Source organism: Vitis riparia, chromosome 13 (genome assembly GCF_004353265.1).
Source record: "Vitis riparia cultivar Riparia Gloire de Montpellier isolate 1030 chromosome 13, EGFV_Vit.rip_1.0, whole genome shotgun sequence".
NCBI classification, from domain to species: Eukaryota; Viridiplantae; Streptophyta; class Magnoliopsida; order Vitales; family Vitaceae; genus Vitis; species Vitis riparia.
In genome coordinates this window covers 11,944,927-12,017,015 of record NC_048443.1, presented here as the reverse complement: position 1 = coordinate 12,017,015, position 72,089 = coordinate 11,944,927, and the positions used below count along the sequence as shown (strand labels likewise).

General features: G+C 33.8%; 1 protein-coding gene across 1 annotated transcript; it reads left to right on the top strand.

Annotated features, from left to right (window-relative positions):
- Window positions 1-19,015: 19,015 nt before the first annotated feature.
- LOC117927679 (probable pectinesterase/pectinesterase inhibitor 25) lies at window positions 19,016-22,627 on the top strand. Its single transcript, XM_034847332.1, has 3 exons — window positions 19,016-19,817; window positions 21,318-21,669; window positions 21,773-22,627. The coding sequence occupies exons 1-3, from the start codon at window positions 19,158-19,160 to the stop codon at window positions 22,462-22,464; spliced, it is 1,704 nt and encodes a 567-aa protein (XP_034703223.1). The 5' UTR covers window positions 19,016-19,157; the 3' UTR covers window positions 22,465-22,627.
- Window positions 22,628-72,089: the final 49,462 nt, after the last annotated feature.

Here is a 72,089-nt window from a genome sequence, read left to right as displayed (position 1 = left end):
GCTTGTTGGCTACAAGAAAGAAATAGTGGATATAGACTTGAAGATTTTCCATTTTGTCATGCCAGACGTAGCATGTCAGCCAAATGAGTGAGTGTTTACTTTGCAGTCCGTAACTAGATTTAAATTTGATTGCAAAGCAATTTATGTATATTATACTTGCCATGTCATGCCTAATAAATAATTACCCGTTACTTTGTGTGTTAGCAATGACTGTGGAGTATTTGTTATGAAATTCATGGACAACTGGTCAAATGGAGGACTCTCGAAATCCATCGATGTGGTATGTCCATACATGATTTTAATATACCATCATTATATCAAAGTTGCATACCATGGCCAAAATATTTAACATTTCCTAATATGTCTTTTAAACATGAATGAATGCAGGGCAAGACTAAGAAATATAGATTGAAGATATTGGGGAGATTGTTGCTTTCATCACATAATGCACATCGAAATCGCTTTCTGGCGGATTGAGGGAGATTGTTAAATTGGATGTGCCAAGGATATTTTCATTTGATTGTACATTATTTGGTCAAACATAACTCTTTTCAATGTATTGCACATATTATGACTTATATATAGAAGTTAGTGATGAATTCACAGCTGTGATGAATTCATAGCTAAGGTTAACAACAGTATGATTCATCTTTAAACCAAACAAGTTAAGCGTGGAAAAGCCATTGGCTTCAAAATTATTCACAAATGAAATGGGGTTGATACTTCAAATGTATACATTATACAAAGTTGAGTAGGAAGAGGAGTCGTACTTTGATTGGTCATTGCATGGATCAAATATTGCTACTTCATTTTACATTTTTACTTAAATCACAGCTTATTTCGAACACATCCTCTATATTCTTACACCGGTCTTGATGGTTCATCAACCAAGCATAGAGGACAAAGTGTGCTAGTTTAATTTTCTACGACCGGATGTCGACCGGTCTTCGATCGGGAAAGTCGAACTGGTCGATCGGTTCCTAAAACATCGATCAGTCGTTTTTACCTACTAGATGAGAGAGAGTGTTTAAAACACTCTCTCGACTGGTCTTCGACCGGTCCGCGATCGGAACACGACCGGTAAGAGGCTCCCTCAATCGAGAACACACAGCTATTGGATGAGAGAGTATGTTTATCACCCCTCGACTGGGCTTCAACCAGTCAAAGGTATCCGGTCGACCGGTGTCTCAACCGGTCGAGATGACCTTCGACCGATCAACCTAATTTGTCCAAAACACATAGTATTTTTATAGTTTCACTATTAAATCAAATAATGTACTTGTATTTTATTATTTAAAGAACTAATTATATAAGTATACAATTTAAAAAAATTGTTTAGGTAAAATCATTTTCACATGTTTAGTTTTATAATATAAAATTGAGCTAAAATAACATATAATTAAAATTAATTTAAATTTTATATATATTTAAATTATTTAAAGTATCATCAAAATAATTTATTGAATTTAATTTATTTTTTTTACTTTTTTTTTCTATTTTTCCTCTCTAAATATATATATATAATAAATTCCTTTTTTAATTTATTTTAATTTTCAATGTAAAGATTAAATAATCTCAAAATATAAAAATTTTCAAAGTGAATAGTTTAGTTGAATATTTATTTTTATTTTATTTTTTATTTTTTATTTTAAAAAATAGAAAATAATAGTAATTCTTATATTCTTATATTTTATATTTTTAATATAAAAAATAATAATAATTTTCACATAAAATGCAAAATTTCTTTAAAAGGATCATGAGACTTAAAAATTGTTAAATAAATTGACTATTAAATTTATTTTATTAAGCCAAGCTTTTTAGGTTTTGAAATTAATTTTAAAATTGAGTATATAGTAAAAAAAGAAATATATTGTGAAAGTGCTTTTATTAAAATTCCATATAAGTTTGTGGAAAATTATTTTGTAAAGTAATTATTTATGAATCATGGTAAGTGATTTTCCAAATTTTCAAATTTTTACAAGGGCAAAATGAGTTTTAATTCATTAATATGGAAGTACATATAAAAATGAATCTCCAAAATTTTAAATTAATATTATTTTACAAACTAGACTACTAATGCTTAAAATGTTTGTTTACAAAAATTAGATGATCATTTTTAAAGTCTAAAATAATTTAAAATAATTCTTGAAATATTAAAACTATGTTTGATTCCAGTTAAAGAAAAAAATAATAATAAAATTATAAACTATTACCTTTAATTGTCTATGAAAAAAAATACAAAATAAAATCCCTTAATCTTTATATATAAAAAAAGAAAAACAAATACAATGAATTTGAAAAGCATGTAAACATAAACTATTACCTTTGAATTTCTTCTTGTACAGATTTTACAAGAACCAAATATAAGGTATGACAATTTCATGGGCATTCTCATACCTTAAATTGCAACAAAATGGTGTATAGATCTCAATTTGCAACTAAGCATGGGGTTTAAAGTTCTTTAGCCTCGTCTTCATGCTTGGCTTATGTTTATGTTTATGTTTGAATATATCTTTGACCAAAAAATACAACTAAGAATAGTAGTGATTTTAAAAAACATTTTTAACTTTTTAAATATAAAAATTTTTAAATATAAAAAATATGTTTTAAAATCAGTATCAAATGGATTATAAATTAAATTTATTTAAAGTCAAATGGTCTACAGATACAAGTTACCTTAGAACTTTAAACCTAATTTATTCTTAAAAATAATTAAAAATAAATTAATTTAAAACTTTAAAATACAATTTAATTTTTTAATCCAAATTTTATTCAAATATTAAATATTAATACTTCATAAAAGAAATATGAACCTTAATTTAATTGTATCCTCTATGAGATAGAGACATTAAAAACCAAAACTATAAAGTGAATGTAATTTTTAAAAATATTACCAAATACACTATGTCACATTAGAGAACTATAATTCATTAGAAATGAAAGTTAAACTCATTTTCATTTCATTTTTATAGATTATATGATAAGAATTCCAATACACAAATCAACTCTCACAATTTTCAAACCAAATCGACTGTTCGGGTTGTGACTTACAGAGGCGGTCAACCAGTGGTAGACCAGTCAAGCTATTGGTGGGGTTGTCTTTTGAAATACCCCTCCTGCGCATCATTTTGATAGTGGACTCCTTTCAGGCTTCAAGGGTTTTGGGTATTCATCTTGGGAAACTTACTTTTAATGCCATTGCAGCTATTTCATGGCTTCGGAGTGAGTTTTGAAGGGTACAAACTGATATTTGGGACGTCGATTGTGTGTATTGGAAGGGCTCCTCTTTCAGCGCGTGTCATAGGCGGTTTCTCACCTGTTCTTGCATGTCAAGCCTCTTAGATTGGGTTTGTTATCACTTTGATCTACTCATTTATTTCTCCACCACCCTCGTCCCCTTCAGTTTGACTCTCTAATGGCACCTAGGAGAGATACGGCTGCCTCTAGGGCACAGGGCAAGCGCCCTATTGAACCATCTTAGCCCGGTGAGGCGGAGGCTCGCTGAAAGGCAAGGTTTGACACCGACCTTTTCACTTCCATGAAGGAATATCAAAGGTACAAGCAGAAGTTTACCCAGAAGAAGGTTGTTCCAAGAAGAAATATTAATTTCTCCCAACTACACCATTTCGGCTTTGAGGAACTATTCACACGGATGGGGTGGCTGCCCTTAGTGACTATTTTAGAGCCGATATTTCCGACATTAGTGAGGGCATTCTATTCACGAGTGACATATGGACATGGAAGTCCGATCTTTTCCACCGTTAGAGGTGTGCAGATCAAGCTTAACCTAGAGAGCATATGTCATATTTTAGACATCGCTCCAGTAGGACTCAGGGTTTATGAGTCTAAGGCTTGGCCCACTCTGGCGGGTTTTGAGCCTACAAAGGCGATACAGATGATGTGCGGCCTTGCAGATGTAGAGGGGATGGGTAAACCATCGGCACATAGCCTGACAGTGAGATTTCAAGTCCTTCACCACATGATCTTGTACATCCTCCTACCACGAGGTGGCCACCAAGATGAGGTCTCCTATCTAGAGGTATTCCTCATTGATTCGATTATGATAGGGAGGCGGATTGACGTTGGATATGTCATGATGATGCACATGATGGCATGCTGCGAGAGCTCCACACGAGTATTCAAGGATATGGGGGTTGATTTAAGCAGGGAGTAGGACTTCGAGGCCCCGAGTAGTTATGATACATATGATGAGTAGTCGTTGGGTTGTATGAAGTTTGAGAAGGGCCACGATGGCTCATGGATTAGGAAAGCGGAGCGACCAGTAGCACAACCTGGGGGATAGGGAGAGGTGCATCCTGTAGTTGAAGAGGAGACCGAGATTTAGGAGATGGAGATTGGGGTCGCCCCTCAGAGAGATTATGAGCATAGAGAGACTGAGTTTGATATCCATCCACAGCAGTCCGAGGGTTGCCAGTTAGGGGCGACTTTATTAGAGGGGATGATGTCTAAGCCAGTTTACACAGCGGGACCATATTTGCAGCCATCATTCACTGAGCCACCTCACGCGCAGACATCACCTCATCAGGCTCCATACGGTCTTAGTCAGGCGCCTTGGATGGATTTAGGTGCTTAGATCAGCTCACTTGGCACTTGAATGGAGAAGCTTGCAGTTGTCAGCGATACGCAATTCTACTCTATGGAGGATCGCATGGATCATTATCAAACTGGCTTCACCGAGCAATTCCAGTGTATGCAACAAAGATTTCAGACTATTCAGGATCGCATGGATTAGCAGTAGGCTATGTTTGAGCATATCCTCCGGAGGCTTGATCGCTAGGAGAGTCAGCATGAGGACATGATGGCTTACCTTCGATCCGTGTTTCCATCACCACCTCCTCAGCCTTGATACCAACGAGACCCCCTCGTTTATTTTTTTTGTTGGCAAAACGAGAGATATTTAGGATTAGCATACGTATATGCAGATCATTGCCATCTTTGTTTCATATGTCTATGTTTCCTCTACATTTCACTTGACTATATATATATGATTTCTTTTGTCTTATGTGAATTATATGATTGGACACAAATGTATTCAAATGGGGGAAGTTTAAAGGAAAAGGCTATATTTGACTTTGATACTTGAAACTTTTTTGTGAAAAAGTTTCATTATTTTCTATGTGCCCTTGGCAACTTTTAACATATATGCTTAACAAAAAAGATACTAAGTCATGATTATGTTGGGAAATGATCGAGTAATATTTTATCATCGACATTATTAAAGTTTAGTGATTGTCATCAATTACACCCAATTAACCAATGTTTGAGCTTAATCTTTTATTGGTACTAAACTCAACAAACTTCCTAATTTATTCCTAATGTTGGAGGGTACTTTTTCTTTTGGACCAACAATATAATTTGGATGCTTTAACCTAATTAATTTAATTGTCCCATCACAATTTAAGGGACATGTGTCCAAAATAAGTCCAAGATATTGTCTTGCCATCAAATTTCAAAGGTTCATGAATGTCTCCACGGCTGCAAACTTTTGACCTAACTAGAGGTCCCAAAAACTATATAGTCATATAGAGAGAGACTGATGATGTTCAACATTTTCCTTTTACTTTTTTATGATAGCTAGTTGATTAATTAGGATTGATGTACACTTAAAAAATAACCCATGCCCATCTCATGGAAATTTCAACATTTTCCTTTTACTTTATGATGATAATTTGGGACTCATGTGTACTTAAAAAATAACACATGCCCAACTCATGGAATTTTTAAGCTATAAAAAGTGGTATTTGTTTGAAAATGAGTTGGGCTTTTCATGTTTGTCAAAAATGGGAGAGAGGATGTATAGATTTGCACTAAAGGTGGGGAAAATAATTTATAGGGGTGGGAACACGTGGTACGCGTACTTTGGTTTAAATTTTAGAGTAGTGAAAGCTAGGGGACAAAAATAAGTCACACCCAATTGGGTTTATGGTTGGTTCTTAGAAGTTGCAACAAATGTGAGTAACACCCAATTTTGGATTATGGCTGGTTCCTAGAAGTTACTATGAAGGAAAAAAAATAAAATATATTTTAATTTAATAAGATTTCTCAACTTTTTTAGTAAAAAATGGAAAGGAAATTTGAATTATTCACAATAATTAAATATCTATAAAGATCTAATAACCGATAAGGATCGATGATCAAAGGTTGATAGGATATGATCACAATAATCAAAATCATGATAATGAGATGTTGATAGTTTTTTTTTTTTTTTTTATCTTTTGATAATGGATGTTTTTTTTTTCTTTTTCATTGTTTACAAAATTCAAACATGATACTAATCAAAATTATTCAATAGTATACAATGTGACATAACTTCAAAAGGAAAATTATTTTTATGGGGCGTTATTGACTTACAACAAAGAAGTCCTAAATTTGTTTTATTTTACAAATTATAAAAGGGTATTTAATGGGAAATGAAATGAATTTTCATTATTTTATTTTTTATTTTTATTCCAACCATGGAAAAGGGTTGAGAAAATTATAAAAAAAAAACCCTAAAAAAAAAATAGAGAATTTCAAATGTAATATTTTTAAAACTTCTGTTACAAGTTATTTTTCACTATTTTTTTTCAAAATCAAAATAATAAATTTGTGAAAATAAATTACGTGGGTGCTCAATAATTTTAACACAATAAATGGAATCTTAACTTATAAAAATAAATTAATAAAAATAAATTATTGAAAAGCAGGAACCTTTCATGACATATAAACTACATGGTACATAGACCTGCGCCACTTTTTCTACTTTGGTTAAGCACTTCTTTTCAAAAACACTTTTTTTAATTTAGCACTTAATTTGGACCAACAATATAATATGCTTTTCAAAAAATTTGTTTAACCAATTTAATGCTATCCTTGGAATACCATCTTCACTCCAAGGTAACAAGTGAAGTGAAGATCCAAATGAGAGGATTGAGGTATTTATTGAACAATCCTGGTAATTTGGTAAGGTAAGTTATGCCTTCTATACACGTTTTCTAATCATTGTGTCCCAAAAGTTAAACTTCCAGAAACATGGACCAACAGTATGTATGAAGTTAAAGTAAAACCTCCAACTTTCAACCGATCCATCTCATCGACTGTTACAGGTAAGGGTATGAGCAACCGGTCATCCATAGGGGGAATCGGTCGACCGGTTACACTAGATCGGTCGAGTACCGGTTGAGTACTGGTCGCATAGACCCATTTCCTCTCTCTCACATAGTTGGTTGCAATGTCATCTTGGAGAGTCAATATTTTATGACTGTGGTTTTGCATTATATTAGGTTAAATTATGAACTAGCAATTGGTTGTTGAAATGACATGGCTTTTTAAGTTTTCAATGTGATTGGCCTTGGATCCATGTCCGAATGGCCTGACATAGGGCCAATGAAGGGGATAATACAAGGCACCATTCGAAAGTTATCACTACCCTCACACAAAGGCTACGGGTTACTTCAATTATGCAATCGTATATGGAAAGGGTCATTCCAATTATATCCAGTTATAGTATGGTTATATAATGCATTCAGATAAATTTTCAAGATTCTAAATACAGCAAGTAATTGATCAACATGTCCATTATGTGGGACTGAAGCTTTATTTATAAAGCAAATGTGAAGACTTAAGTAATGGTAATAATTCAAAAAACATTATGAATTTTGTATGTCAATTGATTTTTTTTTTTTGTTTATATTTAATTAAAAACTCCTAACACAAGTATGATCAAAACATATTAATTCAATTTTGTTCCTTGTAGTCTCCAATTTCCCTTTCCTCAACTGTAGCAACCATCAACTCATCAAAATTCTCGGTCTTTCGAACCAAAATTTCAATCTGAAAGCGAACAAAACAAAGAGGGTAATGTCATTCTCGCATCCTCCAAGGTGCCTTGAAACAATAGCAATTACTGAGTCATAATAAATTAATATGGCCTACTGTCACAACTTGGATGTTTTCTTGCCCTTTTTTAAGCACACATACAACACTTAGATAAATCAAGGCATTTTGAAGTTACTATGTCACTCAAAATTAGTTTGTCATGGTAGGCAACATTATGTGACATCGAAAGTAAGGAGGATGAACATAGGAAGAAAGGAGGTTTGAAAGAATATAGCTTTAATTAAAAAAAAGGTACATCACAATGTTGTAGAAGTTTTCAGGACTTGATAGCACCCTTAAATAAGCTCACTTAACATGGTAGACATCAAATAAAATGCGTGCAATGAGTCACCATTCAACCAATATGTGAGAGGAATGTCTTCCACGATTGGGAAAAAGTAAATGAGTAAGTTCTTCAAAATCACTTGAAATCCCTTAAGATACACACCCTTGTACAGTTAGCACATTGGCCTTGTCAACTTAGTGTAAATGCCTTGTACAGTTGGAGAAATCCGACATAGCTACAACTGAATGAGTGTAAATGGGCGGATTAACCACTTGCCAATGTCATGACTCAGTGAAAATGGGGAAAATGAAACCTAATTTAGGTTCTCATTCATCATAAGTGTGCTAGCACATTCCAATGAATGTGTACGAAAGGAAATGAGGAAGGCGTACAAGGAATGTCCCCCTATGAAAAAAGAAATGAGAAAGGAATTTTTTGAAAAAAAATTTGAAATCCTTCAAGATAGGTAGCCTTGTACACACTTGTACAGTTAGCACATTTGAATTGTACACTTAATGTAAATGCCTTGTACAATAACGAAATTCATAATAGGGACGACTGAACAAGTGCATATGGGTGGGAAAACAATGGTTCTACTCTCATGGATAAGGGAAAATGAGGAAAAAGTTAACCCTCATTTTGGTTCATATGCATCATTAGTAAGGGAGCTAATAAAATGAATTAACATGGTAGACATCAGATAAAATGCGTGCAATGAGTCACCATTCAAGCAATATGTGTGAGGAATGTCCCCGATGATTAGAAAAAGTAAATGAGTAAGTTCTTCAACATCACTTGAAAACCCTTAAGATACACACCCTTGTACACCCTTGCACATTTAATTTAGTACATTGGCCTTGTACACTTAGTGTAAATGCCTTGTACAGTTGTAGGAAATCTACCTAGGTACAAATTAACGAGTGCATATGGGTCGGTTAACCACTTCCCAATGTCATGGCTCAGTGAAAAGGGGGAAAATGAAACCCGATTTAGTTTTCTATTCATCATAAGTGCACTAACTAGTCCTCACAGCTCACCGTCTGCACTATACCCATTTATTCTTTAGAATATAAACCCAACAACCAGATTATAAAGTGAAGAATTTTCAAATAGGTGAAATGCCATTTTTTAGGAGATCTTTTCCAACGGATTAACTGGAAGTTTCTTTCATTTACTTAGCTTGTGCTTCATTCGTATGAGCCAAGATGGATATGATCAAAGCCTCATTTATACCCCACCCTGCACCTTAAAACACGATGTTATTAAGTTCAAAATTTTTTAAGAACACCCCAACACGAGATCAAAATGGATGTCTTTCCTCAAACCTTGTACTGATCCAGTAAACAAACATCCACCACATCATCAAAGGAACCAACATGATCAAATCAAAATGTCAGAAAAATTAATTCACACCCACCCTCATTTCGATTTGGGAATGATGATGATCACATACATGCGAAGGCTTTTCTGAGTTGCTCACAATCCTCGGCTTTTGAAAAAACCGATTGGGGGACATTCACAGTTGGCTTCTTCTTTGACCATGGTGTTTACGGAAGGAGAGATAAGGGTAGGAGGGTGGTGACCCTTTTTGCCATTTATTTGAGATTTTTCAGTCAGATGACATGACATTTCAAGTTTAACACCTATGAAACCACTTTAATTTACAACCATTAGATTTGGAAATAATGAAAGGCATATCGGTCTGTTAATATCTCATAGCCTTTCTATTAATTTTGTTAGATATATGGACCATTTATTAATTTTTGGGCCCAAAACACAATTCTCCCTATTTTCTTTAAATATTTGCATGTAATGTTTGTACAATCAATTTAGAGTGCTAACAAAAGTTTTAAATTTGAATTATAACCTTTTTGTCTTTTTCTTTTCTTTTTATTAAAAAATCTAACTATTTATTGAAGGGAATCACCTTATTGTTTATCCTCATTTAGTATGATATTTAACCGTTTATTATTAAAATATTTCATCTTCTTATTTATCATAATTAAAATAAAATAAGAAACATATCAAAATTTAAAATAAAATAAAAACTAAAAATGTAAATTGATTTCCCATTCAAATTCATCACCCTCTTATTATTATATTTTGTTGAATTTTTCTTTATTTATATTTTTTCATAAATAGAGAAGAGTTATGAAAAAAAAACATTAAATTAAAAAAAAACAACTTCTAAACATGTTTTTTGTTTTAATTTTTCTAAAAAACTTTTTTTATTAACTCAATCAAACATGGTTTTTTTTTTTTTTAATAAATTTTTTTTTTTAAAATTAAGTTGTCAAACACAATCTTGTTTCTAAATACACAAAAAATTGTTCTTAAAAACTGTTATCATAACAATTTTCAAAAATAACAACCAAAAAAGTCCTTAGTTTTTAACATAGAGAGTGGAAGACCAAAAGATTACAATAAACCTATAAAGTTTTGTTACGAATGTGGCTATCTCATTAGAAAATTCACCCCACTACAATTCAAGAAGTGGTTTGTTATTTTAGTGATTAATACACAACCATTAATTGAACTTCTTTTAGTAAGAGTTATTGTTAATTAAGAAATACTTTAATTAATTATAATTTATAATTATACTAACACACTATGATGCTTTTTCATTTTTTAAATTTTAAATTCTAATCAAAATTTGATTTTTGGAAGTAAAAAGTAGGAATTTGTTATTTGAAACAAGTTGAAAATTGAAATGTTGTGTTAGAATGTTGGTTCATTATGAAAAATTGAAATGTTGTGTTAAAATGTTTGTTTATTAAGAATAATTTAAATTTTGTATTGAAATATTAGTTTATTATGAAAAATTAAATTATTGTACATGAGTATATATATAGTCTGAACAATAGAGACTCTACTAAAAGTTTGGTAGAAAGATTTCACTTTATTACATGTTAGTTGTTTGTTAAGTTTTTGCCAAACATTTTTCTCTAATTCTTAGGTTGCTATAATTTTTTTCATTTTCATTTTACTTACTTTTTAAGTAATATTATTGTGTATAAAAAGGTTTCTATAAATAGTGAAATTTGTGAAAGCTTTCATTCAATCATCATGGTGGATTTAAACCATTTGCATTTCATCGTCAACATAATTATCTTTAAAAATAACTTTTTTTTTTTGTGCACTTAAGAGTCTTGTCATTGAAGAGTTGCAAAGGAAAGTGGAGTTATTTTGTGTCACCCACTACAATGCAATGTAAAGGATGGATAAATGATGTAACTAAATCTCGATAAGTGTCATGTTATAATAATAACATGTAAAACTATATTTTCATTATATACCATGGCGTAGACCCCTAAATTTATTTTTACATTAATTTTGAGTTCAATTTTATTATAAGATTTCAAAACCGATTACATTTGAATTTTTTAGCTTACTTACATCCTTTAATTCTTAGTTTTTATTATTTTGTGTTATTTTTATTTTGTATATTATTTTATTTATTTATTATTATTATTATTATTATATTTTTATCCACACTCTTTCTCCCCAACTCTTTTATCTCATTTTCCTTCTTCCATTTTTTTCCTCAACTCCCACTCTTCACCATAGAGAACCTTCCCCTTATTATTATTGTTGTTATTATTTTATTTTTCTTCTTTTCTTTTCTTCTTTCTTTTTTTCTTTTTCTTCTCTCATCTCTCTTCCCGCTTACCCCACCTATCCACACTCTTTCTCCCCAACTCTTTTTTCTCATTTTTCTCCTATTTTTTTCCCCAACTCCCACTCCTCACTATAAAGTACCTTTCCCTTTCCCTCATCCGCCCCCACTCTCTCTTCTTCCATCTTCTTTCCCTTTCTCTTTCCATTTTCCTTTTTTTTTTTTCTCTCTCATTTTCTTCCTTTCATTTTTTTCCTCACTCTACCTCCAGTCACATACCACCTATCTCAAGCACCCTCCTTCCTCCCCACCCCCACTCTCTCTTCTCCCCTCTTCTTTTCCTTTTTCTCCTCATTTTCTTCCTTCCATTTTTTCCCCCACTTTCCCTTCGGTCACATACCACCCATCTAAAGCACAACACCCTTTCCCCCCCTCTCATTTTATGGTTCCCATTTTCTTTTTCTTTCTTCTTCGTTTTATTCTTTTTTCTATTTTTTCCACCCAAAACCCATTTTTGCTACCTCATCATCTTCCTCCCCTCCCCCGCCCCTCCAATTTTTTTCTCCATTTTTCTTTCTATTTATTTCTTCTTTCTCTCTGTCCTAAAACCGACATCACCCAAACCCATTGCACATCGAGCTTCAAAAGGTACAATTCTTATTTTTATTTTATTTTGTTGTGTTTTATTATTATTATTATTATTATTATTATTATTATTATTATTATTATTGTCATTATTAGTATTATTATTATTATTATTATTATTATTATTATTATTATTATTATTATTATTACTTGATTTATGCGTTAGTGGTTTGGGTATTTTGAGTTTTCTTAATTTGTTTAGTTGTTTATTTATTAAATTAGGGTTGAATTATGAAATATTACATTTAGGCTTAATTGGATTTATTTTGATTTGTTATATTTAGGTTTGGTTGATTATGCTTATATTTTGGTTAATAATTTGAAGATTTTAAAGTAGGGCTTATAACATGTGGAATATTTTTGTTAGATTATATTTGCTAATTTGGATTCATTTTTGTTTTGCATGGGACCATTCCACCATTGGTATTATGTTCACTAAGCATGAATTTATCACATGTGGAGAACTAAATTTCATTGAAGAAAAATAGGCTCAAGAAAGCTATAAATGGGGCATTGAGCTTGTCATATGTTTGTTTAGGTACATATTTTATTTCCCCATTTCTATTTAGTTTCATTTTTATTAGTTCATGTAAATCTTCTTATGTATATATTTGATGGGTGTCTACGGAATTGAACAGTTGATAGCTTAGACATTTTGTTTTAATAAAAGGAACAGTTCAGTAATTACGTTTTAATGAAAACAATAGTTTAGAAAATACTCTATTTAACAAAATAATTTTTTTAATAAAAATTCGAAAAAATTGTTTTAGGAAAATCCATAAAATTGTTTTTAATCAAATTCAAAAAAAAAATCTTAATAACTACTGTTAAGAAATTTATTTGTTTAATAAAAATTGTCCATAAAATTGATTTTTAAATAGACTTGCCCAAAAAGTTAATTTTTAATAAAATTGTCCCAAAAAGTGATTTTTAAATAAATTCTCTTTTCTTAGTTGGAATGAGATTAAAGGTAATTTCAATAAATATAGGTTTTAAATATGTTTTTAATGATAATAAGATAAGAGTCTTTTGCAAATTGAAGTTGTAAAATTTCATTCTTTTTCTAGTAAAAGTAAAAAAATCTTTTTATTGCCAAATTGAAATTTTTGTAATAAGTTCTTTTGATACTTTCTTGAAAATTGAACACAAATAAAATTGAATCAAATAACTTATTGAAAATAATTGTTTGTAAATAAATAAATTGAAATCATTAATTCAATTTTTTTTTTTTAATAAACTCCTTAGAAATTTCTTGAAAAAGTATTTTTTTGAAATATTCTTTTTTTAATCAGTTTAATAAATCAATATGCTTAATTCTTTTGTCTTTTACCTTTTGCATTCTTATAATATACTTTTATGATTATTTTCTTATATATTAATTTGTATCCTTAATCTTAATATCCATGATTAATTAATTGTCATAATTCACTCAATTCGTTTAGTAGAAACTATAGGTATACGGGCTTAGAGGGGTACTACGACTTTTCACTATACTTTCCTTATAGGTAACCTAATCCTCAAATCTAAACTTGGTTTTTGCACACATGTTTTTTTTTTTTTTTTTAAAAAAAAAAGTCACAGGGTTTTCTTATTTAGTTTTCCCTTTTAAAAATAAACTAAAATAAGTGGTGTCTCAAACTTTTTCAAAAATCAAATTTTCACAAATAAAAAATGAGTCTCGTCGTTTCGAGTGGGGATGCAAGTAAAAAATGTGGGTTCACACATGGTAATATGTTTACAAATTGAAATTATGAGAGTGCTCAGGAAGTGATCAGGCTATGTTCAAGGTTCAAGATATGGGTCATGACTAAACCATTTGAGTGCAGCTAAATGAAGAGATAGAAAAGTTGCAATAAAAGATCACAAAGTTATAGGAGTTTAAAACTACAATTACCACTTCGTTGGTGGTGTTGAAGACAATGATATAGAGTTTTAAGCCACAACATTATTAGCTTTCCATGATGAAATAATTTTATCTCCAATTGTAATTAAAGCATTTGAAGACAAAATTTGTTTGTTACCCAAACTGTCTATCAATATTTTGGGATGAAAACATTTCCTTCCCAAATGTAAGTGAAAATATTTAAAGGCAAAATTATTTCGTTTCAAAAATTGTTCGTCAACATGATGGAAATGAAAATATTTTGTCCCCTGATGTATGAAGTAATATTCAAAGTCAAAATAATTTCATTGTCCAATGAAATCTCGTGTCACCAAATGGTTTACTAAATATTTGAAAATCTAATTCCCAATGAAAGTTTTTATTTTACACTACAAAAACAATTCGTTGACAAATAGTTTTGGTCACAATATTTCTTTTTGTCATAGATACGTTCTCTAATCAATTTTAATTATTCGTCTCAAAAAATATAGGGTGACACATTTGTAGAGACAATCATGGAGATGAAATTTTTGTAAAAAAAACCTTTTGACCATAAAAGAAATATTGTAGAAGATCAAACATTTCATCATCAATCATGTATTTTGTTGTAATGAAAGTGAAGGAAAATAAAATATAGATTTAAAATCAATAAATTATTTTTATATGCTACATTAAACTTATTTCACTTATTTTAATTCTTCAATATAAAAATGAATTAATTTAAAAATACATAAGTTTTTAACTAACTTTTATTATCTTTGATTATATATATATACTTCATCATACAGTCAAACATGATAAAATCATTTTTCTTATGTAATGTTTGATTCCCAAAAAAATTAAAGGAAAAAAAAAGTGGAAAAAAAAAGTAAAATATAGATTTAAAATTGATAAATTATTTTTACACGTTACTTTAAACTCATTTAACTTTTTTTAATTTTTTAATATAAATTATTTACTAATACATCTAAAAGCAAAAACGAAGAAAAAATTACAACCTTAGAGCTCTCAAATCCCAAAGCCAAACTCTCACTATTTTAGTCAAAATCTCTTCATATATTTTTCTCCTAATTACAAAGGAAAATTCTATATTGGAAACTAAGTATATAATTATCAAAAATGTTTTTTCCTAAAAGAAAATCCTGTGATAAGATATTTCCTTTATAATAATAGAAACCGAATATCTTTTATTAGGAAATTATCTATAATTTTTCAATTTACTCAAAATATAATTTTAACACTTTCCAACAAAAAATTTATATATAGTATACGGTAGATTAATCATAGAGGTGCACAAGGATTCGCGAAAGTAGCAGCACAAGGTGGCAGAGAAGGTGACGGGGCAAACAAAGAAGCAACCGAGTTGATGGGGCAAATAAAGAAGCAACCGAGTTGATTGACCAAATCAAAGACGTATGAATGGAGGAACCTGTAAAAGACACATGGCAAATCGTAAAGGATCGTTTGGAACATATATGGTTATAGAGTTATAGTTAGGTTCAAGAAACTCACGGACAACCTAGGACCCTTAAATCATGGGATTGTGAGAAAGGAATATTTAAAGGAAACCCAACAAGTGTACTTAATTAACAATCGAGGCGAAGACTGAAATTAGTTGAAAGCAAAGTGAGCACACTTTTTTTTTTTTTTTAATCGAAAACTTGATTTTAAATTTAAGGATTAAATTATTAATTAATAATTTTTTAAAAGTTTAATGAAAATAATTTAAATCATCAAACTCAAAGATAAAAAAAAAAAAAAATCGAAGATAAAAAGAAGCCTTTTTTTAAAAAAGTTTTCTTTTTAAAAAAAGTATTCCAAAAATGGTTTTTAATTTCTTCAATATCCTATAGAATAAAATTCTATTTGAGAAGCTGAAACATATGTTTTTAATTTTAAAGATATTTTAAAAATAACTTTTAGATGTAATATTTTGATTTTAATCATTTTATATATTTTTTATTAAGTAATTAATGAATTATCTTTTTATTTTTAAGAAAAAATATATTTTTTATTTTCTAATTATTACGTGAGTTTTCATTTCTTTTTTTTAGAAAACAAAAAATTATTTAAAAGAAATAGTTACCAAATAGAGCTTAAGATTCACTTTTAGCCACCCTTTGGAGCACAAAACAGGCTACCCGGGTTTATATCACATAATTAAGATGAATTCTCGTGAAACGACTTTAAAAATAGAAAAACAAAACATGTAAGGTCATAACTAAAATGTTGCTTTTCTTCGACTCTGAAAGAAGTTTTTGTTAACTCCTTCCAAATAAGACCTAACTTAGGTGTCAACTTTGCATGCCCACTATGGTTTTTTTAAGTCATTTACATTATGCAATATTTTATTAATTTGATTTTTAATATACACAATGATATCCCTTAATTCTAATCAATTTATTACTACTTATTTATATTTTTTTTTATTTAAATTTGATGATTTTTATATTAGGTTATGCAATAATTCGCATCCGTGTAAATATTATCCGTTTTAAATTAAAAAAGACTTTTATAACTCTAAAACGTTTTTACATGGTTAATAAGAACATATATATATATATATATATAACGTTAGCAACTTTCTCTTTTATTCGATGTAAAATATCATAAAAACTTTTTCATATAGACACAATATTTTCATTGTATCTTACGAAATTATAGGATTAAATAGATAAACATCTCTTGCGGGGTGAAACAAACCCCTATAGTGTATGAATCCTTTTTAATCTGTATGAATTTCTTTTAACCCTCCAAACGTGTTTTAAAGTTGTAAGAATCTTTTTGAATAAAAAATAGACAATATGTATACGGTTGGGTACATATTGTTATAGGTTATATTATTCAATTTCACGGTATTTTTACATTTTCTTCTTATTATGCCAATATTTGAATTAGTATCATTATTGTCTATTTTAATTAGAACCTTATCTTTATTCAATTATTATTTTGTTTTATTTAACAAAGTTTATCATATTTTAAAATTAAAAAAATGCAGGCCTGGGAATATACAAGTATACAAGCCCAACGAAGGAATATTGAACTAACAAATGGTTTAAGTCCAATAGAGGACTAGCTTACGCCATGACTTTGCCTGAGAAATTATAATAATATTAGAATTTAGTCTCTGATTTCACAAAAACCACTTGAAGGATGGGGAGAAATTACTTGAGAGAAGTCGGTGGGTCATAGTCAGCCAGTCGCCATTATTTAAGATAGCTGAACAATTCCCACGTTAAGAACTGAATAAGTTGTGGCACAACCACGTGTTCCTGCCAGCTACCGAATTGAGTTGACATTGCCCAACCATATATGTTAGTTTCATTTTTACAAGTTAAGTCTTAAAGCAGAAGCATGCATATCCTAATCATGTTCACGGCTTTTAATACGGGTTGCTTTAGTTGCTTTAAAATTTTCTGTTCTTCTTGGATTCTTCCCTTACAATATTCTTCCATCCACATAGGTAAAAATCCTGTGGATTATTTAGGAAATTTTTGCCAAATCTCGAAGTGATAATCAAATCATACACATGAGGAAAATAAAGAAAAAGACAAAAAATTTAATATGATTTAACAATTAATGTGATCCATTTTATAAAGTGTGAAACACTCAATAATTCATTAATAAAAACGAATTAGAAAAGTTCTAATAGTGAAACTTTAAAAAAAAAAAAAAAAAAAATTTCAATTGCAATTGCAATCTTTAAAAAAACAAAATCATCATAAATATAAAAGAGTTAAATATATAATAAAAACAAACTCGTCAATCATTACATATTTCTCGATAAACGCTACCCCTTTAAATCTTACAAGTTAACTAGAGAGTTCGACCTCTAACATTGTACACCAAACTCATTTGAGAAGTGCTATATATGAGAATTGGAAGTTTTTTTTAATATTTGAAAACCGTTTTCTTTACTAGGTTTAAAAATTTTGGATAACTATTTGAAATGATTCTTAAATTAGTATTTGTTAAATGTTTTATTATAGAATAAATTATTAGAAATATTTTTTGATTTATGGGTAAGAAATAACTAATTCTTTATAAAATTATTTTTAACAAAAATTTTAAACATAAAATTATAATAAAATTAAAAATATATATTTTATTAAAATCACTCGCAATCAATAGTAATAACATCCCACAAACCCATGCCTAAAATTTTGAACTAACGACTTATTAACAAAAAAAAAAAAAAAAAACATTACCATGGAAATTCGACATATGCATATATGATCTACCCTTTTACATTTAACTAAAGGCAAAAAAATGATTTTGTATTTCAAATCGATACTTCTTTCAATTATACACTTAAAAAGAAATTAAATTACAAATCACTCCGTATAATTAAGGGTTGAAAGCACTTTTTCAAATATAATCAATGCATAAACTAATATCCTCCATCTGACATAATACATAACTAAATTTATCAACGAACCACCAATCATTTTCTCTACCATTTATGTTTTTACTTTTGAATGATAAATAGAGTGGGTGGATTTCAGCTACACTCGGCCAAATTTGAGTTGAAGGTGAAGGCCAAAGGCTTTGGTAGAGTACCAGACTGTAATTATTACCATTTATTATAGTATAACTACTCCTCTTCTCACTGTCTCGTTTTCTCTTTTACCGTACTTCCATTTCCCTGGCGTCTCGTCTCATCTGTTCTCTTTGGACCTTCCTATCGTATTTCCTCTGCCCATTCTTTGACAAAATCCACAAGCAGACACCATACCCTAACCCACAATTATTTTCACGCGCTTTCATTCTCTTGTGTTCCCTATATATTTTTTCATGCACCCCCTCTTCAATCTCACATCTCCTCCACCAAGAAACAACATTCACCCACAATGCAACTCTCTCTCTTTCTCTTCATCTTGTTCTTCACTTTCCTTTCTTTCTCACCGGCTCTCCTCATTTCGGGCCAAGCTCCGCCGCTCACCCCTTCCGCTGCATGCAAAGCCACACTCTATCCCAAGCTCTGTCGCTCCATTCTCTCTACTTTCCGGTCATCGCCGGTCCGTCCTGACGCCTACGGTAAGTTCTCTGTGAAGCAGTGCCTGAAGCAAGCTCGGAGAATGTCGGGGCTCATCGGCCACTACCTGACCCATAATCAGCGGTGGCCAATGAGCCACGCGGAGGCCGGAGCTCTGGACGACTGCCGGCAGCTGTCGGAACTGAATGTGGACTATTTGCAGACGATTTCTGGGGAGTTGAAGTCGGCCGAGCTGATGACAGATGAGCTGGTGGAGCGAGTCAGGACTCTGCTTAGCGGGATCGTCACGAATCAGCAGACCTGTTACGACGGGCTCGTGGATTCTAGGAACTCGATGGTGGCTGCATTGTTAGCGCCGCTGTCCAATGTAAATCAGTTGTACAGTGTCTCACTGGGGTTGGTGAGTCGAGCACTAAGCCAGACTCGGAAGCGGCGCAAGAGACGTGGACTGACTGAGAGCCGGTTCCTCACGGAGTTGGACCGGGTTCGCGAACCGACTTCCAAGATCATCGAGGTAATACACAACGTCACTCTTGTCTCGGAGGTTTTTCATTTTCCTTTTTATTTTTATATATCATTTCTTCCTTGCTTTTATTTTGGAAGTAGTGCTGTTAAAATAAGTAGGAAAAAAGCTATGATTGAGTCACGGTGGACTGTAGGAGTTCCAACTTCCAACTCAATTGGTCAAGATTTTATAGATTTTCTTGGACGATACCAAAATATTATATGCAGTCATTATCTAGTGAAGTTGAAAGATGGAAACCAAACCAAACCAAACCAATTAAAACCCTCGTTGAATGGGTCAGACTTAAGTAAAAAATGACATCAGCCTTCCCCGGGAACATAGTAAAAACATGTATTAAAGCCAATAAAAATTGGCAATAGGAATCATTTGTGTGATATAAGCCTGCAAAAATTGGTAAAAACATGCTTACCTTATTATAAAAGAGATACATAATAAGACACGAACGAATATTTTATATACATTCCGCGTAGGGTTTGAAGTTTGAACTGAAGTGGCGTGAGGCTCGAAAGCATGGGAGTAATAAATAGAGTCAGTATGAGAGTTTGGAAGGACTGGGTTATTTCAAAATTTGTTGAGTCAGCCACGCCTACACCCACATGCATTCAAGTCAAACATGCTATTCATTTCCCAACTTGCTAAGATAGTTTCTTGAGCTGTCAATTACCAAGCCTCTGCTTTGTGGGGTTGCCCATGATCACATGACTTGCATATTTAAACCCTATTTGGAAGGAATCTAAGAAATGTTGGATTCTAACCATTAAATTATTAGAAAATGTTAAGAAATTTAAGTGGTTAGTCATTTTTTAATCATCAATATTATCACAATCTGATCTATTTTTAGTAGAGTAAGGCCACTATGATGAGTAATCTCTTTTTATATGTGTACAAAATTTTTTAGTGACCCGGACAAGGAATGACTAAGAAAAGGAAAAGATGACAATAATTTATTTTTGTTTTTGTCAATGATTAGGATAAGGAGCCCATAACCTTTTCAGGGCCTAGGGTCCGGTGGGATGCCCAGATGAGGTATGATATGGATGGGACAAAATTTGAGTCGCGCCTACCGGCCAATTTTAAGATGAGCCAACCCATGATCCAAGTGCATGAACCATTTGCTTGCCAGATGTCTGAAAAGACGCGCGTTGGCACATTTTTCTAAGGCAGATATTTTGTAAAGCAATTATAGAATCCGAGGGAGTTGGTACTCATACTTGAAGACGGGTTATATCAAAAATCTGTTCTTCACAGAAAAATTATTGAATTTAAATAATAAGCTAATAAACGTTTAGTTATTTTTTATTAGGTTAGAATAACTTATTAAATTAAGTTATTAAGTGAAATTAAGTTATAAATTGATTTATTAATCACCTTTTTAGGTATCATCTTGAATCCCTCCGATCGATCATAGTTAAGCATATGCATGCATAGATTAATAATACAGCAATCATAAAATGAAGAATAAGAAGAAACTGATCAATTTGTCTGCAGGTTCTGAAGAAAGGGTCTTTGAATACATCAAGGGGGTCGTCAAGAGGAGGAAGGATTCTTGCTGAATTGGTGGATGGAGGGGTTCTGGTTAGCAATACTGTGACTGTGTCCCCAAACGGTACCGATAACTTCACTACCATTGCAGATGCCATCTCATTTGCTCCCAACAGTTCCAACATTGAGGACGGCTACTTTGTAATATATGTGAAAGAAGGATACTATGAGGAGTATCCCATGGTTCCCAAATATAAGAAGGGTATAATGCTGCTAGGAGACGGGATTAATCGCACTGTGATCACAGGAAACAGAAGTGTGGTTGATGGCTGGACCACCTTCAATTCTGCCACATTCGGTGAGTGAATTAATTTTCATGGTTTAATTTCATTTGGTGGGTCTTTCTCCAAATGGATTTATTAGCTTGTATATTTAATTCTGATCACTTATATATGATGCAGCTGTATCTGGAGAGAGATTTGTAGCCATAGACATAACATTCAGGAACACAGCCGGTCCAGAGAAGCACCAAGCGGTAGCCGTGAGGAACAATGCTGATCTCTCCACCTTCTACCGCTGCAGCTTTGAAGGATATCAAGACACACTCTATGCACATTCTCTAAGGCAATTCTACAGGGACTGCATCGTATATGGAACTGTAGATTTCATCTTTGGGAACTCTGCTTGCATCTTTCAGAACTGCAACTTGTATGCTCGAAAGCCCATGCCCAATCAGAAAAACGCCTTCACAGCCCAGGGGCGGATGGATCCAAATCAGAACACTGGCATCTCCATTCACAACTGCACCATTGAAGCTGCCCCTGACTTAGCCATGGACTTGAACTCCACCTTGAATTATCTGGGTCGTCCATGGAAGCAGTATTCCAGGACTGTGTACATGCAGTCCTATATTGGCAGCCTCATCGATCCAGTGGGATGGCTGGAATGGAATGGAACAGTGGGATTGGACACCCTTTACTATGGAGAGTTCGAGAATTATGGGCCAGGTGCAAATACTAGTATGAGAGTGCAATGGCCTGGTTATACTCTGATGAATGTTTCACAAGCTGTGAATTTTACTGTGTATAATTTCACAATGGGAGATACTTGGTTGACTAACCTTGATATACCCTTCTATGGGGGATTACTATAGTGAGAGCAACAAAAAATTTAACTCATTAATTATGGTACTCTTGGAAACTTGCTACTGATCATTTGTTAGAGCTCTATGGCTTGGAAAGTAAACCATAGGCAATATATGTATCTGTTTTCAGAATTTGAAATCAAGTTGACATTGAAATGAACTCTTGAATGCATGATTTCATCATGGTTAACGACAAGTGAAAATTCAGATGTGAGTGTAAGACGACATACCTTGATTTATAATGTTAATTAGCTTATTTTGAAAATAAGTGAGTATTCAGTAAAACTTTAAAACTTATTACTTAATCACTTAAATTAACTTTAAATTGAATTGTTTTTAAGTTATTGATTTAAAATTTATCATTTATTGTTTACTTTAAATATCAAGATTATTTGATAAGGTTAATTTAAAATTTATTCTAAATTATCAAATTGACATATTTACTCTCATTAGTTGTAATTGATATTTATTATCATTATTTTTAATTAATATTTATTTTTATTAATCTTAAGTAACAAATTTTTATATTAAACATTCATGTTTAAAGTATTATAAATATATAAAGTAACCTTAAAATATATACTATAAAAAATGAGTTTTGAATATGAAGTCATGATCGTTAAGTATATTGTTATCAAACGTGAACAAATAAAATAAAAAATATTTGAAATTAATAATAAATTAACTATTTTGACTTAATGTTTATGATTATTTTTAACTTTAAATTATAATATTAAGTTATTTTATCAAACATGCTTAATATACTTAATAATTTAAATTAAGTTATTAAGTTACTTTAAATCACTAAATTGATCTACCAAAGACTCTTAACTCATAAAGGAATATAATAATGTCTTCTGATAACAAGCATGCAAAAATAAAATGTGGTGCCCCTAGAAAATCAATGAATGTACGGAAGATATTAATCTATATTCATGATAAAAACTAAATATTTCATCATCTTAATGTGGTAATTAAGATAAATTTGTACTTCAATGTTGAACAAAAATGTTTCCTTGAATAAGGATAAAAATGTGATTTATGTAAAAAAGTTTGAAAAGATAAGAGACTGTTGAAGCAAAAGAAACTTGTCCTAGAAATGGTCAATGTGCTTATGGTAGTGGGGAAGTTTTCAGATGGGGAAACATCTTGCAACAAAGGCCAGTGCTTCCAAATTTGTGTAAACTGTACTCAAGGAACAAGGGGTCCATTGCATGTGTGATTAGGTGAACCACATGGCTAAGCTAATGGCCTCTACTTCCAAAATATTAAAGCCCCACATTAACTGAATAGGCATATATATATGAGTCTAAATTCCATGGATTTGAGTAGAATGATTGGAAAGAGGAAGGCATTTGCATGCAGCTTTTTGAAAACCAGTTCCACTAATTCTTAACCAACAAAATCTACAAAAAGCATGCATGTGAGCCTGTTTTAGTATGCAGCAACAACAATCTAACAATAGTTGGTGTGACAAGTCTGAGAATGCATAGACGCTAATGCTTTCAAATATGATCATTTTCAACTAATTAAAACACTAGTGGAGAAAGGAACTGAAATTTGTGGGCTTCATGGTCCCAAGAGAGGGAAAAAAAAAAAGCCTATGTGGTTTCCATAGCCTTAAAAGACGTAACACGCAGGCCGTGCAAGGCAATATAGAATATATGTGAATTTTACAATACAAAAGGCAACCTAGGATTTAAGACATTAGTTGCATGTATCTTAAATCTCTTTACAAGCAAAGATGAAAATATCTATGATATTTTCCATATTTGCATCGAAATATCCTTAATTTACGTGTACTATGCTGATATGGAAAGGAGGATGCAGATACTTTTATTGGTATTTGACTATTATCTTCCATGAATGTCATAAATCCTATCATGATAAGCTATGACTCTATTTCATGATATCGATATCAACATACATTCTTTTATTACGTAAGATTACTATATTATTTGTAAATTATTTCTTTTAAAATAGTGAGTTTAATATTTATATTATTAATTATTTGATCATTTATCAAAGTTTTGTCCAAATTTTTCATATTTTCTATCAGATTTTTTAGTTTTTAATTTTTTTATTAATATTGATATCACTTCGATATTTCCATAAATTTCAACTATTAATAGTTTCAACACGACATTTTCATCCTTGATTACAAGTTGACTTACCATGTTGATATATTTTTTTAAAACAAACTTTCTAAAATAGGAAACTTTCCAAAATGGAAACTTAAATAGATGTACATCGTATTGGATTACATAACTCATGATTGTATATTGCTTTATCTTGTTGACTTTAAGACTTTTTTTTTTTGAGATATTACATGATATTTATAATTTGATCATGTTTGGAAAGGAGCATAATTTGCATAATTTCTTATTAGTGCACATGAATTCACTATTAAAAATGTATGTAGATAGATAGACTTAAACAATCATCTTTAGTGCTATGTACAATTAAAAGGATGAGATAGATTGAGCTTTGTATTACTACATGTTTAGGGACTAACAATGAATAGATCAATGATTTGTATTTAGCTTGTGGAAAAGCCATATTTAAGATCTCAATATAATATTGTATGAATGCAAGTTAAAACAAGAATTTATATTATATTCCTTATATAAATTTTGTAAAACAAATTATCATATCATTAAATTTCACATTTAGGATAACATTTTTCTAATTTTACACTTCATTTATAGTTCTAAAATTTAATTTAATTTTTTTTATTCTCTCAAATTTCATTTTAAGAGTCATTTTGACTAATATATATATATATATATAATGAGTTAAAAGATTAATTTACATTTAAATCAAAGATAATGTAAATGAAGGACTAAACAATAATTTATATTGTATTCATATTACACTTTAAATATAAGAAATTACTATTCCTATGACGTGGAGAAATACTCTAGCTAAGTCAAGTATTAACCAAAAAAAAAAACTTTCTTTTATTATAATATCTTACTAATTTTGTTTTTTGTTTTTTGTCTTTTTGAGAAATTTAACATATTGAAATCAAATCACCTTTCATTTCCTAAAATTTTTATGAATCTCTCCTTTTGTGAGAGTTTTCGATTTGTCTCTCCCCTTGTGAGAGTTTCTGTTTTTTTTCTCCTACCATTTGTTTCTTTTTGTGAAGGTCGTGCTTGCTTCTGTTATGGATTCTCGACCGGAAATCTCTTACTCTCAATTGATGAGGAGGAGGAACTTGTTCTTGATACGGGTGAGGATGGGAGCACTACTTAGTCTTTTGATCTATGTCTCATTGGAAGGTTTCTCACTGATCGGATGATCAATTTTAATGCTATGAAACATCGCCTTGCCAGTGTTTGGATACCCGAAAAAGGTATCTGTATCAAAGAAATCAACAAACAACTTTTCCTTTTCCAATTTTTCCATATTGTTGATTTGAAGAGAGTTCTTGAGGGAGGTCCATGGACTTTTGACAACCACCTACTCATTCTCCACCATCTAAAACAAGGTGCAATTCCAACTGCTATACCTTTATTTCATGTTTTGTTTTGCATTCAAGTATATGATATTCCAGTGGGGTCTATGTCTCTTAATTTTGGTAAGCAACTTGGCAACTTTATTGGAAAATTTGTTGACTACGATATAAATAACAATGCTGGCCTGTGGAGAAATTTCATGCATATCAGAGTTCTTCTGGATGTGAGGCAGCCATTAAAAAGATGGAAGAGAATTCGAAAACCTCAGGGAGAGTGGTTCTTGGTTCACTTCAAATATGAACAACTGAGCACTTTCTGTTATCTATGTGGCATGCTAAGACATTCAGAAAAATTTTGTGATAAGCTTTTCTCTATAACTAATGGTGAGATCAAAAGAGAATGGAGTCTGGATCTTCATGTTCCAGTGAGAAGAGGTTCTGAATATGGTGGAGAACGATGGTTATGAGAAACAATGGAGAATTCTATGCATGCAGACAATTTCGGGTATGGTAATATTGCTATGGGATCAGGATATGGATCTGATTTTTCCATTCAAGGAGTAATCAGCTCCGACTCTGGTGGGATCAAGGATTTTCAAATTGCTAACAGGTTGCCACAAATATTGCATGGATTACAAACTTTTCCCACATGCACTACCAAGCTAACCGGTTTCTCTCATGCAGATGGTCACGTGATTACTTCAGGAGGTGATAACATAGGCTTTAAGGAAAATGGGCTGGAGATTGTGGATGATAAAAAACGCAGAAGGGCTGAGCTATTTTTTTTAGGCCATTCAGATAGCATGGCTATTGATTCTAGAGAACGGGCCACTGTGAGTCAAGTTGCAGGGGCTGCTAACAGGGTGCTGGAAACATGCTCCACTACCGACATTTCATTGGCGGGACCTGGTAACCAGGCCTGCCAACAACCATGATAGGCATTAGTTGGAACTGTCGAGGACTGGGCAATCCTCGAACAATTCTAGCTCTATGTGAGATCAACAAATCTTGCAAGCCCGATTTTATTTTTCTTATTGAAACTCTTATACATTCAGCACAAGTTGAGAAGTTGAAATCTAAGCTGGGTTTTGAAGGTGCTTTCTGTGTTGATCGTGTGGGACGTAGAGGGGGTTTGGCTTTTCTTTGGAGGAAAGCAGGGATGTTTTATTTGTTGAGTTACTCTCAATCACATATATATATATATATGGAAGTCTCAGAGGAGGATGGTCTTCGGTGGAGAGTTACTAGTTTCTATGGTTTCCCGGATAAAAGCCAACGACATTTGTCTTGGAATCTTCTTCGGTCTCTCTATTCTGCTTCCTCTCTTCCATGGTGTTGTTTGGGTGACTTTAATGATATTGTCTATAATAAAGAAAAAAGAGGCAGTGTCCCACATCCTCCATGGTTAATTAGAGGTTTTTGTGAAGCTCTTTCAGACTGTCAACTTCAAGATCTTCCTCTCAAGGGGTATCCTTTCACTTGGGAAAGAGGTCGTGGGTCAAGTCACTGGGTTGAGGAGCGTCTTGATCAAGCTTTAGTAAATGTATCTTGGCTTAATCTTTTTTCTAATGCAAAGCTAAATAATTTAGTAGCTCCTATCTCTAATCACTCCCCAATTGAGTTGGTTACGGTGGACAAGTTTTCTTGTGTTTATAAACACAGGTTTCGGTTTGAGAATGGATGGCTCAAGGAGGATGGACTGGATTTTGTAGTGTCAAATGCATGGAGATCTCCTCATGCTGTGAGTCTGATAGAAAAAATTCATACTTGTTTTTTTGCTTTAAAAGAGTGGGGTCGGGAACATGCTTTCAAGTTCAAGAATAAAATATCCCATTACAAAAGGTGTATTGAGCAATATAAGGACAAGGATAGGCCTACGGACAGTCAAGTTTTAAAAGCTTATAAAACTGCTTTATCTAATGTTCTTATGTAAGAAGTGTTTTTTCTGGAAACAGAGGGCAAAAAGTCATTGGTTGCAAGGGGGAGACATGAATACACGCTATTTTCATGCAGTAGCTAGTGCAAGGAAGAGAGCCAATAAAATTAATAAACTGCAGGATGACATGGGGACCTGGTGGGAGGATCAACCTAATCTGTGTCGGGTGGCCTTATCATATTTTAAAACTCTTTTTGCTATGGAAAGAAATATTTCTTTGCCGGATTTGAGCTATGTGGATAGTAGGGTAACTGTGGCTCATAATGGAAACTTGCTATCTCCTTTTTCTTTTGAAGAATTCTCCATTGTAGTTCAACAAATGCATCCTGACAAGTCATCAAGACCGGATGGTTTCAATCCTGCTTTCTTTCAGCATTTTTGGCCTCTTATTGGCAATGATATTTTTCATGCTTGCTCTTCTTGGTTAAACAACAATGAGTTTCCAGCTTCTTTAAATGAGACTATCATTGTTTTGATTCCAAAAAATGATAATCCTGTCTCAATGAAGGATCTTCGGCCTATTGCTCTCTGTAATGTCCTTTACAAAATTATAGCAAAGGTTCTGGCCAATCGGTTGAAAGTTTTCCTTCCTGTTTTAATTGATGAATCTCAATCAGCTTTTGTTCCTGGTAGGGCTATCACAGACAATGTGGCAGTTGCCTTTGAGCTTATTCATTACATGAAAAGAAAAACTCATGGCAAGGTTGGGGATGTGGCTCTCAAAATTGACATCAACAAGGCTTATGATAGAATACGTTGGGACTATCTCAAAGCTATCATGTTGAGAATGGGCTTTGATTCTAAGTGGGTGGAGTGGATAATGTTCTGTGTCTCTACTGTTTCCTATTCTATCTCTGTGAATGGTGAGCTGGTTGGGCCATTTTCTCCTGGGCGCGGGCTAAGACAAGGAGATCCTCTATCGCCATATTTATTTATTATTTGTGCAGAAGGTTTGTCTTCTCTCATTAAGCAGGCAGAGATGCGGGGTGCTATTCATGATTGTAGGATTTGTAGAGGTGTTCTTATGATCTCACATCTTTTATTTGCCGATGATAGTTTCTTTTTCTTTAGAGCTGATGCAGTAGAGAGTTCAACCATGCACACTATTTTTGCTAAGTATGAATCTGATTCGGGGCAAGCTATTAATTTTCAAAAACCAGGTATCTTTTTTAGCAGAAATGTCTCATCTTTGGATAGAGATTTTATCTCTAATATTCTTGGTGTTTCTACTCTTCTTAACACTGGAAGATATCTTGGGCTTCCCTCTTTGATTGGCAAGAGTAAAAGAGCTGTGTCTGGTTTTCTCCGTGATAGATTGTGGCGGCGTTTACAAGGATGGCAGAGTAAGTTGCTCTCTCAGGCAGGTAAGGAAATCTTGATCAAGATAGTTGGTCAGGCTATTCCTTCATACTGTATGAGCACTTTTTTATTGCCTATTTCTCTAAGTGAAGAGCTACAAAAAATGATGAACTCTTTATGGTGGGGCCCGAAGTCTGATGGAGGAAGGCGTATTAATTGGATCAGTTGGGATAAATTATGCCTTCGGAAAGAAAAAGGTGGACTGGGTTTTCATAATCTTCATGATTTCAACCTAGCCATGCTAGGCAAACAAGGATGGAACTTGATCACTAAACCAGATTCTCTTATTGCTAGACTCCTCAAAGCTAGATATTACCGTTCTAGGGATTTTCTTTCAGCCCATCTGGGCCATAATCCAAGTTTTACTTGGAAAGGGATATGGAGTTCTCGAGCTATTCTCTTAAAGGGTAGTAGGTGGAGAATTGGAGATGGTTGTAGTATTGATGTGTGGAACAACCTTTGGCTTAGGGATGTGGAAAACTTTAAAGTTGAAACTCCTATTATTCATGACTTAGCTCACTTAAAAGTTCATGATCTCTGGATCCACGGCTGTAAGGAGTGGGATGTGGAATTATTTGGGGAGATATTTTCACCTAGGGATGCTCAAGCCATTGCTAGTATTCCTTTAAGCTCGAAGTCTCCACCTGATTCGCTCATTTGGCATTGGGACAATCATGGAAACTACACGGTGAAATCAGGGTATCGTATAGCGAGATGGCTTTCTTTGCATGGTAATTTGCCTTCACGGCCTGTAGCATGGAATATGCTATGGGATTTGTCTATCCCACCAAAGATAAAATTATGTCTATGACGTGCTTGCAAAGGATGTCTACCTACCAGGTCTGCTCTCTGTGCACGAGGTATGCCTGTGACTAATACGTGTGTACTCTATGGAGGACATGAGGAGGATTTAATGCATTTTTTTCTCTCCTGTCTGTTTGCTCTTTCATGTTGGTCACAAGTTGACTTGATTCCCTCAGTTAATGGTGTCTCTTCTTTTCTTGACTGGTTTTTCATGCTCCTCACTAATGTTGATAAAGAAGTGGTGGGGCGTGTTGGGTCTATCATTTGGGGTATATGGAGGCAGAGAAACTCCTTATTATGGAATAATAGTGCCTCATCTCCTACTCAAACAGTCTCTGCTAGCTTATCGTTCCTAAAAGATTGGTTCGATGCAAAATTGGGTTCTGATCAAAAGCTTTCTAATGGAAATGCCAACACTCAGGTCAAATGGAGTAAACCTTCCTCGGGAATGTTGAAATGTAATGTGGATGCAGCGATTTTCTCAGAACATCAAACCATCGGGCTGGGTGTGATTCTACGAAATGAATTCGACTCTGTTGTTGGTTGCTACTCTAAGGTTGTTAATGGTGTGAGTTCTCCTAAGGAGGCTGAAGCTTTGGGGTTACGTGAAGCTGCAAGATGGCTATTGGAGCTACGTATTTCAAATGTTACAGTAGAATTGGATGCTAAAGGTGTTTATGATGCATTTTACTCTAAAGCTCTTGATAGGTCTGAATTTGGCATGCTTATTCAAGACTGTAGATCTCTATTTCTAGATCAAAGTTTTACTCTATGTCATGTGAAAAGGCAAGCTAATGCTGTTGCTGATGCTCTTGCAAAAGCAGCAAGTTCTTTTGCTAGTCCAAGTTTTTGGCGGGATGCTCCACCTTTATTAGGAGCTATCTTAGCCTCTGATGTTTCTATTTCTTCTCATTAATAAGATCTATCATTATTTAAAAAAAAAAAAACATATTAAAATCAAATAAGTAAAATTTTCTTTAAATAAATTGTTATATTAAATGATTTGTCAAAATTTTTAACTATTTCCTTTCAAAATTTTAGCTATATTAGAAGGACGGTAGAAGAAACTTTAAATTATTTTATAGAGAGATTTTGCTATAATTTTATCTCTTTCCTTTTAAAAGTAGTTTTTCAATAGTAAAGTTGTTTTATTTTTTTTTCATTTTTTTTTATTTTTATTTTTATTTTATCTCCTTCATATCTCTTACCTCAAGGTTGAAGGTAGTATATAGGTTCTCTTTGGAGTATTACGTTGAAAGAATAATAAGGTATTTAAATTAGTTTGCTTTAGTGTTTTTTTTCTTATGATGAAAAATTTTATATTTGTTATTTTTTAAAAAAAAAAAAATACTAATTGTTTTTTAGATAAGCTAGTTTTTTTTTTTAAATGTAACTCAATAACAATTAATATTAATTACACTTTTTTTTTTCAAAATTTTAATATTATGATACATTAAAATTAATCTCTCTCTCTCTCTCTCTCTCTCTCTCTCTCTCTCTCTATATATATATATATATATATATATATATATATATATATATAGATTAAGCTTTATATTACTACATGTTTAAGGACTAAACATGAATAGATCAATGATTTGTATTTAGCTTGTGGAAAAGCCATATTTAAGATCTCAATATAATATTGTTTGAATGCAAGTTAAAACAAAAATTTATATTATATTCCTCATATACATTTTGTCAAAAAAAAAAAATATCATATAATTAAATTTCACATTTATGATAACATTTTTCTAATTTTACACTTCATTTATAGTTCTAAAATTTAATTTAATTTTTTTTATTCTCTCAAATTTCATTTCAAGAGTGATTTTGATTAAAATTAAAGTAAAAATTATATATCATATTTATAATGAGTTAAAAGATTAGTTTAATTACATTTAAATAAAAGATAATCTAAATGAAGGACTAAATAAGAATTTATATTGTATTCATATTACACTTTAAATGTAAGAAATTACTATCTCTGTGTGCACGTAGAGAAATACTCTAAGTCAAATATTAACAAAAAGACAAAAAGAAAAAACTTTCTTTTATTATAATCTTACTATTTTTTATTCTTTATTTTTTTGTCTTTTTGGGAAATTTAATATATTAAAATCAAATAAAGAATTGAACAAATTATTATATTAAATGATTTGTCAAAATTTTCAACTATTTCCTTTCAAAATTCTAGCTATATTAGCAGGAAGACAGATTTTGCTACAATTTTATCTCTTTCCTCTTAAAAGTAGTTTTTCAATAGTAAAGTTGTTTTATTTATTTTTTATTTATTTACTTTTTTTATCTCTTTCATATCTCTTACCTCAAGGTTGAAGATAGTACATAGGTTCTCTTTGGAGTATCACGCTGAAAGAATAATAAAGTATTTAAATTAGTTTACTTTAATTTTTTTTTCTTTTGATGAAAAATTTTATATTTGTTATTTTTTTTATAAAAAAATGCTAATTTTTTTTTTAGAATTGATAGTTCTGATTTTTTTGTTTTTTTTTTTAAATATGTGAATCAATAACAATTAATATTAATTACACTTTATTTTTTAAAAATTTTAATATTATGATACATTAAAATTAATCTTTCACTTCAACCATATTAATTTTATATAATCATGAGTAAATATTATATGTGGTATTTTTTAATAGTAATTTGATAATCTTTTTTTTTGCAAGTTAGAGACGTGATACAATGAAAGTGAAAAGTTCATCAATTATGACATTGTATTTTTTATTTTTCTTTCGGTTGTACCAAAACTATTTAACATAGTGAAGTTCATATATAAACAATTATTTAAGGGAATTACATAAGTTGATTATGACAATGTAATTTTTTTTAATTATTTTTTGTGATGAAATTTTCTATTCTCGCATAAGTGATATATACATACATACATACATATATATATATATATATATATATACACACACACAAAAGAGTAATTATGGACAAATTCATTTAGTGACATTGTATAAATGAAACTAAATACAAAATTGCAACAAAAAGTGTAGATCTATTATCATATACAATTGCTAATAAAACATATATATAGTGGTGATAAATAATTAATTGTCACTAAAACATTTCTTTTAGTTCTAATATAAACTTGCCACTAAAAACATAATTTTAGTGATAAAATATTATCGCGGCTAAATGCTCACATTAATGGTGATAAATAATTATCACTAAATTTTATTATTTAGTAGCAACTTTGTACTTTTTGTGGTAATTATAATTTGAAATAGTGTTAATATATATTGTTACTAAAAACAAAATTTTACCTATAAAAAATCTATTGTGGCTAAAGTTGTAATAATTAAGAGTAATTTTTTAAAGTAGTCGCTACAACATTTAATGACAGTACTTACAGTGACAACCTTGTGGCAACCAACATATTCCCACTAAATCTTTTAGTGACAATTTTTAAAATATTAGTTGTAATTTTATTTATTGTTAAAAACCTAATTTTTTGTAATGTTTCAACTTGTTGGTAGTGCATACTATGTAGCATTAAAGCATCTAATTGGTTAATTTAGATGCTTTGCATTAAAAGTCATTTAGATACCCCTCTTGTTTTAAGGAAGGGATTGCATACCCTCCTTGCAATGCTTATTTCTAAATAGATTATGTTTTCTCATGCATTAAAGGTATTTCAAGCACCTTTTCTAGATCAACTTTGAACTTTTTCAATCAAACTAAGTGCATTTCCTTTTTATTATGAAATACTAAGAACATACTAAAGCTTTGCTTTTGCTCCCAAATGTAGACACTCTAGGGGTTTGGGGGAGAATACCTTTATTAAGTTCATTCATATATTAAATGAATAAATATGAAGTAAAGAAAAGTTCTATAGCAGTTCACATTCTTACTTTAGTCTTTCCAACTATTTATTGTTTAAGGCTTTCAGAACCTAACCAAAACTACAAGAAAACTCATTATGCAATTTAGAAAATTGATGGAGATAAATATCCTAAAGTATATATGGAGTTTCAATGCTTAATTCCTTTAGATTAGTTTATGATGATTACACATTTATTTGACTTTTGATGTGAATTATTTGGATTTTTGGTTAAATCCAATTTGTGCACTTAAATTTTGTACTCTCTAATCATATTTAGACATCAATTTTGCAAACACTTTGGCAAATGTTTATCATATAATGTTGGTCAAGGTTTTAGGCTACTCTAGACCACATTGATGACTTCTCTTGATCAAAAGAACAACTTCTAAAATTCATGTAAATTAAAAGAAATTATTTTAATCTTATAAAAATATGCTCTCCCTTTACTTCTAATAAAAGTTATAAGGAGTGGTTGTGTTGAAATTCTTCTTAGGTTCTTATTTCAATGGTCTTGTGATTACATTCTTCAACTGTTGGTAGATTGCACTCATAACATTAGTCATTGGACCTTTAATATATTCTTTCTTTACCTATCAAACAGAAAAAAGAAATAGTCATTGAACAATTCACTATTGCTATAGGAGGAATATATAACATATTTCTACAAAAACTTACTGAAAATGTTTAAGATGCACATGCAAAGGTAGCAAATATTGTTGAGCTTGTTAATTGTACATGCTAATATTCCCTAAATTCAATAGCTATTCCTAAAATTCCTATCTTAAGCGGGTTTTACTTAATTTTACCTACTGGAAAATTTGTACCTCTTGTTGGTAGAAATGGATAAGGAAAGTTAGTATAATCCTATTCATGGGATGGGTTAATGATCCAACATTAGGTATTAGATATACCCTGGTTTTCCATCTTCTACTTGCCTATTTTGTTTTGCTTTTATGTGAGTGTCATTGGAATCCTTTAAAAAAATAATAATAATTAATCACTTTTTAGATTTTAATATTTGAATATCTTAATATCTTCTAGTACAAGAAAGGTACTTTTGGATGGAGAAAATATTAAAAGTTAGAATTGGAATGGTTAATGAGTCAAATTGGACTCATGACTTAGGAATTTACTTTACTAAGTTTAAGCATAAAGATACCATTGCTACTTCTTATTAGTGAGGACCCACATTTTTCACGTGCGCCCCCACTCAATTGGCGAGACTCGCTTTTTATTGGTGAAAAAATAATTTAGTTTTGGAAAAGTTGGAGCCGCCACTTATTTTATTTTTATTTTAAAGGGAAAATAAAACAAGAAAAACCCCAAAATGTGACTCCATAATTTTTGGAAAAAGCATGTCTTTGAAAAAGCCGAGTCTAGGTCCGGGGATTAGGTTACTTATTGGGAAGGCACCTCTAGGAGGTAGCACCCCTTTAGGCCCTAAAGAGGTCTTTATTGATTAAATTGGGGAAATGGGGCAATTAATTGATTAATTGTAGATACCTAAGTAAGCTAGGTGATTTTTAAAAAGTAGCATGCTAAATAAAGAGATCAATCACAATAAAGGAGAGTTAGGGTGCATACCTGAACCACTTCTTAAGCGCTATCATAAAACATTAATGGTTAATTCAGAAATATGACATACGACATGCATTTTATCAAGGATGATCAAACAAGCATCGAGACAATCAAGTATGGCATCAAACAAGGGCAATGACATGCATATTCATGAAATTTTGGGAACGTACCTGGATAGCATATATAACTCCTAATGCACTTCCTCAGGACATAGGGGTTAGATAATAAATAATAAATAATGAATAATAAATCCTAGCATGCTTATCTAATTAATTAGCAAAAATGATCAAAATTCGAAATAATTAATTATCATACATATCTTGCATACAATTCCTAAAAAGAAAAATGTAAATATGATTACAATAAATAGCAGGGTGGTAGCAAAAAATAAATTTTGAAAAAGATTTTCTTATGTAGGGGTTTCACCAATTCCTCAAATTAATATACACGAATTTAGCCTAAAATTGTCCCATTTATTTGGGACCATAAGCTTTGATTCACATTTTTTTTAAAACCAAAATTTGTGTTGAAAATTGAGAAGGATGCAAACCTATCGAAATATGGTTGCAAATTTTAAGAAAATGAGATTTTTTTTTTTTTTTTAATTCTAAGGATTCTAAATGAATTTTTTTTAAATAGATTTTTAAAGGGATCTTTTAAGAAAAGTGTTGGATTTCAAAATAAAAGAAATTAATTTGAAAACGACAAGACATAAGGAACAAAATACCAAGCAAAACAAAAGTGATTAAAATCACAAAGTAGAGCTTTTGACAACTGAGAAAATTGAAGTAGTGGGAATGGAGGTCAATCTTCACTATTTTCTGATGGCCTCCGAAAAGTAAATTTTACCATAGACTACCAAAGCAATAAACTATTCGAACTTAGATCATATAAGCTAACGATATACCCACCAAGAATTAATGACTATTTTCGAGAAACACATCAATTAAAAATAACAATCAAGAATTAGCACATGATCAATCAAACACACAAACGCATCTAGACTGGTTAAAATGGACGAAATTAAGTCAAGGCAAACGTGAATTTTTAGTCATAAAATTAATTTTATTAATAAGCTAATATTATAGAAAATACCTAAAGTAAATAGATGAGTGAAGCCAAATCAGAGTAAACTAAAAGCATGAACTTTCAAATATAGAATCAATTTTATTAATGAATTAAAACTATAAAAGTACCTAAACTAATCAAAATGAACCAAATTAAATTGAAGCAAGCTAAAAAAAAGTGAGCTTTCGAACATGGGATTAATTTTATTAATAAACTAAAATTATAAAATTACCTAAACTAATTAAAATGAACAAAATTAAATAAAAGAAAACTAAAAGTATGAACTTTCAAACATGGAATTAATTTTTTCAATGATCTAAAACTACAAAAGTATTTAAACTAAATAGATGAGTTAAATTTAACCAAAGTAGACTAAAAGAAACATGATTTTTTTTCACATAAAATTGATTAAACCAAAAGGTTAGAAACTCACAAACACATCTAAACTAAAAGAAAAATCAGCACTAAAGTAAATTGAAATGAAAAAAAATAAGAACTTTATCATGTAGAATTAATTAAACTAATTATAAAAAACATCTAAACTAACGAAATAAATTAAAATTTAAAAAAAGAAAAAAGAAACTTGCCTTCAAGAATGCATATTGCTGAATCTGTTGTAGGAAGACCGCTCTTGGATGCGTGCCGTTCTTTGCGTGTTTAAGAAAATCATCTCTTAATGCGTGGCTTATGTGGCGGCCATCTTCCTCTTTCCATAAGATACAATTCCATAAGTACCCGAACCAAGTTCTTTTATGTATTCCAGGTCAGAATTTTATTTTATTTTTTATAATCTGCAGCACTCTAGTGGCTAGAACAGAATAAAATGTGGCCTGGTTGTGTAGTTGACAATGACGGGAATTGGAGGATTCATCATTTTCAAAGATGCATGGATGAATGGGCTGTTGTCCAGATGGTTCCGTCAGTGAGTTCAACAGCCGCCTCTTTGCTCTCAAATCTCCTTGCACTGGTCTCTTCAAAACAACCCCTCTCACACTCTCTAAACTCTCTCTTTTATATCCCTTGAAATAGCCTATCGCATGCTCTCAAAACTCTCTCTTCGGATCATCTCAAACAGCAACTCCTCACGCTCTGAAAATGCGGACTGATCTTTGTGCGAACAGCAGCCTATGATCCCTTCAAAACGCCTACTAATCTCCTCCCAAACGGCATCCTCAAAGACTCTAAAAAATCCCTCATCCGATCACTTCAAACAGCAGCCTCTCACGCTTCAAAACGCAGGCTGATCATTTCCAAACAGCAGCCTCTCACGCTTCAAAATGCAAGCTGATCCTTTCCAAACAGTAGCCTCTAATCCCTTCAAAATGCCTCCTCATCTCCTCCCAAACGGCAGTCTCTCATTCCATGGAATACTTTGTTTCTTTTTTTTCACTTGGAGATTCTATAGGATGCAGCCATGTGTCCTCCTTGGTAAGTAATCAAATCCTTACCATGTTGACTTTTCTTTTAAAAAAAAACAAAAAAAAATCTCCTCACAACCCACTATATGCGTATTATGCACTAATGGTGGACTGCATGTCCACTTCTCCTCATGCATGGACCGTGTTCTCTCATGCGGAGTGCGTGTTGTGTCCAACTCTTTCAAGGATGCAACCGCTTTGCTTATGGCAGCATGTGGATGAAGAATTGATGTGCAAATTGGAGGTGGACCAATCATCGAGGTTCAGGAATCGGGATGCCAATGTTGCTATCAGTTTTCCTTTCCTCTCTTCAATGCGCCTTGAAAATGTATCAAAATGGTGCGGTTGGTTGGTGGTCATCTTCCTAATGGCATCACCCTCTCTTATGCGTGCTGAAAACATCCCAAGTCTGGTGCGGCTGGTCGTTCCTCAAAGATGTGGCTGTTCCAAAAGTTCTCTCAAAGGTGTGGGTGATGCTGAAAGTTCGTCAAAGATGTAGCTGTTCTAGAAGAATTCCTAAAGGGTGCGGCTGCACCTTGCACCTCTCTTACACTCTCAAAACTCTCTATTTTTTTTTATCCCTTCAAACAGCCTTTTTCACGCTAAGGATGATGCGGCCCTCCATCTTCAGAATGTTGCGACTACTACTCCTTCAAGATTCAGCAAGGTCAGTCTCTACGCACCTTCCTGAACGCGGGTGAATTTTCGGTGAATCAACAAATAGTCACGTATCTCCCTTTTTCCCCCATGGATGCTGCCAGTCTCTCTCTTGAAAAAAACCCCCCAAAAACGACCAAGAGAGTCCCCTCCTCTATAGACATGGGGATGCCTTTAAAGGATGCAATGCATGCCTTCCTTATAGTGCCTGATCTCAGTATCGAATCTCCTTGCTATTTGTGCCTCTAATTAGAAAATAATAAAATCTCCTCTTTCTTCCCATGTATCTGCCCGTCCATGGAGATTGTGTCTCTCCAAAAATTCCTTTTTGTATGGAAGTTTCCATATATTCTTCTATGGCTAGCCACTCCTTCCTCTTCCTTGTAACCGTGTACGCTACATCAAGAATCTTCTCCAATGTGTGCATTCGAATCTCATACCAAAATAAAATAAGAATTAAAATCAGTAAAGGTCATGAAATTGAAAATCAAAACTAATTTAAAATTATGCAATTAAAAACATTATGTTTATCATAGGTACATAAAAATAATTAAGACATCAGTTTACACAATTAATCATCAATCTCATGCAATATTCTATCAGATAAATAAATAAATAAATAAAAATAACTAACCAAATAATAATAATAATAAATAAAATAAATAGATAAATAAATAAATAAGAAATCGAGTACATGTAAGCATTAAAAGTGCAAATCATACAAATTATATAAGTCATGTGGGAGTTACCTAAAAGGTAACATATGTGGGCCAGGATGCCTAAGTGGATCTAAAGTGAGTGTGTGTAGGCTAGAAGGTGCCTAGGTGGGTCTAAGTGGGTCAAGGTGAATCTAAGTGGGCTTAGGGTGGTGCTTAATGGGCTAAGTGCATCTAAAAACTACCCTAAAAATGAATGAAAAGTCTAATTCTAAATTAGGGCTGCCAAAGGTCACAATAAGGGGTCAGATAATCCCTCAACCAAAAGTCTCCGAGGTGGCTCAAAAAAAGGCAAGTAGTATGAGGAGCTATGGGCCACCAAGAAACTACTGTAAAGTATCGAATAAGTATCTAATAAGACATGTGCTAGGAGGACAAAATTGAGGGTCTACAATTAGATTGAAGATTTTACTAAAATAGGCATGCACATTCATTTATCAACCCTCATGAGAAAGGATATGAAACACAAGTAGAAAGTTGTTAGAATATTGAGTCTTGTTTGTGTGTTGACAATTTTGTTCCTTTTAATGTTTGAAGATAGAAGTCTTTTTAGATAGTGACTTGCTCTCTAATAAAGATCAAGGGTTGTTGTTCATCTAATTATGAAGTTACAAGTATGTCTAAAAAGTTTTGACTTATGGCATGTTAGGCTCCTATGAGATATAAAGAGAATCAATTTTACATTTGAACATAAAATGATTTAAAATTAATATTTTATAAAGGGCAGGACTGCTTAAGCGCTCCTTATTGCTTAAGTGCCCGAGGCGCTCAAGCAATGGGTTAGTTGGCTTGAGTAGTCATGCTATTTTTATTGAGAATTTTTCACTTAAATTCAATTGAGAAATATTTCAAAACCAAATCTCTTCAGCGTAGTTGTCTATATATCTCATTATAACTCCTTGAGGGTAAGATATCCAAAACTTTTTTAGAGAGTTTCATTTAGGAGAAAGCCTAACGAGTCATACCATTCTCGATCTCTCATTTGAAGGATTCAAGTGTTGAATATAGGGCTAAAGACTTGCATCCCTTCAATGAGGCTAAGGTGTATTCACTAAAGCAATAAGTGGTTGTTGCTGATTGGAGCCAAAATATGCGCTCTAATGGCACATATTCGATATGATTTGAACACAAAATGACATTCAAATCACCCAACTTGACCTAAATCGATGCTAAGGCTCTAGCCATGAGTTTAACTTGTATTTTGGAGACTTATCTCAGGTTCAAGAGAAGAAAAGGGTGCAAGTTGAATTACTTTAAATTTTGAAAGATCAAGAAATGGCTAAATTGGGAAATAAGTGAGTCAAGACTCATGGGCCATGAGAAAGGAAAGACAAGGATATCATAATTTTGGAATATGAGAAATGACCATTATGGAGTTAGAAAGAAGGCAAAAAAACATGGGAAATGAGTTATGCAGCAAGATTCAGTTGCATGAAAATTTGGAACTCAAAATCTGGTGGCAACATGTACTTTGACTTCTATTAAGTTTGAGAATATTATAATGCATGAAAATAAAAACTTTTCTTTCTTTTATTTTGAACTTAGTGATATAGTGAACTCCTCTTTTAACCTAGGAGAACCTATTTCAGATTTAAAGGTAGTAAGAAAAATATTGAGATTTCTACTAGAGAAATTTAAAAGTAAGGTTACTGCCATAAAGGAGAGCAAGGACATTGATTCCATGAGAGTTGATGAACTTGTTGGCTCCATACAAACATATGAGATGACCCTACCTAGTTCTCAAAATCCTAAGGACTCTGTTTTTAAGGTTTTTGAAAATGAGAAAAAAATACTGAAATGCCATATAATATAACTAGGGATGAATTGGCTCATTTGGCTAAAAGAATTAAAAAGATCATGAAATTTAATAAAAGGTTTTGCAAAAATCAAGAATCTAGAAAAAGAAAAAGACCTAATGAACAGTCATCCAAAGAAAAAGATAAAGGTTCCTCCAAAGGTAAGAAGGTTGAATACTTTAACTATGGAGGCTTGAGACATTCACTACCTATTGTCCTAACCCCAAAGATATCAAAAAGTCTATGTAGGCTACATGGAGTGACACAAACTCTAAAGAAAGTAATTCCACAACTTCTGAAGATGCAAGGTACGATCCTAATGACTTTTTAGCTTTTATTGCATGTATGCATGATAGTGATTATGATACTGATAGTGATGATGAATTCACTAATGAACAAAAAGTTGCTTTCTTGAATAATCTTGTTGTTGAGCATGAAAAGCTAATTAATAATTATTTAAAAGATCATGATATCCTTGAAGCTCATAAAACTAAGATTGACATGCTTAATGTAGAGAGGACTAATCTACTTAAAAAACAAAAATAGATTTCTTTAGTTTGAACATCATTCTTTTCTTGAGAAAAATAGTGCCCTAACTCAAGAGATGAAAACTAATAAGCCCTCTTCATCTATGAGTGAAATCTTTCACCTTGAAACTAAAGTGCTTAATGAAATATTGATAAATGCAAAACCCATGGTGATAAAAAAGGTTTAGGGTACATTAAAAAGATAAAACTCCATTTAGTAAAGAAACTATGTTTGTCAAAGGTAAAGATGAAACCCCTAACCAAGCAACATCTCTTAAAAATCCATCACTATGAACACATTGCAGACACATTCAATTTAGATGATACACTAACTTCCTAGAGAGATTTGAATATCAAATAAGTAGGCTAATGAATGATTTTAATTCCATTAAAAATAACATCTTGAATAATGGGAAAGAGAATAAACCTAATCAAAAGCCTAGAAGTCAACAAAGCTCTTCTAAGTCACCACCTAGGACTAAACAAGTCTAGATGAGAAAGAATGGGGCCAAGTGTCAAGTTGTCTTTACTGTACTCAAAATTAGATCTTCTAAAGAGTGGTACTTTGATAGTGGCTGCTGAAGACACATAATAAAAGACAAGTCCTTTTTCTCATATCTTGAGGATTATAATATAGTGGAATAGTTACTTTTGGAGATGAGAGCTTAGCTAATGTGAAGGCAAGGAAAATATATATATCCCTAGTTGTCCTAAATTAAATGGAGTTCTCTATGTACATGGACTAAAGGCAAACCTCCTAAGTATTAGTCAAATTTGTGACAAAAACCATAGGGTGAATTGTTGCTAAGACTTATGTGAGGTTGTTAACAAAGAAGGAAAAGTCATTATTATGAGACACAGGATAGTTGATAATTGTTATGCATTAAATCCTATCTGTAGAGCACGTCTTGTGTGCTATAGGGCAAAGCTAGATCTTACCTAACTCTGGCATAAAAGGCTAGGTCACATAAACTATAAGGACCTTGTGTACTTTGTGAATAGTGAAAAAGTTATAGATATCTCTAGACTAAGTGATGAATCTAAACCCATTTGTGGTAAGTGCATGAAAGGTAAAGAAACTAAAAATTTACACAAAATAGGTTAAGGAAATTAGGACCACTAGACCTTTAAACCTTCTACATATGAATCTTATGGATCCCATGTGTACTAAAAATAAAGGTGGTAAGAGATATGTCCTAGTTGTTGTGGATGATATTTTAAGATACTTCTTTGTAAGTTTTCTTAGAGAGAAGTTTAAAACCATAGATCACTTGAAGTCATTGTTCAATAGAATACAAGTGGAAATAGGCTTTTCCAATTGTAAGGATTAGGGGTGACAGGGGGAGAGAGTTTGACAATGTCGACGTGGATGTATTTTACGAGTCAAGAGGTATCAAACATGAATTTTCAACCCTTAGAACTCCTTAACAGAATGGAGTGGTTAAAAGAAAAAATAGTGTTACAAAAAATAGCTATGATGATTTATATGCAAAATATCCCTATGCAATTTTGAGTAGAATTTATTAATACAATATGCTACACTGCTAATATGATTTTTCTTAGACCAGGAACAAAGAAAACATCTCATGAATTATGGATTAGGAGAACACCTAACCTTAAGTATTTTAAGACTTTTGGCAATGAATGCTACATACTCAGGGATGCAAAATTTGATTAAGGTATCTTCCTAGGCTATTCTACTTCTAGTAAAGCCTATAGGGTGCATAATCAAAATTCACAGATTATTCAGGAATCCTCACTACCAAAAAAAAAAAAGGTTTTTAGTCATGGCCACAAAATATCGTCACTAAAAATATTTTTGTCACAACCAAGGTAAAATTGTGACTATATGTGTTTATGAACATAGTGTGGAAAAAAAAAACATGTTTAGTCACGATGATTTTATCAACTGTCACTAAAAGGATTGATGAGAGGATATTTTAGTCACTATTTTATTTGAAACTATGCCTATTTGTAAATTTATGGAGGAAAATTTTGGTGCCAATAATTTTAATCATAGTAATTTTATCATTCATGAAAAAAAGTGTAACTAAGGGGTGTTTTAGTCATAATTTTTTGTGAAACCGTGACTATATATATATATATATATATATATTGTGACTTTTAGTCACACCATTGATTGACTGTGACTATATGAGAACATATAGTCACAAATTTCACATTTGATCGTAACCAAATAAACAGATGTTTATTTTAAATATTTTGAACCTATAGTCACGAGGTTCACACAATCATGACCAAAGTTTATTATCATAGAAATTATCATTAATAGTAATAACAATAGTTATTAGTAATTATAAAAAGTTCAAAGTTATATTATTATATTTTTTAAGTTAAGAAACAAATTGGTGTGTTACCTATTTTTCTTTTGTTAAAACTATTTAATTTTCTTGTTATGATTAATGCTTTAATAAGAAGTAAAATAAAGTTTAATATATTAGTTTAAAAATATGATGGTTCAATTTGATATTATCTGATAAAAAATTTAAATACAAGTGAGTTAGCAAATTAAAAAAATAATTTTGATTTTATATATGATAAATAATTCTTATTGTATTTAAAGTACCTGCAAAAGTGATAACTAAATTTTACTATTAACAATTAAGATCAAAATAATCTTCATAATAGGTTTATTAATAATAGGTTAATGATAAAAGGTTTTATATTGTTAATAATAGGTTTATAAAAAGACATTAAGAATTTGATATTCAATTGATATTTTTTTTATTAGGATGATAAGAAGACCAATTATTATAAGAAAATTTTATTAAATTTTATCACATTAATATTATCTATCAATTTATAGTTATTCAATTCAAATTTATCTCTCTATATAGTTACTTCTTTTTTTAGTAAACTTAAATTTGCTAAACATGTAACAAGAATAATGTTTTAGTTAACTATTAAAATTTTAAAATATAGAACTTGATAAATTTCTAATATAAATTTTTAAAATTTTAAAACTTGATAAGCTTGATAAAACTTGATAAAAAATTTAAAACAACACTTTGAAAATAACAATTTCAAAATATAAAACTTGATAAATTTCTCATATATAATTATAAAATTTTAAAACTTGATAAAAAAAAAATTAAAATAACAATTTTAAAATATAAAGCTTGATAAATTTCTAATATAAAATTTTAAAATTTTAAACTTGATAAAACTTAATAAAAATTTTAAAATAACACTTTGAAAATAATTTCTAATATAAAACTTTTGAACTTTTAAAATTAATAGTTCTTGTTACATTTTAGTAAAACATTTTAACTATTAATATTTAAAATACACTGCATAAATATAAAACTGAGTCTCATTGCATCTATAAAGCTTTTATACTATTAACATTTTCAAAATGTTTTACATTGAGATTACTTTCCATACATAACATAGTTATACCCACACAACCAAACAAAACAAAACTCACTCTTTCCTCAGAACCCAAAACCAAACAAAAACAGGGCACCATTTCTCCCCCACAAAACCCACTGTAGACCCCCTTTAAGGAGCAAAAGGATATTAGTTTTTCTTGAGGGTCTTTTATGGCATGGGAGAGAATGCTGCCTGACCACTTGGTATACCGGGCAGCACTTGAGATAAGTGGGGGCCCTCTTTTCCCTACGCCCGGGAAATCAGCTGCATGGGCATGGCAGCGGCCATGCTGATGGTCAGGGACTCCATCCTCGCTGACGGGTGAATAGGAGAGCCGGTAATGGCTTGCTGAGGAGGACACAAACAGGGATATAAAGAAAAAGAGAAAAAGAAAGAAGCCATTAGAGGTATCGTGAGAGGGAGACCTGAAAGAAAAGAGGAAGAAGAGAGATGGCTTGGGGATTTTCTCGCTGACCTGGCTGGAGAGAACCATCTTCAGGTATGGTTATTATGATTTTCCCGTGTACTCTCATTCTTCATATATGTTATATCTCATTCTTGGTGATTCCTACCCTGTTTGTTGGATTACATTGTTTTGATGTTTATTGGTGTAATACCCAAGGGGTTTGAAGCCCTGGGTACTCTGTTCTTGTGAATACCCTCTGTTTTTAGCCCACCGATTGTCAAACCCACAGATAAAATGATGAAATGGGTTCAACAATGACTGTAAAAGGCTTCATGATTTTTTTTTTTTTCTTTTCCCTTCGCTATCTTCTTGCCCTCCCTCCTGTTTTTCTTCCTGAATGTACCTTCATGGTCTTGATATTGGAATAAGCTGGCTATAGCTAAATCCGATATTATGGCAAGATGGTTGATGGGCCCTGTTTCCTGCATTGTTTCCTCCTGGAGATTGACTCGTCCACTGGTGATTTAGAAATGATGTGATGCCAATGTGTTAAAAAATGAAGTTTTGAAGGTAGCCAATATGATGGATAAGGGATTATGTTTTGATGACAATTTCTAACCGTGAAGTTCTGCAAGGGCTTAGTTGGTTTAGAAACGCCATTTGGAGGCTAATGATAGCGTAGTCGTGTGTAGAAGAAGCAGTCAGTGGGTCTTCTCCTTAAATGACTTCATTACCAAGCACTCGACCACCTAAAGTTACATCCAAAACTGCTACCAGTGGTGATGAAGTTAATGATAATGTGAAAAATCTGATAGAAATTGTCTGCTGCTCTTCCGAATGATGGTGTAAGGATGATTGGGTTAAGCAACGTGCCAAAGTTGCTGAAGAAGCTGCTGCGGGCTGTCTGAGAAAGGAGATGTATACTTAAAAGAAGAAACGGGGCAACTCAAAGCCGAGTTGATCTTGCTAGCAGGGAAGTGACTTGCAGACGAGGATCAAAGAGGGATTTCTGTATGTCGTTCCTCATCCTCGATGGCCTGGGATCAGAAGTGAATAGTCAGATTTGAAACATGGACCCTTAACCGGTGTTGGCCAATAACAGAGCGAACGGCAAAGAAAGCTTCTGGGTCATTGTGTTATAAAATAAAGACTTTGGTGGATTGATAAGAGAGATGAGGGAAATGCAACGGGTTTGTTGGAAGTTTGATCCGGAGGAGAAGCTTTCATGTTTTAGATACCTAACACGAGGATCCTTTGTTGGTTTTACGTGGACCGGTTCAGCATCTCCATGGTCGGTTGGAAACTGCGATTGTTGGGAAGAAATGACCTGTAGCCATTCGCTATTTCAATTAGTTCCTAGGCGTATCCCTCTGCTGCACCGCCACGCGAATGTGAGCACCTGGAGGATTCATTGTCATGTCATCCTTTTCTCCACCACCTTTTCCATGTATTCCCTCATTTGTTTATTACCCATCTCCCTCGTGTATGAAGACCAAAGTACATGGTCCACGTGCCCTTAATTACTCATGCCTCATGTTTCAAACCCATTTCTCCAATCCTATTTTCTTCCCCAAAGGTCACCCACATCCATCATTAAAAGCTCTCAATTTGTCTATCCACGTGCATGAGAGCCATGCAAGCCCAGCCACTAGTCTCTGCACCCATTTCTCACTCCTTGTGCGCATGAAACCCACTGCCCGTTTCCCCATTGCCATCCACCATGCCCATCAACCCATCCCTCATGCATTTCCATTGCTCTCATACCCATCCTTCTTGCTCCCATACGCACCTTCATTTCTTCTTGAACGTCACCAAACCCATTCCCTCTCACTATTCGGTGCATATTTCCCCCCATGCATGTCGCCACCTTTCTCTCTCTACATACCCATTTTTGTTGAAGGCCCCCATACCCGTATTCCATCACCAATCCTTCTGCTTCTTCAGCAATGGTGGCGACCACATCTTTGACTGCATGCAGCCACATGTTTTGCTCCCAAACCTATTTAATATGTGGGGACCACATGTTTTGCTCTCAAATCTCTTAAATGTATGGTGGTCATGCAGCCACATGTTTTGCTCCCAAACCTATTTAATATGTGGGGACCACATGTTTTGCTCTCAAATCTCTTAAATATATGGTGGTCCCGAGTGATTTTCTTTTCCTTGCCATCTAACCACTCCTAATAACAAAGCCACAACTTATATTTTAATATTATTATTTATGTCTCCATATTTTAATATCCAACCGAAAATCTCAATTCTAAATCTAATTTTCAAAATCTCAATTTTATTTAATTCCCAAAATTCAACTTCCACATTTATTTGTTTAATTACCATTATTATTGTAATTATTACTATTGTTACTGTTATTATCATTATTTTATCCATTTATTTATTTTTAAATTCCATTCTCAAATTTTATTAATTTATTTATTTTTAAACTCCATCTTTTAAACAATTTTCATAATTGAAGTTTCAATTTTTTTTTAAAAAAATCCCAATATTCGCATTCATTATTTAATTATTATTTTCGTTTTTATTATTATTCTTTTTATTTATTCATTTATTTATTCTTAAAAATTTCCTCTTTAAACAATTCTTCAAAATTCCGATTTTTAAATTAAATTCCAATTTTCGAAATTCCAATTTTTATATCAATTTATTTAATCATTATCACTTTATTCATTCATTTATTTGTTTATTTTTAAAATTTCATCTTTAAACAATTCTTCAAAATTCCAATTTTCGAACTTAATTTCTAATTCCAAAATTCTAATTTCTTTCAAATTTAATTTCCAAAATTCCAATTCTTAAATTTAATTCCCAAAATTCCAATTTTTCAAATTTGATTCCCAAAACTCCAATTTTCAAATAAATTCCAAAAATCCAATTTTCACTTGAACAATTTTAATTCTACTCCGATTCTCAAACCTTATGTTTTTCTTGGTTTTACATAAGTAAGAATAATGAATTTTTGTAATTCCAATTAATGGAATTTACGAAATTAATTCATGCTAAAATAAATGGGCTTTGGTGGGGGCCCCACATACATGTTTTTGATGATTGGTTGGTCGACTTGAGTATCACACTTGATTGATCCATTCTGTTTTATGATATGCATGAGATTATTCTTTAATTATGCACTAACCCTCTCTCGTGATAGCGCATGATGGTTCGTTGCTTAGGTACGCACTCATTCTCGTTTTGGTCTCGCTATATGCATGTTTTGATATTTGTATGTGCATGATCGATTTGAGTATTCATTGTCTTTCTCATTGGTTGTCATGTTAGCTTCCTTTTATTAGTAGAGACCCGACTTTAAGGACTTAAAGGGGGTGCTACGGTCTGTACCATACCTTCTCGATAAGTAACCTGACCCCCGAACTCGATCCGGTTTTTCGCAGACCGCCTTTTCCAAAGTAAGGAGTCACACTTAGGGTTTTTCTTTCTTATTTTGTTTACCCTTTTAAAAATAAAACAAAAATAAGTGGCGACTCCAAGTCATATTCCTAATAAATGAAATCTTTTTTTCAAATAAAAATCGAGCTCGCCTTCGAGTGGGAAACGCATGAGCCGAAATGCGGGGTCCACAAAATGGCGACTCCGCTGGGGATTGTTTAGAGGGTCAAGCTTGAACTTAAAGTGAAGCAAATGTGGCATTTGGTGAGTCGATCAGTGGGTACTCATCTATTGATTGCACATTGAGAGTTCCCGAGTTTTCACTTGGGACATTGACATGTTGATCATGTTGGTTGATTATTTTGATTGGGGATTCTGATACAGCAAGTTTCTTCATGCTTCATTGATATATTTGTTTGAGATATTTGACATGTTGATTATGATGATTGATTCGTCTTGATAGAGGATTCTGAGATAGCTATTTTCTCTGTGCTTCATTGCCATATTTGTTTGAGATATTGACATGCTGATTGTATTGATTGCCTATCTTATTTCGCTTAGCATAGTGATTCTGATATTTGCCATGATTATTTTGATCGCCTTGCATGTATAGATTCATTGTTATATATCGATTGATTTGACACCTTGATTCACTTGCTTGTATATTCTCTCAGTCGTCTTTGAGCGTGATGTTTGTATCACTTTTTTTTATTCATCCTGGTTATCACGGATATGTATACATGAGTGATATATCTTGTACTCTGCCTGACTGCATGTCGCATGACTGCCCTTCTTCTGCTTGATTGCATGCCGCTTGTCTATGTGGGCCGCACTTCTATCCCCTTACCTCCAAATCTCTTAGTTTCGGTCATTCCCTTCATTTCGGTTCTCACTTTTGCAAGTGTGAGGCCTTCTGTGTGCTTGCTCTTCGACCGAGCCGGAGATTAGGAGTAAGGTCTAGCGACAGGCTATATCGATGCATGGGAGCATTTTGGAAGAGAGCGACACTTTGATGTCGATTGGAGTCCGATCATTGAAGACTTGTATAGCCCTGAGCTAGGTTTCATGGATAGTTGTGCGACCAGTGTGTTTTTTTCTTGTTTTAGCTTCTTAGGGTTTTCGGATACACCCACACCATTCACTGTGCACTCTAGTCGACCGTTGAGTGTTGAGAGGTTTCACCATAGGAAACCCCCTAGGGTGTCGAGGTAGTGCATGTGTGGAGGTGATGACCGCCTTGCATGGAAGCACCCTGTCTCTTCGGAGGCGTGCAGAGGGTTGCGTACCGTTGAAGGGTACGATCGCTTCTACTAAGGATCTCTAAAATCCACCCATATCCATTTAGAGCCACCTTCACCTTGTAGGTTGAGCCATAGATCTTTCGATTAGGACTCCCTCCTTACACGTGGGTGCATCTGAGGGCCTTCAGAGCCTCTTTAGTTACAGTTCGGATCCAATTTTCCCTCTTTTAGTCTCCAGTTGAGAGTGTTCGGAGATCGATATCAGTTTGAGTATTGGTTGGATCACCTTTCGTCTTGTCGCTTTAGTTTGTGTTTTCGCTCGATGAGTTTAGCATGTTTTTTTCTTTTTCCTTCAGTTTTCGTTCTCATTTCTTGGCTCGACGCACCTCTTCACTTTGTTGTCACTCCCTCAATACTTTGGGATATGTTCATTGATCATCTTTTTACACTATCCACCTATCACGGGCTCAGTACCTCATTCGTTGTTTGATCCTTGGTTTGATTTTATACTCGATGCTCATATTTTCATTACAGAAAGGTGAAAGGCACACTTTCATATTGTCACATTTTTCGAGAGACTCGCCTTGATCACCTTATCATTTTCTTTCTTATGGGGCTCGAGTTGAAGGTTGAATCAAGGATATTTTGGTCTATATTGAGTATCGATTTCATGATAGTGTTGTTCTTCACACCCCATTCACTTTCTTCACACCTCGATCATTTTCTGGATCATCGATAGAAATCCTTTAGTCATATTTGTAGTTGTCTCACACTAGACACTCATGTGACTCTAGGGATTCTATCGTATATCCAAATTTTGATTGTCACCATACGATTGTGTATCCCACCCTGTCATGTATTGAGTTGTGTTGTATCATGCATTGGTCATTGTTCGTTGCATCTCGTGTCGTTGCATGAGTCGTGTTTGAGTTGTTTTGTTTGGGTTCTTTTATAGGGGTCTATTTGTGGTCCCGATCTTGGTTCAGTGCCCTGAGTTGAGCGGGAGAGGAGGTTTTTGTATTTCTGAGCTGCCATAGATGGATTCATAGTCAGTTTTGATTAGTTAGATTATCGCTTCTGTGGTTTCGATTCAAGGGGCATTGACCAGTTTGAGTAAGAGGATGGATACTCAGTAGAGTAGGCATGTAGTGCTCGAGGACACGCCATCTGATATAGTGACACCACCTGTTCTACCTGTTCGGATGCCAGCCACATAGACTTCACATGATCAGGCTACTGTCATTCCACCTATTATCACACCAGTTACCATTGTTGAGGATCCTCATTCTCGTATGGACAGACTCGAGCAGAAGATTAAACGAATGAGAGATCCTAATGAGGCGATTTCATGGGATGACCCTGACGATGTGCCAGTGGCCACTTTGCTAGTCGGTTTCAGGATGCCTGATATAGAGAGATATACGGGTGTTGGATGTCCTCGTATTCATCTTAGACTTTATAGCACGGTTATGAGGGCCCTTGGTCCAGATGAGGCACAGTTGCTCACTTTGTTCCCATTGTCATTGAGCGGCATGACGCAGAGATGGTACGCTTCATTAGAGACATCTCGTCGGAGAACTTGGGAAGACTTAGCACAGGAGTTTCTGAGACAGTATTCCTCCAGTGGTGATACGAGCGTTACACGTAGAGAGCTTGAGTTTCTTCGACAGGGATCAGATGAGCCTATTTCTTATTTTATCTCCCGTTGGAAGGAGAAGGCCACAGAGATGATTGAGCGATCTACCGAGAGAGATCGGATGAGCATGTTTTGGAGGAGTTTTCATCCTAGGTTTGCTCGACGTCTGACAGGAGTCCCATTCCGGGATTTCAGATCATTGGTTCAGGCTTTATTCGATGTAGATGATGGCATCTCTAGAGGATTATGGTCAGATATTACTCATTCCCTAGATACTGAGGGGAAGGGAGTTGGTGGATCATCTGAGAGCTATGGAGGCGTATGTTCTGCGGACTTTCAGCATCGACGACCTGATTATCATCCCTGTGCGGGATCATTGCAGATACATAGGAGTGATTTCCCACCCTTGCAGCATCGTCATCCTCATTCAGTTCAGCAGTACCCTTCTGTGCATCCTCATACTGCCACGGTGCGACTTTCATTCCAGTTTTAGCATCCACATACTAGTATCCCACGGCATGAGCAATCTCGTCCCTATCGGCGACATCAGAGGACTTATTCTGATTTGGGGATGCCTTTGGATAGAGCTTTTGAGCGACTCAGAGCTACTGGTTTTTTAGCACCATTGGCCCCTAGGCCACCCCCGAGTACTTTACCTCCACTTTTTTCGTGCTCATGAGTTCTGTGCATTTCACCAGATGGCAGGCCATCGTACTGACTATTGTGCTTCTCTACGTCATACCATACAGGATCTTATTGACAGTGGTGCGATTAGCTTCCCCTTATCGACCACAACTATTGATCTTGGTCCAGATATGACTGCTGATTCCTTTCCAGCCTAGTCCACACATGCAGTTCCTCCTCCTTCGGGCTTATACCATCACGTTTGGACACCCAGGGCACTGATATTCACAAGACACTTTGCAGACCTTGTTGGTGTATTTTGGGACTACATTGTTAGTTGGTCGTTTGGTTTTTTGTTCTCTTTTATTTTATATTCGAGTCTTGTTTTATAGACAGTGAGTCGAGTTCGTACCCTATGTTTCGAGAGTAGACCGTAGTGTCTTATTTTGCATGATGTACTCTCATTTCACTTAGTGATATTGTTGCTTTCTTGGGTATGTGTTTCTGTCTCCTTTTTATTATTATCATTGTTTCGTATCATGCATTTTATGTGTTGTTATTTTGAGTGGCATCGTGTGTTGCTTTGTTTTGTCTCTTGTATGTGTTTGTTTTAGAGTCTTGGACAGTTTTAGTGTCGTGACCGGTCCCTGAGCAGAGATTGATGGTATGATGGTTATGATACAGAGTACATCGAGATTAGACTTCTTCAGTGGAGGTTCACCATGTCAGACGAGATTGCATCCATTACTCTTACTACTCTTTATGAGATGATGGTGGATTTGACGCGGAGGGTTGAGAGGATTAAGCTTATTTTGTCGGAGTATCCATCATCATCGAGAGGAGCTCCAGGAGTGGCGATGCCTTCATTGCCACGTTTGACTTCATCGACATCTGTTACTTTGGGTGTCTCACATCCACGACCTCCATCCCAGATTCGGGGCCCTCCAGTTATTACAGTTCCTCAGGAGCAGCTTCACCCTCGTCGATGATGTCGGAGACACTTTTCAGATTTGAGCACACCCCTGAGCAGAGTTTTTGAGACGTTCCAGGCCATGGGATTTTTGGCTCCTCTGGCTCCTAGGGCACTTCCAGATCCTGTGCCTTCACAGTTTCGGCTTGATTTATATTGTATGTACCATCAGTCAGCAGGACATCACACTGATCGTTGCACTGCTCTACGATATGCCATACAAGACATTGTTGATTCTGGGATGTTTGGGCATCCTCAGTCTGATATGTTTCCTATTCCTACCTCAGCTTAGGCCATGCATGCAGACACTCCTTCACCAGTAGTCCCTGATCTTATTAACTTGGGCGATTGACTCATGTTTGACTTACCTTGGTGTGGTGGCACTCAGATTTTGTTCCTTTTGTGGCCAGAGATGTGACGACAGGACCAGTCACTGTTTTTGTTTTTGTTTGTTTAGTCTTGTCTTACTTGTGACTTTTAGAGACTATAACTCGATTTCTTGAGTATTGTCTTTGTTATCTTTCTTTTTGCATGATGTACTCATCGGATTATCCCATTGGATGCATTTTCTTTTATGGACATGTGTTTGTGTTTTGTGATATTATGATTTGTACTTTTGACTTGAGGCATCTCTTCACTTGCACGTTGTGGTATTGAGGCTTGACCTATCATGGAGGATATTGAGCCTATTAGCCTAGGATCAAAGATTTGACCTAGGGAGTTCGAGACTGTGACACATCTTCTAACGATCAGAGCAGTACCTTGCTCACTTCCCACACCTTGACTTTGTTTTGACTTGCATTCGATCCATTATGAGCTTTGCATAGCATCACCTTTGCGACCATTATATGACATTTCTATCCTCGACCTTTCTAGCTTTACACATCCCCTCTCTTATTCGACCAGGTAGAGTGTGAGGAGTTTGAGCCCATGGTTGTTCTTTCATGGCGAGGGATAGCTTATGATCTTTGGGTGGCTTACGATATGAGGATTGGTCGAGTGCTTGATGAGACTATCACTTATTTTGCCGTGAGTATAGAGATTGATCTTGTACGATGAGAGTTGGCTTGTGACGAGCAGTCGTGCCTGATGAGATCACTGTTTACTTTGCCTTGAGAGGATCATCTTTGAGATTATTATGGAGTATTCGGAGTACGGTTGATACATGATCCTAGAGGGAAGTTCAGACCCAACTGGAGCGGACCTTATTTCATCAGGGAGTTGACCCCAGAGGGCACTGCATGGCTGATGGATTTAGACAGAAACCGATTCTCAGAGCCAACCAATGTGGATCAGCTAAAGAGGTACTATGTTTGAGACCATGGTCGCAGGATGGGTGGCCATCATTTCGGTTAGCCATTATCTTGTTATTCCTTTGTGATACATAGTCCGTTGCTAGCCCATTGAGCCTCACATGCGTATTATAACCTTTCTTTCTTATCGCCTTGCTCACATTTTCACACCGGGACAGGGGCCCTTTAATGTATGCATGCATTGTTTGGGAGTTTCATGAGCCTTGGACCTAGGGGCATGTTTTTCTCATCATCTTTTCCTATCACTACACCTCTGCATTTTCATCTCATCTTATTGGTTGTGTTATTCATCTCTTCTTCCTTATCCTATCTACTATTTGTTTGTCTCATATTCTCTCCACCCTGAGTGGTGAGCCTCCTCCGTTCATCACATGGAGGATAGTCACATCATTTCTACCATCTATCTCACGAACATTGGTTTAGAGATCCTTAGTTTGAGAAGGTCATCTCGTTAGAGAGAGTTTTGGGTTGCCTTAGCACTTGGGTCGGTGTCCATCCGTTATCGACATCACCCTTGGGGTTCATCTGTTCATGTTCAGGGTATGTGTATTTGTATATATGTAAAAAAAAAAAAAAAAATGAAAAAAAATGAAAAAAGAAAAAAGAAAAATAATAAGCACGTGTGTGTATGTGCATAGTGTTCTCGATCATTGAGTATGTATATTGATGTTTGGGGGTCATTTTTATCGAGTATGTTCGTTATTGGGAGTTCGTATGTGAGCTCTCTGAGATCCCATGTTATTTGTATTGTTTTGTCATATCTATTTGTGAGAGAGACGAGTGACCTTCTCCTAACGACTCTGAGTCATTGTCCTTTCCATCATTATATTCATTATTGATGTGACTTCACTTCATGTTTGACCTAAGTCGATCACCACCTTTCTTCACATATTCATTATTTCGCTGTCGTTTTTATCGTTGCTTGTGATTCATCTCATTCCTTTCACATCTTATTTTCTCCTTACAGCAACCCATCTCGGGTTCGATACTCACTTCGCACCATCATTCCACATATCACTATCAGTTCATTTTGCTTCATTTGTCTCCTTATCGACATCATATTCACGTTAGGCATCCTCAGGTCCAAGGCTCACGGGACTTACTATACATGTTGCATTTCATATATGAGGGCATGGTTTTCTGATCATTGGGTATTTGAGCCTAGTTTCCTTTCATTTCTATTACCCTATCACCCTAGCCTACGTTACGTCATGTGTCTTAAGACCACCATGAGGCCATGGGATCAGATGTCATCTTCGACAGCCTCTACTTGGACAGGTGATTGAGATCTGGTTGATATTTAGATATTGTCATGCTTCTTCTTCTGGGAGTCACCCCTTTGATGTGTAGGACTGATTCAGTTGTGTTCGGATCACCGGGATCGTGAGTTTGACGATGATTGACTTGGTATCACCTGATTTTTGACCTATCGTACCTCTGGTGCCACACTGGGGCATATCCCATTTCATTTGGAGGTTTATGGATCGTCACAGACTTGCACGATCATCATCACTTACTGGATGCTCACTGAGACGTGGACATGATCGTTACCTTACGGAGTCCCCGAGATCCATCCAGCTAGGTTCACACTTCTCGACACTTGGATGCCATCATGCCTCTCCATCTGGGAGGTACATCTTGGATATATGTGCATGATTCAGTTATGGATTCGGATGACCAGTGTTACATGTGCGATGATAGATGATTTTGTGTCGCCCGGTTTCTGACCTGTCGTACATCCGATGCCCGTATTGGGGCATATTTCAGTTTCGGATGAGATTTACGGATCTTCATGGAGGTTACATGTGCGATGATAGATGATTTTGTGTCGCCCGGTTTCTGACCTGTCGTACATCTGATGCCCATACTGGGGCATATTTCCGTTTCGGTTGAGATTTACGGATCTTCACAGAGGTTACATGTGCGATGATATATGATTTTGTGTCGCCCGGTTTCTGACCTGTCGTACATCCGATGCCATACTGGGGCATATTTCCGTTTCGGATGAGATTTACGGATCTTCACGGAGGTTACATGTGCGATGATAGATGATTTTATGTCGCCCGGTTTCTGACTTGTCGTACATCCGATGCCCATACTGGGGCATATTACCGTTCTAGATGAGATTTACGGATCTTGGTGGGATTGTGCACTTATCCCCATTTGCGAGACGTGTGCCAAGATGATGATATATTTGCTATCTTTATGATGATTCCGCAGCGGAGCCTCTCGGGAGTTGCCCGGTCATCCCCACTTACGAGATACACATTGACACGATGTTTCCTCCGTGGAGCCTTTCGGGAGTTACCCAGTTAAGCCTGCACCTCGCAACGCTTCGATGTCAGCATGCTTTCCTTCCGAGAGACGCTCCTTTGATCTATGGGTCTGATTCAGTTGTACACGTGGTTGACGTGGATCGCGCATTCGATGACGGGTGATCTGAGCTCATCGGGTTCTCTTGACTCATCATGCATTGTGTTTGATAGCTCTTATGTGAGCGATATCTGGGATTGATTCATGAGCATTCTGATTGTGATGAACCAGGAGTTATGGTATGACCTTACATTGGGGCATACCATCTTAGAGAGTTTTATTATCGGATGACCATTATGTCGAGGCATACTCTTCTCAGTCGATGACTGATTTTTTAGCCATGTCCATTCCTCGGGGGATATCAGATGTCCTTTTTCACATTGGAGCATGAGACAGGATTGGCGCATTTCATCTGGTGTATTTTACATAGGGGCATACCCCTTTCGGTCGATGATGGTTTTTAGGCATAGCTGTTCCTTGGAGGCGATTAGATTCATTTCACACTGGAGTACGAGATATGACCGGATGTTTTCTTTGATGTGATCGCAGGAGCGTAGCCTCCTCATCATTGTTGACAAATTTTCCAGATGATTGGATCAGGACACAGACACTTATGAGAGCATGTAGCAGAGTTTAGTCATTTCAGGGTTTGCCCTATACTGGGGCATAGCCCTTTCATTGGTGGTTGATCTTAGAGATACCAGTTCACATTGGGACATGCTTTTTCTTTAGAGGAGGTCAGATACTCTCTTCACATTACCACGATGACTTTGAGGAGCAGAAATTCATTTTGGATCAGATGATGCATGATTGGTTACACTAGGGCATAGCCCTCTCATCGATGTTTGATTTGGGGATGCTTACACTAGGGCATGGCCCACTCATCAATGATGTGTGGACCCGCATTTTTCACGTGCGTCCCCACTCGATCGGCGAGACTCGCTTTTTATTATTTGTGAAAAATTAATTTTTGGAAAAAGTTGGAGTCGCCACTTATTTTATTTTTATTTTAAAGGGAAAATAAAACAAGAAAGAAAAACCCTAAAATGTGACTCCATAATTTTTGGAAAAAGCATGTCTTTGAAAAACCCGAGTCTTGGTCCGGGGATCAGGTTACTTATTGGGAAGGTACCTCTAGGAGGTAGCACCCCTCTAAGCCCTAAAAAGGTCTCTACTGACTGAGTTGAGGGAAACGTGGCAATTAATCGGTTAGTTATGGATACCTAAGTAAGCTAGGTGATTTTGAAAAATAGCATGCTTAGCAGGAAAACCAATCACAATCATGAAGAAGATTTAGGGTACGTACCTGGACTGCTTCTTAAGTGCTATCACAAGACATCAAAGTTAGTATAGAAGTACAGCACACAACATGTATTTAATCATAGCGAATCTAGCATACATCTAAACACCTAAGGATTATCAAACATATGCATATTTCACAGTGACATGATTGTTTACAAAAATTTAGAAAGTAGGTGATAAGGGACGTACCTGGATAACATAGATAACTTACAATGCGCTTCCATAAGACATGAAGGGTTAGATGATAAATAATAAAATATAAAAATCCTAGCATGCTCGTTATCTAATTGGCATAGCAAAAATTATCAAAGTATATGACAACACTAATTATCACACTCATCCTATATACAATTCCTAAAAAAAGATAGACATAATTTCAACAAGTGACAAAAGTGGCAACAAAAATAATTTTTGAAAAGATTTTCTTATGTAGGGGTTTCACCAATTCCCCAATTGATATACACGAATTTAGCCTAAAATTATCCCATTTATTTGGGACCACAAGCTTTGATTCGTGTTCTGTTTAAAACTGTAATTTTATTTGAAAGATGTGAACCGATCAAAACATGGTTGCACATTATTTTAAAAAATGAGATTTTGATTCTAAGAACTCTAAATGAATTTTTGAAATGGATTTTTAAGGGGATCTTTTGACTCTAAGAAACTCTAAATGAATTTTTGAAATGGATTTTTAAGGAAAAGAGATTTTGAGAATATTGTTATGTTTTAAAGATAAAAGAAGTTAATTTGAAAACAATAAAATGTATGAATCAAAATACCAAGCAAAAGAAAAAGAACAAATTACAAAGTAGAATTTTTGACAACCGATAAAATTGAAGTGGTGGGAATGGAGGCCAATCTTCACTATTTTCCGATAGCCTCTAAAAATTGATTTTGACAAAGGATGACCAAAGTGATAAACCAAAACCTTAGATCTTACAAGCACTGAAACTTTAACAACATTTAATATTAAGATAAACTTAATCAAGCACTAAATATTATGTGACCTTTAAAATAGTACAACGATACGTATCAACTAATATTGACGATTTGGAGTCATAAATTTAATCCACTAACTAAACAAATGAAAAATAAAAATAAACACATAAAATAAATGAAATTAATCAAAAAAAATAAAATGAACTATTTTTAAGCACAAAATGACAACATGGGGATAGATTAAACTAATAGCCTACAAATTTGAAAGCATAGAATTAATAGAAAAATGGAATTAAAAAAAATCTTAACCTAAACTAAACAATATGAAACCAAACGAATTAATTAAAACTCTAAAAAATATCAACTAAAACAGGATCAATCAAGAGTAAAATAATTTCTCTCTTTATTTATTTTAAAACATGAATATATCAACGTGGAATGAAATAAATTAACCGACTTAAATTCTAAAACTAATAAACTAGAAGGATGAATCATGAATTAAATTTAACAACCTTTAGATATGAAAAGAGTGGCATGGAATCAATTGAACTAGTAAACTGGATTTTAATAACATCTAATCTAACAGATAAATTAAAACTGAAACGTATGAAATTATGGATTTCCTAATTGAGAACGAAAATAATGCTAATCAAAATTCTAAATTTCTAACCATTATTACAAATTATCCAAACTCTAAAAAAATCCTAACTTTTCCATTATTAACAAAAATTGCCCAAACCAATACTAAAAAAACTAATTTGTCAAACTAAGAAAATGAATTGTAACCACATTAGACAAAAATCATAATTTTCAAGATGGAATAATAAATCAATAATAATTAATTAATTAATTAATTTATAGTTGGATAAATATATATATGATCAATTATTTTAATGAACTAAAATTTTATAAGAGTGCTTAAATCTAAGGTAAAATTAAAACTAACAAAAATGATTTTTAAAACTAAATCTCTAACCTATAGAATCAATTTTATTTATAATTAAATAAATTACAAAGCATTAAATTGGTAACAAATAAATAAATAAACAATCAATAATTAGATAAATTAAAACTATATCAAATGAAGATTAAAATATATATATATATATTTTTCATGTGAAGCTATCTAAAATCATATTTTATGAACTTAATATAATACATTAAAACTAACCTTTAACGTGATGAATAAAGAAAAACTAAATAAACAAATGTGAGATTGTATTGCCATGTTAAAGCAAACACGTATTGGAACTAATAAACAAATCAACCCACTCACCTAATATAATAATCCAAATTGACAATGGTACACCAAATATAATAACTAAAGCAATTAAACCAAAAAGTAGTATTCTTGCTGCCATATTAAAGGAAACGTACTGGACCATAAAACATTCAACCCAATATAATAATCTAAATAGGAATCAGACCAGACTTTTATATTTTTTTTAAAGCAAACACAACATAAAAGACCAAACTTACCCAGCGGCTAAGTGCGTGGTCTGTTCTTCCCAAAGTGGCAGCCGTGTAAGTGGATCTCCTTCAGGTGGAGGTGCGTGTTGAAGGTGCTTTCGGAGATGTGCGGCTGGTATGGCGCAGGGTGCAGCCGTGACACTTGCAGTGTAAGATCACGCTCCGCCACCTGATATGAACCGTTTCGATGAAGAGCAGATGCACAGACTGATGATGGATGCAGCCCGTGGAGATGAAGATTTGATGCGTAGACTACTCTCAGCAGGAAACCCGTGTTCAACCGGCTGATGGTTCTCTTCTCCCAGATGCGAATTTCCCCTGGACTCCCCTGTAGATGGCAGGCCTGTGTATCTGTCTCCTCTCGTGTGGCTGCAACGTCTTCCACTTTTCTGCAGAGTGCTCACCCTTTTTTCTCAAATCCTCATTTGATCTTCCTTTTCCCTTCCATGCTGCGTTATTTTCCTTTTTTTCTTCCCTGAAAATTTCCTTTCCTTCTAAAGAAAAACTCCTCTCTCCCTTTGTATCTTCCCCACAAAACTCTCTTCATTCATTCCCACGAGTGTCCTTCTATCATGCCTTGAATCCACCATTCCAAAACCGGCGTGATCCCTTTCCATGAGCGTGTTCTGCACCTTCTCGTTGATTCCACCTTCAAGGAAAAATCACTCACCAACCCGGAGAGAGCTAGCAAGCAGTTGCGTGTTGCTGAGTCACCTTCCCAAAGATATTCTCTATTCATTCCTTCCTTCTAAAACACTAAACGATCCATCATTCCATAAAATGCATAACATTCCTTATCCATGGCCTCTATCAAATATCAGCCTACAGAATTTCATAGAAACGTGCTCAGAATCCTCCAGAATGTGCACCCAACTCCTTACCAAAAATGTGCTCCAAGTCCTCCATTTGGCTAATCTATGATAAAAAAATCAGTAAAAGTAACTATACTAATAATAATAATAATAATAAATAAATAAATAAATAAAACACTTAAACAAAATTATTAGATTATTAAGGACAAGTATTACGAAAATGTGACAAAATAATAGGAAAATAAAATAAATGAGGAAATAGACAAAATAATAAATAAAATAAACAAAAATATAATAATAAAAGGCCAAGATATGCAACTCCATAATAAACGAGTCATGCAAGTCATGCAAGCCATACAAAAATGCAATCCATACCAACCATGCAAGCATGCAAAAATTCCCTAAAAGGTAACCTAAGTGGGCCTAAGATGCCTAAGTGAGCCTAAGGTGGTTAAGTGGACCTAAGGTGGTGTCTAATGGGCTTAAGGTGGTGCCTAATGGGCCAAGTGTCTAAGTGAGCCTAAGGTGGTGCCTAATGGGCCAAGTGTATCTAAAAGCTATCCTAAAAAAAACAAGAAAAGCCTAAGTCTAAGTTAGGGCTGCCAAGGGTCACAATAAGGGATCAAATAATCCCTCCACCAAAGTCTCCAAGGTGACTTAGAAAAAGGTAAGTGGTGAGTAGTACTGGGCCACCAAGGAACTACTGTGAAGCACTGAAAACGAACTTAAAGACATGTGTTAAAGGGACAAAATTGAGGGTCTACATGATGATTTTGTGAGATGACAGTTTATGCCAGACACTTACTTTCCGGAGATCATTCTGCACTGAGAGTTTACCCATTCTGAGATGATGCATTCACACTGGGGCATGGCCACCTTGCTGATTTTGACATTGAGACTCCATTTCGTGTTTATGATTGCTGCTTTCGATGGATCATGGAGTCATTGACACCCTGGGCTCAGTCTTCTCAGCGTACCTAGTTTGATTTGGATATTCACTTATCTTTGTTACGCACCCATACATCCTACATTGGACACCGTTATACCTACACCCATCTTATCAGAGCCTTACACCTTTTGAGCTTACATATTTCATCATCTTATCTGACCTTATCCTCTTCTCTTGATCAGAGGAAGATGCAGACTAGTCTCGGGCTTTCTGGTTGAGTTTTCACATGCCTTTGGGCATTAGGTTCAACATCTTCCGTGATGGTAAGACCTATTAGATTATTGATATATTTGTGATGATTTACTCATATTGATAGTTGCCATATTGTGTCTTTGATTTGTTTACATTTCAGACTTAGGGTTTTGGTCAGCATTTGTTTGATCTCTTATTTTGGTTTTCCTTTGTCAGCATAGTTTTGGTGATGTTTGGTCTTGTTTTAGCGTTTGTTCATTGAGGCTATGTATATCCTGTTCATTGCATCATCATTGAGCATATCCCAGAGTGTCTTGTTTGGTGACATTCTATGTCTTATGTTGGTTACTATCTTACACTGGGGCATACCCCCATCCTTCAGTTCATTAGATATTTGGCGGATTTTCTCACTGCTCATTCTATTTCTTGATCTTTGCGAGTCCCTACACTAGGACATCCCCCCTTAGCGCTTTTCTACTGGGGCAACCCCCCACTGTCATTTCTACTGGGGCAACCCCCCACTGTCATTTCTACTAGGGCATCCCCCCATTGTCTTTTCGTTTGGGGCATCCCCCCACTGTCATTTCGTTTGGGGCAACCCCCTACTGTCGTTTCGTTTGGAGCAACCCCCCACTGTCATTTCGTTTGGCAACCCCTCACTGTCGTTTCGTTTAGGGCATCCCCCTTCTGTCTTTTCGTTTGGGGCATCCCCCCACTGTCATTTCGTTTAGGGCATCCCCTTACTGTCATTTCATTTAGGGCATCCCCCTATTTTCAGTTTGTTCAGGGCATTCCCCTACCGTCATCTCATTTAGGGCATCCCCCTATTTTCAGTTTGTTTAGAGCATTCCCCTACCGTCAGTTTGTTTAGGGCATCTCCCTTTGTTTCAGATTTGTCACCACTGTAGGTCTTCACCTATGGGCCTTATAGTTTAGTGTTTAGAGTTAGTTTTTTTTGTTTGGCTTCCAGAGCTATTATTTTCTCAGTTTAGCGTTTAGGGTTAGCTTTTTGGTTTGGCTTCCAGAGCCATTATTATTCTAGTTTAGCGTTTAGAGTTAGCTCTTTGGTTTGGCTTCCAGAGCTATTATTTTCTCAGTTTGGTGTTTAGAGTCAGTCTCTTCATTCAGAGTCACATCTCCTAGCATTCATACTCACTGGCAGTGCACATCTTACCTTCAGGGTTTTGCATTCGTCCTCGGCTTTCCTCACTTCGTTACCCGGTGCTTATCGCATACTCATCTCGTACTCCAAGGTGGTTCGACCGTTACTCATCTTTGATATGGTCTTTCGAGTCATTTTTGGAGACGTCTTGGAGAGAGCCTAGGTCCTTAGTGTAGCTTCAGAGGCGCTTTGAGATATCATTTCTTTTAGGATTAGAGTCTCTATGTTCGTCTATTGACCTGAGTAAGTCCATGTTTCACTGGTGTCCCTATGGGGGTCTCCTTTGTTCTTCGATAGAGCTCACTTCATCCCACTCATTACTCACACTTGCTTTTCACTCTAGTGTTCACATTCTTTACACTCGTGAGCTCTACCGAAGAGGGGCATATTTGTAGACCCCCTTTAAGGAGCAAAAGGATATTAGTTTTTCTTAAGGGTTTTTTATGGCATGGGAGAGAATGCTGCCTGACCACTTGGTATACCGGGTAGCACTTGAGATAAGTGGGGGCCCTCTTTTCCCTACGCCAGGGAAATCAGCTGTATGGGCATGGCAGCGGCCATGCTGATGGTCAGGGACTCCATCCTCGCTGACAGGTGAATAGGAGAGCCGGTAATGGCTTGCTGAGGAAGACACAAACAGGGATATAAAGAAAAAGAGAAAAAGGAAGAAGCCATTAGAGGTATCGTGAGAGGGAGACCTGAAAGAAAAGAGGAAGAGGAGAGATGGCTTGGGGATTTTCTCGCTGACCTGGCTGGAGAGAACCATCTTCAAGTATGGTTATTATGATTTTCCCGTGTACTCTCATTCTTCATATATGTTATATCTCATTCTTGGTGATTCCTACCCTGTTTGTTGGATTACATTGTTTTGATGTTTATTGGTGTAATACCCAAGGGGTTTGAAGCCCTGGGTTCTCTGTTCTTGTGAATACCCTCTGTTTTTAGCCCACCGATTGTCAAACCCACGAATAAAATGATGAAATGGGTTCAACAATGACTATAAAAGGCTTCATGATTCTTTTTTTTTTTTTTTTTTTTTTTCTTTTCCCTTTGCTATCTTCTTGCCCTCCCTCCTGTTTTTCTTCCTGAATGTACCTTCATGGTCTTGATATTGGAAGAAGTTGGCTATAGCTAAATCTGATATTATGGCAAGATGGTTGATGGGCCCTGTTTCCTGCATTGTTTCGTCCTGGAGATTGACTCGTCCACTGGTGATTTAGAAATGCTGTGACGCCAATGTGTTAAAAAAATGAAGTTTTGAAGGTAGCCAATATGATGGATAAGGGATTATGTTTTGATGACGATTTCTAACCGTGAAGTTCTGCAAGGGCTCAGTTGGTTTAGAAACGCCATTTGGAGGCTAATGATAGCCTAGTCGTGTGTAGAAGAAGCAATCAGTGGGTCTTCTCCTTAAATGACTTCATTACCAAGCACTCGACCACCTGAAGTTACATCCAAAACTGCTACCAGTGGTGATGAAGTTAATGATAATGTGAAAAATCTTATATAAATTGTCTGCTGCTTTTCCGAATGATGGTGTAAGGATGATTAGGTTAAGCAACGTGCCAAAGTTGCTGAAAAAGCTGCTACGGGCTGTCTGAGAAAGGAGATGTATACTTAAAAGAAGAAACGGGGCAACTCAAAGCCAAGTTGATCTTGCTAGCAGGGAAGTGACTCGCAGACGAGGATCAAAGAGGGATTTCTGTATGTCGTTCCTCGTCCTCGATGGCCTAGGATCAGAAGTGAATAGTCAGATTTGAAACATGGACCCTTAACCGGCGTTGGCCAATAACAGAGCGAATGGCAAAGAAAGCTTCTGGGTCATTGTGTTATAAAATAAAGACTTTGGTGGATTGATAAGAGAGATGAGGGAAATGCAACGGGTTTGTTGGAAGTTTGATCCGGAGGAGAAGCTTTCATGTTTTAGATACCTAGCACGAGGATCCTTTGTTGGTTTTACGTGGACCGGTTCGGCATCTCCATGGTCGGTTGGAAACTGCGATTGTTGGGAAGAAATGACCTGTAGCCGTTCGCTATTTCAATTAGTTCCTAGGCGTATCCCTCTGCTGCACCGCCACGCGAATGTGAGCACCTGGAGGATTCGTTGTCATGTCATCCTTTTCTCCACCACCTTTTCCATGTATTCCCTCATTTGTTTATTACCCATCTCCCTCGTGTATGAAGACCAAAGTACATGGTCCACGTGCCCTTAATTACTCATGCCTCATGTTTCAAACCCATTTCTCCAATCCTATTTCCTTCCCCAAAGGTCACCCACATCCATCATTAAAAGCTCTCAATTCGTCTATCCACGTGCATGAGAGCCATGCAAGCCTAGCCACTAGTCTCTGCACCCATTTCTCACTCCTTGTACGCATGAAACCCACTGCCCGTTTCCCCATTGCCATCCACCATGCCCATCAACCCATCCCTCATGCATTTCCATTGCTCTCATACCTATCCTTTTTGCTCCCATACGCACCTCCATTTCTTCTTGAACGTCACTAAACCCATTCCCTCTCACTATTCGATGCATATTCCCCCCCATGCATGTCGCCACCTTTCTCTCTCTACATACCCATTTTGTTGAAGGCCCCCATACTCGTATTCCATCACCAATCCTTCTGCTTCTTCAGCAATGGTGGCGACCACATCTTTGACTGCATGCAGCCACATGTTTTGCTCCCAAACCTATTTAATATGTGGGGACCACATGTTTTGCTCTCAAATCTCTTAAATGTATGGTGGTCATGCAGCCACATGTTTTGCTCCCAAACCTATTTAATATGTGGGGACCACATGTTTTACTCTCAAATCTCTTAAATATATGGTGGTCCTGGGTGATTTTCTTTTCCTTACCATCTAACCACTCCTAATAACAAAGCCACAACTTATATTTTAATATTATTATTTATGTCTCCATATTTTAATATCCAACCGAAAATCTCAATTCTAAATCTAATTTTCAAAATCTCAATTTTCATTTAATTCCCAAAATTCAACTTCCACATTTATTTGTTTAATTACCATTATTATTGTAATTATTACTATTGTTACTGTTATTATCATTATTTTATCCATTTATTTATTTTTAAATTCCATTCTCAAATTTTATTAATTTATTTATTTTTAAACTCCATCTTTTAAACAATTTTCATAATTGAAGTTTCAATTTTTTTTAAAAAAAAATCCCAATATTCGCATTCATTATTTAATTATTATTTTCGTTTTTATTGTTATTCTTTTTATTTATTCATTTATTTATTCTTAAAAATTTCATCTTTAAACAATTCTTCAAAATTCTGATTTTTAAATTAAATTCCAATTTTTGAAATTCCAATTTTTATATCAATTTATTTAATCATTATCACTTTATTCATTCATTTATTTGTTTATTTTTAAAATTTCATCTTTAAACAATTCTTCAAAATTCCAATTTTCGAACTTAATTTCTAATTTCAAAATTCTAATTTCTTTCAAATTTAATTTCCAAAATTCCAATTCTTAAATTTAATTCCCAAAATTCCAATTTTTCAAATTTGATTCCCAAAACTCCAATTTTCAAATAAATTCCAAAAATCCAATTTTCACTTGAACAATTTTAATTCTACTCCGATTCTCAAACCTTATGTTTTTCTTGGTTTTACATAAGCAAGAATAATGAATTTTTGTAATTCCAATTAATGGAATTTACGAAATTAATTCATGCTAAAATAAATGGGCTTTGGTGGGGGCCCCACATACATGTTTTTGATGATTGATTGGTCGACTTGAGTATCACACTTGATTGATCCATTCTGCTTTATGATATGCATGAGATTATTCTTTAATTATGCACTAACCCTCTCTCGTGATAGCGCATGATGGTTCGTTGCTTAGGTACGCACTCATTCTCGTTTTGGTCTCGCTATATGCATGTTTTGATATTTGTATGTGCATGATCGATTTGAGTATTCATTGTCTTTCTCATTGGTTGCCATGTTAGCTTCCTTTTATTAGTAGAAACCCGACTTTAGGGACTTAAATGGGTGCTACGGTCTGTATCGTACCTTCTCGATAAGTAACCTGACCCCCGAACTCGATCCAGTTTTTTGCAGACCGCCTTTTCCAAAGTAAGGAGTCACACTTAGGGTTTTTCTTTCTTATTTTGTTTACCCTTTTAAAAATAAAACAAAAATAAGTGGCGACTCCAAGTCATATTCCTAATAAATGAAATCTTTTTTTCAAATAAAAATCGAGCTCGCCTTCGAGTGGGAAACGCATGAGCCGAAATACGGGGTCCACACCCACCCATGACCACTGCTTGGAGAAAGCCATTGTCCGAAAAAGCTTATGGAAGCCATGCTGAAGAAGGCCCATGGAAGCTATGGTCGGTAAAGCTGAAGCCACCTCCAAGAAACTCCCTTAAAAATCATTTCTCTCTAGGTTTTGGTGAGTTTTGGGATTTTTTTTTTTTTTTTTTTTTTTTTTTTTTTTTTTTTTTTTTTTTTGCGTTTTGTTAGTTGGTATTTTGGAAATATTTGTGATTAAGTTAGAGATTCCATTGTTATTGAGTTTATTTCTTAGTTGGTGCTTTTGGAAAAATTGAAAATGATATATGTTGTGAGTGTTTGTGGAAAGGATTATAGGTTTATCTCAAATGAAATTGTTTTGACAATAACCTCCCTCACCATTTTGATTTTATTCTAATTTAATCTTATATCTTCCACTATTTGGTTGCCTGGAAAAAAAAAAGTGAAAATCTACAATCTTTGAAAACCCATTCTCTTATTTTCTTGCAACTTTTGCAACCACTTAAGAAATAAAAAATAATGCAAAACATGCTTTAATTGACATTTGACTCAATGATCCATTTCCTTTAATTTTTCATTTTCCATAAACAATTTCAATTTGAAGTGAACATTAGGCTCCCAAGGAATTTTTATAATGATATATGGGGGAAAAATAAGTATTATTTTTATGTGAAAAATAATACATAAATTGATTTGTTGTTTTTATTTTGTTTTTTAAATTGGAATGTGATTTTGAATCATGATATGTACAGGAGTCCACACCACACATTCACATTACTAGAATCATAATTTGCATATATTTTCTATTTTTTATTATAAAAAATAATAATAAATTATATATTAAATTAAATATAAGAATTCTTTTATAAAAGTATGAATTTATTTTATGTTCTTAAAAATTAGTTTTAAAAATTTTTAAATTTGTTGTAGTAAAAATGATTTGCTACCTTAATTTATTAACATAAGTCTTTAAAAGTTTATATTTTATGTTAAAATTATTATTATTATTATTATTATTATTATTATTATTATTATTATTATTATTATTTAAAAAAGAAGAAGCTTATTTAAATAATTCCTTCAAGCTTATTATTATTTTTATTTTATTAGCATATGATGGTTGACTTTAGTGAAAATATTTACATTTTTAATTATTGTCAAAAGTAAAAAATAAAAAATAAAAATTTTAAAGGTGATACAAGTAAAATCTATTCTCAAATTTATATCTTTCTTTTCATGAGTTAATTTATAAGTTGTGTCTTTTTTTATTATTTAAAATAAATTAATTAGTTTTTTAAGTTTAAAGGTAGAAAAGTTATATAATATTTTTAATTAAATATACTCTCAAATAATATCTTACTTCCAAGACAACTTCTCAACAAAACTATTTTTTTTATTAAATATATATATATATATATATATATATATATATATATATATATATATATATATATATATATATATATTAAACCTATTCTAGAAAAAGGTAGGATTTTTTTTTTTTAAGAGTAGTATCAAAACATCTTCTAATATTTTAATATTTAGAACATTTTTGTTTTGTACCCAAATTATAAAATTATGAAATTTCCAAATACTTACAAGTTTGTGCACATTGACAAATTTGAAAATACTTATAACTTTGTACACTTTTCACAATTTGATTTTAAATAAAAATTATTGAAAAAAAATGAATAATGCCAAAATATAATCTTGATTCCTGAAACTACTTTGGGTGTAATAAAGAGTTAGGATTTTAAGTTCAAATTTTAATTTTGTTCACACTTAGGATTAAAATTTCTCATTTGGTATTTTATTTAGACTAATTTTTATGAGTGCATACTTGTTAGCCAATTCTGAATTTTTAAGCATGTTTATTGTATTTTGTTATTCATACTTTACCCTTTCGTTACTTCATTATTTAAGATATGCATATGTTGTATCTATTGTGAGGCCTTATCTATGATTTTATATTTTATTATTATTATCTATGAACTAACCCTTATTGATTTTATGCAGTAGAAATGTTAGTAATTTGTTTCTATAAAATTTTAAATATGTTAGTCTCATTATGTGTTTTTATCTATTTTTTTTTTTTCTAATATCATTTGTCATTAATTTTATCATTTACTTATTTTCATTTTAAGAAACCCTAGAAATCTCGTTCAAGTATCCTTGCTTGACAAATGTCTCTATTATTATATACTAAAAACATATAAGTTGTAAAAGTGTGGATATGATTATTTATTGTGACCATATTCAAGGTTTCAACCTATATGTTTTGTATATGATTGGTAGAATTGTCTGCTCTATATATATATATATATATATTCTATAAAATCAAGCAATAACTTTTTATAAAAAAAAAAATATATTTTCCTATTAATTTTTTTATAATAAAATTGGATTGACTCTATTTTGTACATTAAAATTGTTGAAATCATTTTATAATAAAAGAAAAGTAAAATTATTTTCTTCTAGATAAATTTGTGAAGACATAAAAAGCAAAATTTTAAAGTTCTTATTTTTTTATAAATAAATAAAAATGTTTCAATTGTCCATTTGGACAGTTTAGAAATACATAATATCTATAAAATCACACGCTTATACTTTAGCATATTGATAAGTTTTAACAGTAATTACCCTTATTCTCTAGGTGCATATTTTGACAAGATGACATATTGTTAGCAGCTTAGTTAAGCTAACTAATAATATGTTTATACCTTAGCCAATTTGTGTACTTGGAGAACTATGAGGAAATGTTGCTGAAATTTTATCAAAATGAAACTAAGTATGTTGGTGATTGATTTGTGGGGATTATGTATTTCATTAAAAAGCTTGTGTTGTTGGGCTTAATAATAGATAATGGACCTTAGATGCAACTTACCTGTGCATAGGACTTGTTTTGGAGCAAATGATAGACCTATGACAAATAGTAATGGACCACATTGATGAAGAAATAGATGTCGTTAATCGCCTCCTATCCTTCCTTTGAGCCTTCAATGGTCTTTTTGATTCACACATACCACTCAAAGTGGTGTCTAGAAAACAATAAGCAAATGATGTTTTGTATATGATTGGTAGAATTGTCTGCAAATGATGTTTCAATTGTCCATTTGGACAGTTTAGAAATACATAATATCTATGAAATCACACACTTATACTTTAGCATATTGATAAGTTTTAACAGTAATTCCTCTTATTCTCTAGGTGCATATTTTGACAAGATGACATATTGTTAGCAGCTTAGTTAAGCTAACTAATAATATGTTTATACCTTAGCCAATTTGTGTACTTGGAGAACTATGAGGAAATGTTGCTGAAATTTTATCAAAATGAATCTAAGTATGTTGGTGATTGATTTGTGGGGATTATGTATTTCATTAAAAAGCTTGTGTTGTTGGGCTTAATAATAGATAATGGACCTTAGATGCAACTTACCTGTGCATAGGACTTGTTTTGGGGCAAATGATAGGCCTATGACAAATAGTAATGGACCACATTGATGAAGAAATAGATGTCGTTAATCGCCTCCTATCCTTCCTTTGAGCCTTCAATGGTCTTTTTGATTCACACATACCACTCAAAGTGGTGTCTAGAAAACAATAAGCAAATAAAGTTTCGATTAGGTCTAAGAAGTAGGTTGGACTTATCGATTGCCCAATTAGTAACTACCTTTAAACCGTTGAATCTATGAATGCTGTTCCAGGTTCAAGTCACTGGTCAAAAACCATGTCATAACATTTCTAATATAACCATGTGTGTTAAAGAATATTTTGAGATTATATTGTTAGATTAATTTTTGTAATTAATCTATAATTTGGGCCACACATGTAAATAATTAAAATGTGTGTGCTATCATTTAATTAAGCCTAAATATAGTGATCTAATTAATAATTGATTAATTGGCTTAAGGGTATAATTGTCATGAGATTATTGTGTAGATACCATTAGATAATTATTATTTCTATGAGGGGCAGAAATATAATTGTGATAAAATTAAAACTGCCCTAGCAGTTTATAAATAGGGTTATGGTCCCCATTCTACC

Excerpts from the sequence above, each read along its gene's own strand:
- LOC117927679 (XM_034847332.1), top strand. The coding sequence starts at position 19,158 with ATGCAACTCTCTCTCTTTCTCTTCATCTTGTTCTTCACTTTCCTTTCT. Across the intron at positions 19,818-21,317 it reads CGACTTCCAAGATCATCGAG|GTTCTGAAGAAAGGGTCTTT; the intron begins GTAATACACAAC and ends ATTTGTCTGCAG. Across the intron at positions 21,670-21,772 it reads CTTCAATTCTGCCACATTCG|CTGTATCTGGAGAGAGATTT; the intron begins GTGAGTGAATTA and ends TATATGATGCAG.